Source organism: Petaurus breviceps, unplaced genomic scaffold (assembly GCF_028583685.1).
Source record: "Petaurus breviceps papuanus isolate PSGF00001 unplaced genomic scaffold, PetGlider_PUasm1.0 129, whole genome shotgun sequence".
In the NCBI taxonomy this organism is placed as follows: Eukaryota; Metazoa; Chordata; class Mammalia; order Diprotodontia; family Petauridae; genus Petaurus; species Petaurus breviceps.
Window position 1 is genome coordinate 4,035,307 of NW_027185665.1, and position 72,089 is coordinate 4,107,395.

At 39.9% G+C, this 72,089-nt stretch overlaps 1 protein-coding gene across 1 annotated transcript; it reads right to left on the bottom strand.

Moving 5' to 3' along the window:
• Positions 1-22,014: 22,014 nt before the first annotated feature.
• Positions 22,015-47,726, bottom strand: LOC138172911 (signal peptidase complex catalytic subunit SEC11C). Its single transcript, XM_069102751.1, has 6 exons — positions 47,536-47,726; positions 33,878-33,987; positions 30,629-30,778; positions 27,190-27,309; positions 22,694-22,751; positions 22,015-22,216 (listed from the first exon to the last, which is right to left on the bottom strand). The coding sequence occupies exons 1-6, from the start codon at positions 47,575-47,577 to the stop codon at positions 22,163-22,165; spliced, it is 534 nt and encodes a 177-aa protein (XP_068958852.1). The 5' UTR covers positions 47,578-47,726; the 3' UTR covers positions 22,015-22,162.
• Positions 47,727-72,089: the final 24,363 nt, after the last annotated feature.

Genomic DNA, 72,089 nt, shown 5'->3' on the forward strand with positions numbered 1-72,089 from the left:
CACCTCCTGCCACTACCACCCATACTACAGTATATGACAAGACTTGGACATACAGAAGAATGGGCAAAAGGTCTGGCATGAAGACTCTGGATAGTCCCAGGGGCTTCCGGGCACCATCATTGTTCCATTGAGAGCATTGGACCCAAAGATTTGAACCTGAAGATGACTCACTGGAGATGTGACTCATCTCAGAAGGCAGCTTGATATTTGCTCTTCAGGATTCACCATGGATGAAAAGTATTTCTGGTGGGAAACTGTAATAGTAAATTTCCATGAGACATAGTGCAATTTCCTTATGCCATCCTCAAGGTCTTCATTAAGCTGAGATGCAAGTGCATGATTTACAAATGTTATGCATAGATAGTTTCTCCTTCCTTTCCAAGGAACTTAGACAGTCTCTTACTGTCTTTTTATCATCAACTATTTGTTTTTTTCGAATTTACTCTTAAATTCCTTAATATCAGGATTATTTCTTACCTATCACAGTCTGTTACCTGGAACAACATTGCTCATTTTCTTTTCTTTTCTAAAAACATTTCAGGGCAACTAAACGATGCAGTTGATACAGCATGGGTCCTGAAGTCAGGAGAACCTGAGTTCAAATCCAACCTCAGACACACTTGCTAGCTGTGTGACCCTAGATAAGTCACTTAATTACTTGATTACCTCACCCCCACAAAAAAAGATTTGTTTTTCCCCTATGTTCATATTGCCTGACTACTACAAAGTCAGTCAGTCAATGAATAATTATTTATTAAGTGCCTACTATTTCCAGGTATTGTGCTAAGCCCTAGAGGTACAAAGAAAGTCAAAAGATAGTACCTGCTCTCAAGGAGTCCAGAATCTATTGGGGGAGACAACAAGCAAAAAACTTTGTACAAACAAACTATGTGTAGGACAGATTGGAGATTATACATAGAAAGAAGGTATTCATGCCCCCTTTAAGATGGATCAAGAAAGGCTTCTCATAGAAGATGGGATTTTATCTGGGACTTGAAGGAAGCCAGTGAAGCAAATTTTAGACAGTATGACTAATCAAAAGTCACCTTTCAAATAAACCTAATCCATCAAAAAATCTTTTGTGTATGTAGGTGTACAAATGTCCTGCTGTGATAGACACTGTACAGATTGATTTAAATAGATAAGACCTGAGTTTTGGTCTTGAGAGATTTATGTTCTAAGACAAGCTTAGTGCCACTCTTATATCGGGCTGTGCTCAGGCATGATTTGAGAGACAAAGAGAAAGCTTTCCTTCTCCCCTAAAATATCTTTCCCCTACGACTGTCACAATGTTTAGAGCTCCATCATTAAATAGTCAACTCTGTGGTTCTTCAAAAGCTCTGTATTGTAATGCATATAACCTAAGAGCACAATACATTAACCATTATCAGTTGTTAGAGATTACTATTAGAAATCAGTTATTAGAAACAAGTCTGATAGCAATCTTAGCAAATTTAATAGAGGAAGTGACTGGGAACGAGAGGGTGGGGAAAGTTACTGAAAGGGAAGTTGGGTGGGCACAAAAGACAAACTGCCTGTTCAGAAATTTGCTGTGGAACTTATTGATGTACACAGACAGATGTTAAAGGCAAACTAGAGAGAGCAAAATAAACCCTGACCAAACTCACTCAAACTTTGGCATAAAAAATATGAGCTCTATACAAGGAACAATCTGTGCCTGTCACACACAGAGCTAGTCCTTTGTCCATCCTTGTGTGTTTGTCATTGAACAGTCAGCCAACTGCCCCAATGACTGCTGTTTCCTAAGGCTTAAGGCACCTCACAGGAGTTAAGCAACTTCACTTGGCCGCTGGAGGGTAAAGAGAGGCAGAACTGTCCATATTTCTGCCTCTTGGTACCCTTCTCCTTGAACTATCTTCTCCCTTTCTCAGGAGCACTGTCATGCTGATGACTGCCCAATATACTAGTACTACGACTACTACTACAACACACACACACACACACACACACACACACACACACACACACACACCCTCAGGCCTGACCTACACCAAAATGTCCCAGGCTCACAAAATCACCTTTTTTCTTTCCTCTTCCCCACTATAAAAATTCCTTGTTCCTTTCCTACTGGGTATTAGGAAAGCAATCCAAGGGTACCCCAGGAGAAATTAAGCTCTATGATCGCTCTGTTTTTTGTCTTTATAAGCCTAGAACCTGGCACACTATCTGACACATAATAGGTCTCAATAAACATGTATTTAATTGAATTGATGTCTGAAACTATCTTATGGGAGCTTGTTTATTAAGCCAAATGAATCTTGAGTTGGTAGAATTTCAGGCAATTGTAGGAAACATAACTTTTGTATGCATTACAAACAGAAGGGCCTTGGAGGAGGAAGGGAGGAATAAATAAGTATATTTTATCCTCTAAATTTAAGGGGGTTTGCTTTAGAGGGGGAGGAGAAACAGAGTCTAGAACTGTGATTTTATTAATGTTAGGAACTTCACAAAATATCAATGCAGAAATTCCTCCACCAAGGCAAATCAGCAGCCCTCTATCATGTATAGTCTTAGAGTTACCTAAAAATGGAATATTGTGGTGCCTTAAGAATCAAATATGAAGAATTTAGAGGATTAAGGGAAGATCTGTATGAATTGTTGCAGAATGAAGAAAGTAGGACTAAGAGAACTATATTTATACTAACTACAAAAGACCCCACTAGATATTACTAAGGAGAGCTGGGACCTGGAGACCTGTAGCAAGATCAGGGTAAAGTGATCTGTCAGCAGGGCTGACCTAACCTAAAATTACAAGTAGCTAAAGTTTGTCTTTGGGTTTTAGGATTATAGAATGTTGGAATCGAGGGGCAGCTAGGTGGCTAGGTGGAGTAGTGAATAGAGCACTGGCCCTGGAGTTAGGAGGACCTGAATTCAAATGCAACCTCAGACACTTAACATTTACTAGCTGTATAAGTCACTTAACCCCAATTACCCTGCCTTCCCCCCTCCAAAGAGCAAAAAAAAAAAAAGAATATTAGAATTGAGAGAGATCATCTAATTTGACCCCCTTCGTTTCATAAATGAAGAAAATTAGGCCTGAAGAGTTTAAGTAATTTCCTCAAGGGTATATATATATATATTTATGCACATTTACCATGTAGTCCAAATTAAGATTATTCTTATCATGACATCATAAAATTGCCAAGTTGGGGGGATCTCAAAGGTCATTAGTTGCTCTGTGCAGATGAGGAACCCCAGACCCAGATAAGGAGATAACTGGCCTGAAGTCACAGAGCTTGTTAGTGGAAAAGCCAGGAGAACACAGGCTTCCGGCCTCTCAGGCCACTGCTATCATTAAATGTGTGTCAGACTAACTCTAAAGTTTGATTTGATTACAATGCAGAATTCTGTAAGTATTTGCTCAAGCTTCGTGGTTTGTTGCTCCCGTATCATGGTTGTCTGCTTATAACTTAAAACAATTAGAGGGAACATTGGTCAGAAATGAATATTGTCAATAAGGAAATATCTCCTGCATGAGTAAGGATTCAATCAGGTCGGTTCTCTGCAGGGTATGAAATCATGAAGCTGGAAAGGAGACTTGAAAGGTCATTTGGGGCATTCCTCTGCCTCTGTGAAGGATCATGTCTAAGCTATACTCCATTGTACCTTTTCCATTTGCTTACCTCTTGCTATGCATAGGGCAAGGGGCATGCATAATATATCCTAAGCTCATTTAGGAATCTATAGACTAAGTGGAGCTCATCATATCTCATGATTAGATACAAACCTCCTGGCATTTAAAAAGTTTATGATCCAACTCAGTCTTCTAAATATTTTGTAGACAAGGTGCCAACCTCCATGAAGTCTATGAAGAAGCAGAAGGGTTTATTGTAAAGAACAGTGGACCCAAAGTCAGGAGACACCTGGTTTCATATCCTAGCTCTGACACCTCCTAAGCTTTGTGATGCCCAGTGCATCAATCCATCAATCAACAAACAATGAAATAATCATCTACTAGGGAGGCACATTGCTAAAGTACCTAAGTTTGAAGCCTGCTCCAGACACTAGTGTCACCCTTAACTTATCTCAGCCTCAGTTTCCTCCTCTGCAAAACGGGGAGAGTAACAGCACCTACTTCACAGCATTGTTGTAAGAGTCAAATGAGATAATATATTAAATGTTTTTGCAAATTTATGGGGCAATTATTATTGTCAGGTGCTAGGTGCAGAGGATACAAAGGCAAAAATGAGCAAATCCCTGCTTGTCAAGGAACTGAACTAATCTCTCTGACCTCAGTTTCCTCTTCTATGAAATGGGTAAACAAAAAAAAATAACCACTTGTACTGCCTACCAGGGATGTCATAAAGAAAGACTTTCTAAATGATAAATTTGGTTTGCAAATGTTAGCTGATGTTTAATCAAAAGGGTTTATGTATGTCAAGGGGCAAATTGCAGGGAGGAAGAAGGCAAAGTATTTATTGTGGCTGATTGGGCTCCACAGGTAGCTGGAGAGGTAAAGTTAGACCCCGGATGTACAGAGTGGAAGAGGCCGTGAATGACCAGAGAAAAGGAACAAAGGTGGAGAATGAGCTGAGAGAAGCTGTCAGAATAACTGCAGGATCATTAGAGGAAAGCAGCTGTGATTGGAAAGAGTGCCCGGGGCACTGTAACAGTGCGAATGTGAGGGGGCTGCCTTCATGGACAGTCTGACCTGAGCCAAGAGGAGAGCCCCGAGAGCCAGATGGAAGGAATTGGCATATTCAGCAACCAAGGTCACTTAGAAAGGCAGATCTGGCTTTTTCTGGGGGAAGAAGAAGGAGAGCAACATGTCCTAAGATAGTTAGGCAGAAGATGTGGGCTAGAAAGGGGCTGAAATCTCGAGGGCTGAACCAAGGGACCAAGGAATCAAGGACCCAAAATGAGCCATCTCCCAGGGGAGGGGAAGCTGGAATCTCTAACTACAAAGTGTCTGTGTACTGTGTTTATCTGTTATCCTAAGGCTGGGGTTGCACCACTTAGAGATGAGCACAACTGTGAAAAGCATCCCATGGAGTGTGAATAATGTAGGAAGCTGAGGCTGGGGCTGAATGCAGAGGGAGAGAATTGGAAAATGATGCCTCACTTTTGGGAGCCTGTGCCTTTCTTCAGGGTAACTATGGTGAGATAGTCAAGCTGGTCACATGCCTTGGGGTGGGGATGGGGGCCAGGCAAAGGACTCCCTCCGGCCCTGACGCTTCTTTAATATTAAAGGGCCAGAAATAGAATTAAATCCAGCACCTGATAGGCAGGCAGGACGAACCTGAGAAGAGGAAATAAAGATGCAGCTGCTTGGGAGCTCTACATCCAACTGTGCTGAAGGAAACCAGCAGAGCAAGCCGAGTTTCTGCGATGCGTCTCATCTGCTGATCCCCCACAGATATCTGCTGTGTAAACTGTGGCAAGGCACTTAAATTCCCAAGGCCTCAGTTTTCTCATCTGTAAAATGAATGGGTTGGACTAGATGGCCTCTGAGGGCACTTCTCATTCTAAATCTATGATCTTATTATCCTGTCAAGAGTCCAGGGGAAAAAAACTTGCTAGGAAAATTCCCCAACTGGGAGTGATGAGAATAAAGGAAATGAGAAAGGAATAAGCATTTATGAAGTACCAGGCACTGTGTTAGGTACTTAACAAATATTAGCTCATTTGATCTTCACAACAACCCTGGGGATAGCTGCTATTATTATCCCCATTTTAATGGTGAAGGAACTGCAGCAGACAGAGGTTAAGTGACTTGTGCAGGGTCATAAGCTAGTCCATATCTGAGTGGATTCGAACTCATGTCTTCTTTACTCTCAGCCTAGTGCCCTTTCCTCTGTGCCATCCTCGCTGGACTTCAGCCTACTGAACTTTGCCTTATCGCTTTGGAGATTGATTCAGGGAACTTAAAAAGTCATATTTTGAAAAAGTGTGTACTGGGTATATTGATTGCTATGCCCCGTGATCTATTTGTGTGTGTATGTGTTGCTGTTGTTCAGTCATTTTTAGTTGTGTCTGACTCTTCACAACCCCTTTAAGGGTTTTCTTTGCAAAGATACTTGGTTGGTTTGCCACCTCCTTCTCCAGCTCATTTTACAGATGAGGAAACTGAGGCAAACAGGGGTAAGTGACTTGCCCAGGGTCACAGAGCTAGTGAGTGTCTGAGTCTGGATTTGAGCTCAGGTCTTCCTAACTTCAGGTCCAGCATTCTATCCCCTGCTCCACCTAACAGTCCTTATTTATTTTTACTATCCTGATTAAAGTCTTCCTATACTTATACGTCCTTGTAAGGGATCTTAAAGGAAACACAGTGGCAAAGGGAAGAAGGGGGGAAGTAGTTTAATGAGGCTGAGCCATTGATCTGAAAGACAGACACACTAACCCTCATTACTAGACACAGGAGAAAATCACATCATTCACAAAGGGGAGGAACCAAAGGGGGAATAAAAGCTAGTTTCCTTGAGAGCCAGGAAGAGGCACAGTGGGTTTGGTGGTCAACCCAGACGCTACCATCATGTTGAGTAGCACTCAGAACAGTTAAGGAGGCAAGCTCTTGAACTTCTGTGGTTCAACTACACTAAAAGCTTGAAGAGAGCCAAATACAGTCAACAGTTTCATTTATGAGCAGGACCTGAGCTTGGTCAGATTTCGAGAGACAATGGAGGATGAGGGTGAAGTGCCCACCAGAAATTATACACTAGAGCCCCCTTAAACCTGCTAGAGGGGACCCCTACTGGGTTCATTGGAAACCACCTAATAGGCTCCAATAGTAAAGAAATGTTTCACCTGTGTTGCTAAAACATGCCACAGATTCCCACGGATTCAGGTCTGTTTATGTTTGTATCCAAGGCTTTGCTAAGGAACTATGGCTTCGCTTCGCTTCAGTAGAAATAATACCAAGGCTTTGTTTCAATAGGAATAATACTGAGAACGTTTTGCTTGAATAGAAATAACACCGGGAATGCTTTGCCTTAATAAGAATAATACTGAGAATGTTTTGCTTGAATAGACACAGTGCTGATACTCTGTTGCTAGCAATAACATTGTCTATAAAATTATGTCTAACAGAAAGCTCGATGCTGTCTTTTGGTCTGAAAGGCAGTCCCAGACGGTTAATAAACACTCCTATCAAATTATAACTGGCCTAGCTGTCCTGTTATATCTCGGTGTCCATTACAAGGGCAGTACCCTACACCCCTTTCAAGGGAAGCTAGGTGGCTCAGTGGATAGAGTGCTGGGCCTGGAATCAGAGGATCTGAGTTCAAATCTGGCCTCAGACACTTTACTAATTGTGTCACCTTGGGCAAGTCACTTAACCTCTGTTTGCCTTAATCCACTGGAGAAGGAAATGGCAGGTCACTTTAATCTCTTTGCCAAAAACAACCCCACGGACAGTGTTGGTGTGCTATAGCCCACGGGGTCACGAAGTCAGATGTTACTGAAGAGCAAGAATAATCCCCCTTTTCAGCTGAAATCGTCAGCAGAGCAAGGCAATGCTCGATTGTATTTCCTTCCATTTTTTCCTCTTTACAGTCTCTCATCCTGCTGGAATTCAGTGAGATAAATAATATGAGAGGTGAGCAAGGATGAGACATAGAAAGAATCCTGGAAAGATTTTCATGAAATAAAGCAAAAAGGAAAAAGCATTGTAAGAGGAACAGAGCATCACTACCAGCAGTGAGACTACAGATGGAATCCACGCCTGTGAGTCTATAGTGAAGATCCCAGACTCTGAGTTCCAAAGGACAACAGGGCCCATCTAGTCCAACCCAAACCTGAATAAAACCTCTCTACACACACCTGACAAACGGCCATCTAGTCTTTGCTGGCATTCCTTGAGTGACTAAGAGCACACTGCACCCTGAGCAGCCTAGTCCACTTGTGAAGAGCTTTCCTTTGTAGCATCACTGAGGGGAAACCCTCATTTGCTGGCCTGAGACAGGCCTGGTCCTGTGGCACCTCACACGTGCTCTGGCCCCTTGGCAATGGATGTTTGCTTTTCTGGGAGGACAAAACAATACCTGATTGGTCCCCAGGGACTGGGGGTGGGGTGGGGTGGGGTGGAACGGGGTTGTCTTGAAGATGATGGTTGACTAAGTGTTAAGAGAAGCCCCTTATTCCAGACCCAGACTTACAGACCCTATTGTGATCTGGAAGAAGATCCAGGGTAAATTACTGCCTTTTTGGGAACTCTCCTAAAGTGTTTTCTCTAAATTTCCAGCGGAAGTGGGGAGGATAGAAGTGGAGATTTCTCTCCCCACTTCACTTTCAAGGTATCTTGCGTGAGAAGTATTACTTGATGATGATCATCCTGTGCTGGCTTAGGCAAGTACCTGGTTTCTTCTTTTTTTTTGTAGGGAGAAGGCAAGGCAATTGGGGTTAAGTGATATGCCCAAGGTCACACAACTAGTGTCAAGTGTATGAGACTGAATTTGAACTCAGGTCCTCCTGACTCCTGACAGAGCCAGTGCTCTATTCACTGTGCCATCTAGCTGCCCCTGCTTCTTCTTTTATTAAAATATATCTTATGGATATGTTTTGTTTTTATATTGCCTCTATTTCCTCCTGTATCCTTCCCTTCCCCAGAGAATTATTTTAGAAGAAAAGAAAAAGAGGAAGAAGGAAAAAATTCAGCAGAACATGTCAGTTCATCTGAAATTCTGGTGCTGTATACTATGTTCCACACCTGTGGATCCCCCACCTCAGCAAAGGAAAGGTAGAAGGGACTTTCTCCTATCTTCCCTTTGTGGCCAAGCTTATTCTTTATAATTTCACAATACTCATTTTAAACAAATATCTTTGTGTTAGTCTTTCTATTTGCTTTGTTGTAGGCATTCTGCATACTGTCTTGTGGGCTCTACTTCACTTTGAATCAGACCACGTAAGTCTCTCCATACTTCTTGGCATTCATTGTATTCCATATTTCTTATAGTACAGTAATATTGCATTACATCTGTGTGCCACAATTCACTTAGTAATCCCTGTACTTTGTTGTAGGCGTTCTGCATACTGTCTTGTGGGCTCTACTTCACTTTGAATCAGACCGCGTAAGTCTCTCCATACTTCTTGGCATTCATTGTATTCCATATTTCTTATAGTACAGTAATATTGCATTACATCCGTGTGCCACAATTCACTTAGTAATCCCCGTACTTTGTTGTAGGCGTTCTGCATACTGTCTTGTGGGCTCTACTTCACTTTGAATCAGACCACGTAAGTCTTTCCATACTTCTTGGCATTCATTGTATTCCATATTTCTTATAGTACAGTAACATTGCATTACATTCGTGTGCCACAATTCACTTAGTAATTCCCCTACTTTGTTTCCAATTCTTTGCCACCACCAAAAAAAATGCCACTATAAATATTTTGGTGTGTATCAAACCTTTCTTCCTTTCCTCCCCAACACACACTCTTCAATACAGTTCTGCTGCCTCGCAGCTGTTCCAAGAACAAAACATTCCATCTCTCAGTTTGGGGCGTTTCCTTTAGCTGCCCCCCATACCTGGAATGCTGTCTCTCCTCCATACCTATTACTGACCTCCCAGGCTTCCCCCAAGTCTCAACTAAAATCCCACTTTCTACAGGAAGTCTCCCCCAGCTCCTCTTAATTCTATTGTCTTCCTTCTTTTAATTATTTCCTAATTATCGTATACATAACTTGCTTTGTATATACGTTCTTGCATGTTGTCTCTCCCATTAGACTGGAAGCTCTTTGAGGGCAGGGTCTGTCTTTTGCCTTTTTGTATCCCAGTCTGGCACATTACTAGGCACTTAATAGATGTTCACTGATTGTCCTAGAGAGTTGGACCTAGAAGTGGAATCTCTGGGTCAAAGTTTATGTAACAGCCTTTTTATTTGCACAATACCATTGAGTTCCAGATGGCTCCTTTCTATTTCCTTCCTTGAGCACAGGTCAGTGACTAGCGATCCTGAGAAACAGATGTTTCCAGCGTTGGCAGCTACGTCATGAATTTGAGAGTTCCTGGATTCCTGAGTTGGATACCAGCTGCCCAGTGGAAAGTTTCCACCATAGATCGTACTGTTTCTTGAAGGAGAAGAGCACCACGGCCAGGAGGCTTTTGCAATTGAAGGACTAAAGAAAGCCATGTCCAGCTAGGTCAGTGATCTGGACTTTCTGCGTTGCTCTTCAAAGCTGTCTTTACCTTTGGTGGGGAAGACAGAGTATAATGAGTCTAATGGGCTTTTGGAGATGCTTTTATGTATCGGTATTTTGAAAGGTATGTCTATGAAGCTTTTGCTTTCTTAAGCACTTTCTATGGTGGAAGAAATAAACTGGTATCTTGTATTTGATATACTTGATTGTACATTGAGTACCCAAATGAGACCACCCTCTCTAACATCCTCCACTTGGCATGGAGACATCCAGTGATGGAGATGCTACGGAAATGACTCATTACACTTTGAGTCAGCTCTAAATCTTGGGGAAACTTTTCTTTCAATTAAGCCAAAATCTGACTCTGCAACTTTTAAAAATTTTGTTCATGGAAGTAAAAAAAGAAAAATTCATCTGCTATTCTGCTTTTAGTACAGAATAAGTACTCTATCCAATACCCAGATAATTAAAGTCTACCAACACTCCTATAACATGTCTCTATGCCACGTTTGTGACCTTCTGCTTCCTAGCTCTGCTTAGAGAGCCTCTCCTATGTTCTCAATTTTCACCCAAATGCTGTCTACCCTAACCCTAACCAGTTATGGGCCCTCCTCCTGAGCATATCTTCTTGATATACAATGTTGCCCTTTCCCTGTCTTTTTCTCTATTCTACTCCTTTTACACAAGTCACAGTCTTCCATTGCCAAAGTCCCATCACAAGTCATGTCTTTCCAAGTTTCAGTGTGGTTGAATTCACCTGCTTCAGTTCAGAACTCTGGTTTACTTTGTGTATAACTCCATGATTTGCTCTCTTATACCCTTCTCCTTTCTTTATAAATGTACAAAAGATAGTATCACAGTGAACAGAGTGCTAAGCCTGAAGTCAGGAAGACTCATCTTGATTAGTTCAAATCCAGCCTCAAACACTTCCTAGCTGTGTGACCCTGGGCAAGTCACCTAAATATGTTTGTCTCAGTTCCTCATCTGTAAAATGAGCTGGAGAAGGAAATGGCAAATCACTCCAGTATCTTTGCCAAGGAAACTCCCAACGGGGTCGTGAAGAGTTGGACACAACTGAAATGACAGAACAAGAACACCTCATATTTCACTAAAAAATTAGCATCATAGGTCACAAATTCCCTTTCCTTCCCAATTCCATACTTTACTTCAGAATCAATGTTTATCCTCTTATCTTTTGCTCCAGATGCCCAAGGCAACCTCTGTACCTGCCCCCTTGTTCCTGACCCCTCTCATCCCCTTTGTGAAACTCTGCTTTTAAGCAACACTCCCCCTCCTTGCTCATGTTCAACTTGCCTCTGTCCTTTGGCTCATCGCCTGCTGCCTTCAAATATGCTCTGATTTCCCCTGTCCTTAAAAAACTCTCACTTGACCCAACCATTCTCTCTAGTTAACACCCTATAGCTCTCTTCCTTTTCACAGTCAAACGCCAAGAAAAAGCTCTCTACACTCCTTGTCTCCACTTTCTCACCTCCCACCCACTTCTTGCAATCTGGCTTCTGTCCCTACTACTAGACTAAAACTGCTCTTTTCAAGGTTATCAATAATCTCTTTATAATGCCTTTCATTTCCCACCTCTTCCCTCAGGAACATGACCACCACCTTAATTCAAGTCGTTAACACAGGACAATGTTACCGGTAGTAGTCAGGGGACTACTAAAATACTGCTAATCCTTTTCCTTAGAGCAAGTCTATCCACTCTATACTCCACAAGGCTTCACAAGTGTCATGCCTAAAGAGCAGGCATGAGGACGTCACTCTCCTCCTCAATAAGCTTCTGAAACTTTCCTTTACCTCTTTTTGTCATTTAAAGCCTTTCAACGTCTGATTCCAACCTTTCAGGACTGATTACATGCAATACACCTATCCCCAATTCCATACACTCTATGCTTCAGTCAAACTGAATTATTTATTGTTTTGCATATACATTCTCTTCCCTGGTTCCCTAGCTTTCTACTAGCTATCTCCCATGCCTGGCACGACCTCTGTCCTCCCCTCTGTCTCTTGGAATCCCTTTGGGGCTCAGTTGTGAAGCCACTTTACTTATGAGGCCTTTTCTGAGAAGACTTACTAGTGCTCCACTCCCAAAATGCATTTCTTTTATATACATCCTATATTTCCTTATATATAAGGATGTCATATTCCCTCAGTAGAATACCAGCTATTTTAGTGTTGGAAATAATCTTTGTGTTGGTATCCCCAGTGCCTCACTTAGTATCTGGACAAAAGTAGGGACTAAATAAATGTTTGATGACAGATTGATTGAGCCACAAATCCACACAGCCCTGGCGAATGACTGTTCCATAGTGAGCTAAAAGATGGAAAGTCACTGATTTTTGGTAACTATAAAGAGCAAGGCTCTTACTCAGCCCTTCTGCCCAAGAAGCCTCCAGGAATTATGGCTATCAATACCAGCTGTTGGTTAAACCATCTTTGAGTCATGTGATGTATAAAAAAATTCTAGAGGCAGAATTTCTGGGGAATTAATCATTTTTTAAATTATGGCTACCAAGGAATAAATAGGATTGGTCATTTGACTGTCTCTCATGAACCAAAGATGGATCATGGAAGCCTACTGATTGGAAGAGTAGGCGCTCCTGACAGATGACAATCAGCTCTGATGGGTTAACAATTTATGAGAAAGAATATCATCATGAAAGGTGGAGCTATTCTAATGTGAGGCTGGGGGAATGTGACTTTGATTATGTCACTTTTACTCCCAGACCACCCCCAGCTCTGGGCAATCTAACAAAGGATCTACCCTGCCCCCCACCTCAGGCCTGAATAGAATGCAATAGGCTTCCCCACTTGGATGGGGACTGAACAAGATGGAGGAAAAAATTAAATACAATCTAATCATAAGCAATGTCCTTCAGATGCTGACTGAATAATCTACAAAAGGCTGATTTGACCTAGTAGAAAATGAAGAAGTAGGAAGGGAAAAAACCATGGGTCTCACCAGTATGAATGGTTATTAATATGAGAGAAATAATCACTTCTCTCGGTTAAAATATAATTTTCAGGAGTTACAATGCAAACCTGATTGTGAATTCATGAACCCATCAGTCTTTCTGATAATTTTTCTACTAATAGTTCTCCAATAACCAACTAGAATCATTCACTCTAGACTAGGCAGAGCACAAAAAAGAAATATAAGAGTGCAGGGACCATAGGATTTTGGAGCTAGAAGGAACTGTAAAAACCATAAAGGAACAACCCTTCGTTTTTATAGCTGTGGAGCCTATGCCCACTGAAGTAAAACATCACTTTCCCAAGGTCACACAACCAGTTAGTGGAAAAACTGGCACAAAACCCCCATGACCTCCTGACCCAATGCTTTGTTTTTTTTCTCTATGACACTGCCACAGCCCCTGTCCTCAAGGATCTAAATTTCAAGTTCAGCAGACAAGATATGTATAAAAATGTAGCTAATCATAAAAAGCAGGACCTATGTTCCTATCCCTGATGGTATTTTTGTCCAAAATTCAATCAATCAGCAAGTATTTATTAAATGATTACTAATGGCAGGCACTACAGAAGGTAAAATTGCAAGGAAGGAGAGATCTCTTATAGACTGACATATTCAAAGAGGGCTTCATGAAGCTGGAGTTTAAATAAGGATCCATTTAGATAGGCACATAAACACAAAAGCATGTCTCACATAGCTTACAAAAGCTAATGGGAAAGAGAGCCACATAAGCAAAGGCTAAGAGATGGAAAAAAGCAAGACAGGTGGGGGAAGAATGGTAAAATACACTAATTCACCAGCACATAGAACTTTATTTCATTAGCAAAAAGTAGAGTCCTGAGGAAATGGGATTTGGGACAAGTATATTTTATTGAGCGGATGGACAAAGAAAATAAATGGTTGAGTCCAAGGATGAACCAGGAAGGGCAACATGGGGAGATGGTACTGAGCAGACAAGGAACTACATGAATGCCTAGACTTCTGAAGCTAGGTGCTAAATACAGGGGCTTCAAAGGAAAGAAGAGGTTGATGACAGAGAAGGGGGAAAAAAGAGCACTCTTCCTAGTTTTGGTGCAAGGCAGACCTTAGGACAGAGCCTCCCTAAAGGAATTCCCCCCACCCTGCTCTCTTCCCTCATCTACTTTCATTAGAAGCTTGGCTGGGTTGACATTCACCAGATGGAGGAGACAGACTCCCAGGCACTAACAACACAAGCAGCCGATTTAATTAGCCTCATTACAAATCGCTTCTCTTCTTTCCACTCCTGGGGTGATCACAAACTGTGCGAGATAGATCACAACTCTTCCATCTCCAACGCCCACCAGTGAGTGTATGTGATGGCATGGTGGAAGGACCTCAGGAAAGCCTCATCTTTCGCTGAGCAGGCGTCTTCCCTCCTCCTGCCCATCTATTCCCCACCAATTTCCAGGCAGGGCCACACCCAAGCCATCCCAGAAAGATTATGAACCATCTTTCTCTTTTTTTATTTCACTGGTGACAGAGATTCCAAGAACTCCCTTGTCAATGCAGTACAGTGTCTCTACATCTCTATCATCAGGAAGCTCTTCCAAATACCTAATCTAAATCCTGTCCTTCTATAATAAGACCAACGAAACACTTCTTGTTTTGATGCCAGGGGAAAACGGAGGACAGCTGTCCAACGTTGATCTACAGTAACCACACTGCCTTCCCTACAAAGATCGCTGAATAACACAAGGTCTCCAAATCCAAACCAATGACTTATTTATTTCAAGTAAAAGTCAACTCCTAGAAGTAGAGAACCAGGATAGTCTGCTGAAATTTATTTTCTAACATGTATGTGTTCTGAACACATACTCTCTCTCTCTCTCTGTCTCTCTCTCTCTGTCTCTGTCTCTGTCTCTCTCTCTCTCTCTGTCTCTGTCTCTCTCTCTGTCTCTCTCTCTCTCTCTCTCTCTCTCTATCTCAAAGCCAAATTTTCCTGATTCTATCCCTGCTCCCATCTCAGTTGCACTGAAAGCAATGGGATGAAAGCTTCGGCCCATCGCCTTAAGGGGGCTGGTGGAAACAGTGAACAGGATCATGCTGCTTCCACGTAGCCCAATTTCAGAAGGGTGCCATTTTCAATCTGCTTCTGAGATGAGGTGGCCAATTTTGCCAAAAACATCCATCTTTTACCTTTCTCTTGAAAGAATTTGTGGAGCTGTGTTTATGAGAAACAAAACAGTACAAATGAAATCCAAACCGTCGACTGTCTATAACGTTGCATCTTAGTCAAAGGCCTTGCCTGTGGGTTTGAATCCCACCTCTGACCCTAAATACCTGTGTTTCCTCATCTGTAAATTTCATTTCCACTATATGAACATCTATTAAGTGTTTGCTAGGTACAAGGCATTGTTCTAGGTGCTGGAAAAAGAGATACAAAAACCAAGCATCTGTCTCCCTCAGGGAGCTTATTGTCTATGGGGGGGGGGGGGGGGATACAACAGATACAATGTATGTGTGAAATTCTACAAAGTAGCTGAGGGAGAGAAAAAGAGACAGACGGAAACAGAGACACATTGACGATACAGAGGGGAAATAGGGCCGAGCCCAATGGCACTTGAGCTGTACTTTGAAGAAAGCTAGGAATTCTGTGAATCAGAGGTCCTAATATATCTCTTCTCCCTCTTCTTCCCAAAAAGACATCTCTTAAAACAAAGAATTTTTAAAAGAGAAAAAATCCCCAGCTCAACAACACCGACACATCTATACTCTCTCACCTCTACAAAGGAGAATGCTTTCTCAGAGCTTTGTGTTGGAACCAAGTGTGGTTATTATTTTAGTATTTAATGAAATGTAATAAATGCAATGTTTGCATGGGGAAGAGTGAGGAAGATAAGAGTTTCTATTGTTAGAAGGTGGAGCTTTTGTGAAACTCAAGGAATGGTGGAACTAAATCCTGTAAACTAAAAGGAAACAAACAAATTAATTAAAAAAAAAAAAAGGTGGAGCTTTTCCAAAGCATCAATCTTCACTTATATAGCAATTCCAGGAACTTGATTTGCCTATCTGGGATGCTTCCTACTGGGACACAAATTAGAGCTGCTTTTTGAACAAATCCACCATGAGAATTTACTTACAATCATCAAGGCTGGCTCAGAGGCCTGGTAAGAGCTTTCATTTCTAGAGTACATTAAGGTTTACAAAGTGTTTTTCTCACACTGGTGTGAAATAGTGTTATTTAGTCATTTCAGTCGTGTCCAACTTTGTGACCCCCTTTGAGGTTTTTTTTGAGGTTTACCAGAGTGCTTTGCCATTTCCTCTCCAACTCATTTTATGGATAAAGTTATTACTAAGGCAAACAGGATTACATGACCTACCCAGGGTCACATGGTTAGTGGCTGAGTGCAAGTATTACTATTTTTATTTTACAGGTGAAGATTCAGAGAGATCAAGTGACTTGCCTAGGATCCCAAAGCAAGTGTCAGAGGTTGACACTAGGGTGTTTTCACAGGTTATCCTTCTGCGTGATTTAAAAAAAAAAAGTTTTATCGATGCTTTACAAGACATTGCTATCATTTCCCAATAAACCATCTCATAGTCAGGCAGTAGGTATTTATTAGGGAGCCTACTATGTGCCAGGCACTACGGTAAGCACTGTAGATGGAAAGAAAGGCAAAAAGATAATCTACTCTCAATGAGCTCAGTGTAACAGGAGTAACAACATGTAAACACCTAGGTACACATAAGAGAAATACAGATAAACGGGAAATAACCGTGGAGGGAAGACACTGGGATGAAGAATGACTGGGGAAAGCTTCTTGTAGAAGGTGGGATTTTAGTTGGGATTTGAAGGAAGCCAGGAGGCAGAGATGAAGAGAGAGAGCACTGCAGGCCTGGGGGACAGTCAGGGAAAACACTCTGAGGGGAGTATCTTATTCCAGGAATACCGTGTTTCCCCGATAATAAGACACTGTCTTATTAAATTTTTTTGGACAGAAAAACACCAGAGGGCTTATTTTCAGGGGAGGGCTTATTTTAATGAACATTGACAGCAATTTTAATAAACAGGTAAATGTACCTTTATTCAATTAAGCAAATCACTGGGGAAGAACAGGATGAGCTCACTGCTGCAGCTCTGATTGGATGCAGCTCAGAGCGCAGCATGCATTTCACCCCGGGGGGGGGGGGGACGGTGCCTACAGAGGGTACCGTCATGTAGCGTGTAGCGCAGGGGATCACCTTCACTACAGTAGCAATCTCAATAGGGCTTATTTTCGGGGGAGGGCTTATTTTAGAGGAATCTTACACAGGAAGGGAGGGCTTATTTTCAGGATAGGTCTTATTATCGGGGAAACACGGTAGCAAGAAGGGTCCCTGATAGCAGTGTGTGGGGGTGAGGTGGAAGGAACTAAGGTGTCAGAAGGCTAGAATGAGGGGAGGGAGCTGGCTTGTGAAGGACTTTCTACTGCTTCTGCTTACTCCATTCCAGATCCTTTTTGAGTATTCCCAAGCTTCTCTGAAATCTTCCTATTCATCATCTTACACAATATTTCCTCACATCTATAATCCACAATCTGTCCACTCATTCCCCAAGTGATAAGCACCCACTTTGTTTCCAGTTACAGCCTCCAGTTAAATTTATCAGGAGTTAGTGTGGCATAGGGGAAAGATCTGAAGTAGGAATCAGAAGGCAAGAGTTTGAACTCAACCAATAAGCATTTATTCAGGCAGCTAAGTGGAACAGTGCAGTGTTAATTAGAGCTGGGATGTCCTAAGTTCATATCCTGCCAAAGACATTTACTACAGTTGTGTAACCCTGAAGTTAGTTTTTGCATCTTTGTAATTCTGTAATTTTGCTGACTCTTTGTGACCCCATTTGGGGTTTTCTTGGCAAAGATATTGGAGTGGTTTGCCATTTCCTTCTCCAGCTTTCTTTACAGATGAGGAAACTGAGGCAACTAGAGTTAAGTGACTCGCCCAGGGTCACACAGCTAGTAAATGTCTAATACCACATTTGAATTTGGGTCTTACAGACTCCAGGGCCAGCACTCTATCCATTACACCACCTAGCTGCCACATGTAATGTAGAAGTGCTGAACATAGTCTGTGAGCCTCATAAAGTCATTATTTTAATGTGTTACAGTATTAATATATACATGTGTGTGTGTATATATATATGTATACACACACACACACACAATTTTATATATTTGTAAATGTGTGGTTTTCTCATAAGCATCCAGCCTGCAAGGACTCTCATGTACAGTTTAATGTCTCGTTTCTGTTTGGGTTTGACACCACTGATGTAACTTTTTTAACGTTCTTTTTCCCCCACTATCTTGAAGTGTTATGAGTATAGTGTAAATGGTAATATCTCAAGTCATGTTTGTCAGAACTCAAATGACAAAAGCAATATTTCAAGAATGCTTTTGAGGCTTAAGGATAAACAAAGATCCCTTTGGATTTGCAGTCTAAAGCTTATCTCTAATCTATTCTAAATTGTCAGGCAGGAGCTATATACATTCAATTCTGAAAGGTTTTTCTTCCCCAGTGGAGAGTTAATGACAATCTATTTATTACTATGAGGTAAATGAAAATAATTGTGTATACAAGGAAGAGAAGAGCAGAAAAGAAGGACAAATCATCCCAGGGATGTGATTTGCTTCCTAACATTTAAAGAACAGAAGAAAAAACACCAATAATTACCCAAATGTTGAATGATTCCAGGAGTTAACGAGTACCATCTTAGTAGAGGTCAAATGGAGGCTAGATAACCACTCACTGGGTATAATGTAGAGGGAATTTCTTTTTAGGTATAGGTTAGATGAAATCACCCTTTTCAACTCTGAGATTCTGTGGAAGTTTCTCACATTACCTTCACTTTAAATGAAATTTTCCTCCTACATACTATTGCTTTATTTATTCTGTCATTAAGATTCACATAAGTTGACCAGTCCAGAAAAATGAAGCTAATTTTTTTCCATAATTATTGAAACCTATTTTAACACATTGATATGCATATGATCTAAAATGTACCACCTGAAGAAATAGACCTAAATAACTAGAGAAACATTCATCACTGCTGGGTGGGTTGAGACAAAATAATAAAAATGGCAATACTGTCTAATTTAATTTACTTATTCAGTACTATACCAAACTACCAAAGGAATATTTTAGAGTGCCAGAAAAAAATGGCAATGAAATTCAGAGGGAGGAACAAAATGTCAAGGCTCAGAAGGGTAATAACGAAAAAAAAAGGGACAGGTGGTCTATCACTAGCAAACTTCAAACTTTTTTTAAACTAGTTAAAAAATGAGAAGTTAATCAGTAAAACAGATTAGGTACAAAATATACAGAAGCAAACAAACGTAGCATAGCATTTGACAGACCCAAAGATCTCCTAGTTAGTGGGAATAGGACTCATTATTTGACAAAAAATGCAGGGAAAAATGAACTGGTAGATTTAATTCCTTGTACTATACATCGAGATATATACCTAATGTATACATGACCTAGATATAAAAGGTCCAATCATAAACAAATTAGAGGAGCAAGAAAGAAATTACTTTCAGGATTTATGGAAAGAATTAAAAACTAAACAAGTGGTAGACATCACACAAAATAAATTTGATTTTACAAAATTTAAAGTTTTTGAACAAATCTAATGAAGCTAAAATTAGAAGGGAAAGTTAAATGGGAAAAGCAGCAAGTTTTTGTAATAAAGCTCATAACCAACATATATCAGCGACTGATTCAAATTTATAAGACTAAGAACCATTCCCCTGTAGATAAATGGTCAAAGGATCTAACAGTTTTTAAGAGAAAAAATCTGAGTTATCAATAATCATATGGAAAAAATGCTCCAAATCACTAGTAATTAAGAGAAATACAAATTAGACCTGATTTACAAAGATGAAAGAGGAAAACAAAGATACAAAAAGGAAACAACAAATGTTGAGAGGTTTTCAGAAAACAGGTACCAACGTGTAGCTGGGAGTTTCTCCAGCAATTCTGGAAATTTAAAACTATGTCTTCCAAATCACTAAACCTTACCAATACTAAGCCTACACTCCCCAAAGAAATAATTTTTTTTTTTAAAAAGGAAAAGACTCCTAAGTATAAAAATATTCTTTGTAGAACTTTTCATGGTAGTCAGAAAAAGGAAGAAAAAAACAATCAACAAGCTTTATTTTTTAGTGTCTTTTTAAGAAAAATTTGTTCAATGGGAGGGGGGTGCTGACAACAGATTAATAAGTCAAAGGGGAGGCATATAAGGGGAGATAAAGGTGATGTAAAAAAAACTCAGTATCAAAAAAAGGATAAAATGTACCACTTATTTTTCCATCTTTTTAAAGGATACTGAATATAATTTAAATTCTTCTTGATTTTGGGTTCTTATTTTGAGTTATCAGTTATCATTACATTGTGTTGCAATGCAGTGATTCTCTCATGGATATTGTAGTATATGTAGCTACTGATTCTGCATACTTTTTCCCCCTAGATACTGTTTTTGGCTTTTTCTATCTCCCAGGTTGGGCTTATCATCACTTCTCGGCACTGAGATGAAAAAAAAAAAGCCATTTGTAGCCACCACCACACTGTTTCATATGACCTTGCTGGGAAATATGGAATTAAAGCTTGTTTGTAATTGTATACAAAGTAAAAAAACAGGAGAGTCTTCAAGCTCTCATTTTGGGCTGTGTGAAAGCCCACAGGCTCTTAAGCATGAATTTTGTGACACCTACTTTGGCTCTTTAAAGGCTTTTTTCCCCCTGCTTTTATGCCAGTGTTCTGAATGGGTAAGGTTGCTGCATAAATGCTGTTCCAAAAAGCAGTGTTGGCTTTATGTGATCTAATTACCATTGCCTCTCCACAAAAAGTAAATGGATTCCAAGAAGACAAAAAAGGCCTCAATTTCTAACCAGCCAAGACTATATAATATCTAATGAACTATTTTATGTGATCGTGAGAAACATGTTACACTATTAACAACCTAAGTCAACAGAATTATGGCTGTTGACTGCCAGTGGACGAGAAAGGCTCCGTTCTCTGATGGATGAGTATAATGTGTTGCACACTTGATCCAGGGTGGAACTGCTGCCAGACTAGGCCTTGCTCAGTAGACATTTTTGTGGGTTTTCTTTTTCAAAAAATTATCTTAACCAATCACAGAACCCCAGGAAGATTGGATAAAATCTAAAATTATGATCCAACATGGTAACTTCAATTTTAACTGCTAGGGAAAGAAAAATGGATTTTTCTTAGTTTGTTGGGAAAACAATTTATTAAAGGGCACAGAAGAATAATCATGTTTTTAAAAAGTACTCAGTACATTTTTTTTTTCCAGTTTTGTTGATTTCAACAGGATGAGGTCTATTATTATTGCAATAGCCTATTTCAGGGGAGATAAAGGATTAAAGGGCAAGTTGACTCCCATGGATCACTCCTGCTGGTCTTTATCAAATTGGGAACTAACTCAAGGAAAGTAACCTCACAGGTGCGCAATGTGCCACTGGTTTAACTCTGATATGGAGGACAGATTACACATTATAGGAAGGGTAAGGCAGACCTTTAAGAAAACGTCTATGTCCTGTTTAAAGTCATACCATATGACAAAGACAAAGGAACAGACTGCACCCTTTCTTTCCAAAGGCCATTATCCACCGCTTTAAGTTGTCAGTCACAGAATATATTTAACAATATATTTTTTATAGGCTTATGCTTATTTTTTCCCGTGGAGTGCTGTTTTTCATTAAGATCAGATTTTTGTTTTCCTTCAAGATACACTTATTTCAAACAAATACCACATAGAGATAATATTTTCCCCTACCAATGTTTCAGTCTTATAAAGGGCCCACTTAATACTTTAAGTGATGTAGATCCTTATTCTCTACTTATAGTGATTACCATGACACAGGCGTATAAATTGGACAGATTCAAATCTGAAAATCAACACAAGAAAACAACGTTTACTGATGAACCATTTATTTGGACAAGACAAAAAAATCTGCACACTGTTTTCTTTTATATATAGAAAGTGAAACATTTCAAATATATTAGTTTTTCTTTTTTCAATAGAATCCATTTCAGTCCAATCCCAGGAATTGCTTCTCATTTTAGGATTCACGTTTCAGTAACACATATGCACCCATTACAGCCAAAAGAGCATACTGTAAAGAAACACAATGAAAATTATAGTGCTTGCTTCACAGTCTAGAAACAAATTTAGAGCCTCTGAATATATTCAGAAAAACTCTATTCAGTAATGGTCTAAGAAAAAAGATTAAATGACCACCTCTTCCCCCATATTTAGCCCCCAAATTAGGCACTAGATGTCATGCATATTAAGGTAAAAAAACCTATAAACATGTCAGGAATAAGAATCTAAATAATCAGTGCCTAAAGACTAGCTGTAAATAAACCCTTTGTTTTTGAGTAAGTGTCTGCTGCTTTTTAACCCATCATTTCATAACACACGGTGAACTAACAAAAAAGAAAGAAAAAATTCCAGATGACAATTTCCCTCCATAACTATCAAATGGTTTGTAAATGAAGTTAACTGTTAGGTATTCATTTCTCTAAAACTGTATCTTTCAGTCATACAAATTATACAATTGACTAATGTTCCCTCCCCAAAGTGTTCCTACCTTGAATTTTGGATAATCATTCATGATTATGGTAACCATCCCAACATACGGCAAAAACCTAAGTTGAAAAATAAAAACAATAAAATTACTCACAGGGGCCAGCTAGGTGGCGCAGTGAATAGAGCACAGGCCCTGGAGTCAGGAGGACCTCAGTTCAAATCCGGCCTCAGACACTTAACACAAAAACTAGCCATGTGACCTTGAGCAAGTCACTTAACTCCAAATGCCTTCCAAAAAGCAAAAAAAAAAAAAAAAATAGTATTTAGGGGTGGCCAGGTGGCACAGTGAGTAAGAGCGTTGGCCCCAGCGTCAGGAGACCTAGGATCAGTTCCGGCCTTAGATACTCAGCATCCACACAAAAATAACTGGCCACGTAACCTTGAGCAAGTTACTTAACCCCAACTGCTTTAAAAAAAAAATTACTCACAGAATGTGGGCCCCAGATTCAAATTTAGGGGCTAAATATTTCTTAGACAATATTATTGAATATGATGGCAAAGACAACAACGATTGCACAGGTGTAAATTAAGAACCAAGTCTCTAAAGGGGGGTTACTGGGTTAAAAAAAACAAAAACCTCACTTCAAAAATCAAAGCCAATTTTTAAATGAGTATGAGAACCTGAACTAACAAATTTCTCATCCTCAATGGTTACATCTGCTACCATAAATAGATACACATAATTTACTTATTGAATAAATGAAGAAGGAAGTTTTTACAAATTCCATTTGCAATATTTTTAATAGAGAATTAAAGTTAACTTTTCTGCAGAAATACTACTGACTGTCAGTAAAGCCTCTGAAGCAGACAAAGAATAAAGATTGAAAAAAAAAAAACACTTTATTTGTTTAACTGACAAACACTTGTCACTTTAGATAAGTTTTTCAAGTTCACAGTTCAAGAATTACCAACATAAGATGTGAGAGAAAGTTTGAAATCAAACTAACCAATGACTATGCTGACAATTTAAAAAGGGATAGAAAACTCATGTTCTTATGAAATTCTCCTTTTATTTATTCAGAAAGAAATTACGTACCTCTCTGCCTAGGACCCTGCTAGGTACTGAGAATACAATGACAAAAACTTCTGGGAATGGGTGTAAGAGGGATAAATAGAAAATACACAAGTAAATATAAAGTAGTTTGGGAGAGAGAAGGAAAAGGAACTAGCAAATAATATTCCTGAGAAATCACCCAACTCTCAACCATCTGGACAAATAGGGAACAAGATTAAGTAACACCAATCGATCATCTTCAGGTTTCAGTGAAGCTAACAGGGCAACTGGAGGTTCCAGCACAGGTGGAGGCAGCTGTGCGAAGGTTGTTAAGACTGTGGGGCTGGAAGCCCTCAGTCAGCAGCGCCTGAGCTGGGAGATGCCTCTTGTGAACAACATCTGGCCTTGGTTTGTTGCCTTCGATTCTAGGAACACCAGCTTCCTTTGAGGTTTCTCACAGACAGACTGCACTGTGGGCTCTTTTCTCTTCTTTTTCTATTTAAATGTGTCAGTGGAGCTTCTAAAAGCATGCAAGAGAAGAGGCCCCCATGCTCTCCCTGTGCACCCTCCAGCCAAGTGTTAGTGGCTAGTGAAGCAGTCAAAAAAATCAACGGGAAAAACCAGCCTCAAATGAATCACCAATCCCTGGAAAAAAGCAAGCATCTGACAACAGAGGGGTGACAGATGAAATCACAAAAAATTTATCACATAGAAAATAATCAGTTGCTTGTTTCAATTGAGTAAAAATTGGTCATAATCTATAGAAGGGAGAATTTTAATATACAATTAAGTAAGAATTTTCTGACAGTGAGACTTAAGCACAGAAAGGCTGCCACAGGAGACAATGGACGAGTTGCTCTGGAGGTCTTTTAGACTAGTCTCTTCTGGCTGAGATGGCTAAAATATGTGGTTGCCTGATAACAAAAGGATCAAGTAGATGACATTCAGGTCCATCTGATGCTCTACAAATAGCTTGTAATTAGTTTGTCTGCTTCCTCAATAAAGTACAAATTGTTTGGGAAAAAAATTTTTTTTGGATTGGATATGTGATTTCATTGGCATAGACAATTCTTGGTGAGGAATTTCCTCTACCATTACAGACTGGCATGTGTGCAGCTTAGACACTTGAAGAGTTAACGCCTGGGTAACTGAGTGGGATAAGTGATTTGCCCAGGATCATACAGTCAGCATGTGTCATGGTAGAACTTGAACCCAGGTCTCCCCGACTCTGAAGTTAACTCTCTGTACACTTCACCACATTGCCTCTCTGAAAATTAGAATTTCTACTGTGGACATTATAAATATTTGGGAGTCCACCTGCCAAAACAAACCCAGGAGCTACACAAATACAATAGCAAAACACTTTTCACACAAATAAAGTCAGATCTAAATAACTGGAAAAACATCAATTGTTCGTGGGTAAGGCTAAGCTAATATAATAAAAATGACAATTCTACCTAAATTACTTTATTTATTCAGCACCATACCAAACTACCAAAAAATTATTTTATAGAGCTAGAAAAAAAAGCATCAAAATTCATCTGGAAGAACAAAAGGTCCAGAATATCAAGGGAATTAATGAAAAGAAATGCTAGGGAAGGTGGCCTTACCATACCAGATCTTAAATAGTATTATAAAGAAGCAGTCATCAAAACTACTTAGAACTGGCTAAGAAACAGAGGGGCAGATCAGTGGCATAGGTAGCACACAAGACACAGCAGTCAATGACTATAGCAATCTACTGTTTGATAAACTCGAAAGACCCCAGCTTCTGGGACAGAAACTGCTGGAGAAACTGGAAAATAGTATGGCAGAAACTAGGCACAGACCAATGTCTGACGCTGTACACCAAAGTAAAGTCCAAACAGGTATATAATTTTAGATATAAAAGCTAATACAACAAACAAATTAGGGGAGCAAGGAATAGGGAATGGGAAAGAATTTTTACAACTAGTATTTCTGATAAAGGCCTCATTTCTAAAATATATAGAGGACTGAGTCAAATTTACAAGAATATAAGTCATTCCCCAATTGATAAATGGTCAAAGAATATGAACAGGCAGTTTTCAGAGGAACAAATTAAAGCTATCTATAGTCAAATGAAAAAATGCTATAAAGCACTACTGATCAGAGAGATGCAAATCAAAACAACTTTGAGGTACCACATCACACCTATCAGACTGGTTAAAATGACAATGCAATAAAATGATAAATGCTGGAGAAGATGTGGGAATATTTAATCAACAGTAATTCATTGTTGGTGGAGCTGTGAGTTGATCCAACCATTTTGGAGAGCAATTTGAAACTATGCCCAAAGGGCTATAAAAATGTGCATACCCTTTGACTCAGCAATACCACTTCTAGAGCTATATCCCAAAGAGATCATAAAAATGGGAAAAGGACCTACATGTACAAAAATATTTATAGTAGCTCTTTTTGTGGTGATCAAGAACCGGAAATTGAGGAGATGCAAATCAATTGGGGAATGGTTGAATAAGTTGTGGTATATGAATGTAATGGAATACTGTTGTGCAATAAGAAATGATGAACAGGCAGACTTCAGAAAAACCTGGACTTATATGAACTGATGCTGAGTGAAATGAGCAGAACCAGGAGAACACTGTACATAGTAACAGCCACAATGTGTGATTACTGATTTTGATAGACTTAGACTGTCTGAGCAATGCAAGGACCTAAAACAATTCCAAAGGACTCATGATGGAAATTGCCATCCACATCCAGAGAAAGAATTATGGAGTCTGAATGCAGAGCAAAGCAGACTATTTTGTTTTTCTTTCTCATGGTTTCTCCCATTTGTTGTAATTCTTTTATACAACATGACTAATGTGAAAATAGGAATGTATATGAAGAGCCTATATAACTGCATGCTGTCTTGGGGAGGAAGGAGGAGGGGGAGGGGTAGAAAATTTAAAACTTATGGAAATGAATGTTAAAAACTAAAAATAAATAAACTTTAAAAAAAGAGAAAACTAGAATTTCAAAAAATAGAGAAAATTCAGTAATCTGCCTTCAAGTAAAGGAGTACTGTCAAGTTCCCTTTTCCCCCTAAAATCATGATAAATTCTTTTTTTTTTTTTAAGCAACCAGGGTTAAGTAACTTGCTCAAGGTTACACAGCTAGGTGTTTCTGGGTGTGGTGCTAAGTGTCTGAGCCCGGATTCGATCCTCAGGTCATCCCAACACTGGAGCCGGTGCTCTTACTCGCTGTGCTACCTGGCCGCCCCAATCATGATAAATTCTGTAAACACCAAGAATGAATAACCTCTGGAGTGCAAGTGTATCTCTGAAAAAGAATTCAACCTGTGGCACAGAAAATCGATTTGGGTTTGGTTTAACATCAGTCCCTGGGAAGTTCTGATAAGTTTTATTTTGTTATTATGGCACAAAACTGGATCATCTGTTATACTCAAAAATTCAGTCTCATAGTACCCAAATCATTTTCTGCGTCACTGAAACCACAAAGTATAAAAAAAAATTCCTTACCCTCTTGCTCTTCCTACAACATCCTTCTTTTCTAGCCAGTTTTGACCTTCTTTGTACAAACCTCTATCATCAACTTCATTATTATCTCCTTTAGTCAGAAATTTGACATTTCCATTGTCTCTGGAAGGGAAAAGGACATCAACTTGTAAATAAGTTTCAGTGTGATTAAAAACAAGTTAATACATACACTGAAGTCATTCCCTAGGATGATGCAGAAGCCCTGGTAGAGTTGTCATGATGAAAATTTTGAGTGGTTGACATGAGACACACCTATTGTTGGCACCCTGATTGTATGCAAAACTTAAAAAAAAATTTAATCTGTCATAAATACTACTTACTTTTAAAAGAGTGTTCAATTGTTTATAAAGAACTTTCTTCAAAGCCCTATGAAATGACGCAAATAATTTATTTTTATTTTACAGATGAATAAAACTGAGTCCCAGGAGGTTGTCACTTGCCCAAAGTCAACCAGTTAATAAGGTGGCACATCCAGAACTCAAACTCAGGTGATCTGATATCACTGTATTCAAGACTACTCCCAGGCAAGATTTTCTTTTTGAGAGGGGAAGGCAGGGCAATTGGGGTTAAGTGATTTGCCCAAGGTCACACAGCCTAGTAAGTGTGTCAACTGTCTGAGGCAAGATTTGAACTCGGGTCTCCTCCTGACTCCAGGGCCAGTGTTCTATTCACTGTGCCACCTAGCTACCTCTCCAGGCAAGATTTAACTGAAAAATATGGTACGAGAAAGTTCTGAAATACTTCAAGAATCTTTAATAACAAAAGAATATTACAGTTCAGAAAAAAAAGTCTCTTAAAGAAATGATGGGGGCTGCCAGGTAGCACATAGAGTAAGAGCACTGGCCCCAGAGTCGGGATGACCTGGGATCAAATCCGGGCTAAGACACTTAGCACCCACCCAGAAACACCTGGCCGTGTAACCTTGAGCAAGTTACTTAACCCCAATTGCTTTTAAAAAAAAAAAAAAGAAATGATGAATTATCTGAATACCAAACAATCAAGAATTACTACTAGCTAGAACTCACTGAAATTATGATGTTTTACAATAAGGAAAAGGATGCTAACGAATATGCTCAACCCACTTTCAAATCTGAATGAAGTTCCATGAATTCTTATGCTATTAGTCAAACATGCATACAGCCTTGTGAAACTGAGCACTGTAAGGAAATTTCAGATTTGGCTGATAGCAAGCTTAAATCTCAGCAAATGGTTAGTGATTCCTACACTAACAACTTGAAATTCAAATGAGTCAGCATTAGATATTGATTTAATATTATGTGTAGGCTTTTGAGCACTTCATGCCCCCTTCCACACACCCCTACATCTACCACTTGCTTATTCCACTGATAAATAACTAGTAATTACATTTGGTTCAACTTGAAGTAGAAACCAAATGACAGTTTGGTAGAGTCCTAAAACACCTAAGCAATTCTTTACAACAGAAAAGCAGTGTGGTTCAGAAGAAACTCTCTAAGTAAATAAAGAACAAGAACACTATTACATTTCAAGAATCACACTGATGTGAAATAGACTCTGCCAGATTTGGGGCAGTTTCTGACAAATCAAACAAATATGAGCACCGAGTTTCTTCTCAATTCTTCTGTTTCACTTGACATTGTGCTATTTGCCTCACTGCAGAATACGGTGGAGCAGGAGGTGGCAAAGAGGTAACAGCTAATGGCACTGAACCAGTATGTTCAGAGAAAGGGTTTATAAACAGGACCAATTTTAAACGTTCTAAAAAGACACTGAGATAGTCTAGACACAAAAACACAAAACTGCCAAATTAAATAGCCTATAAAGGTCTTTTAAAAAAATAAGACAAATGAAAAAAAGCACAACCACAATAAGATAACATTAAGATCCTTCTAAGAATGTGAAACTACATTAAATAGCAACAAATTGATTTGAACTACTGGAGCCTACATTGTAAAAAGAAACCAAAAGAAAAAAACCACTGCAACACGGCACATGAATATAAATTATGGGAAATTATTATTACTTCAATTTTGAACACTGTTTCACCTTCTAGTAATTAAAAAACAAAACAGAATCATAATAAAAACCAATTAAGGCCATTAACAGATAAAGATTGAGCAAATTTCTTCCTTTAGTAAATGAAAAAGTATTTAGCAAACACCTCACAGAACTACAAATAGAGGCTCAAAAGAGAATTATTCTTTTTAAGGAGCAGTCACTCAGGGTAGAAAAGATATTCGGGAGTAACTGGTGGACTGAAAATCTAAAACTTGAAATTTCCGTGTATGTAAAGATTTACTTCATCATCTTCACAATATGCTGGAGTTATGCTTAATCACACAGTCCTTAAGAAGCAAATTAAAGTCATCAAAATAGGTAAATGTCATTGTTAATCAGAAATGAGATATCTAATCAGAAGTTAACATGTGAACTAGAAATCAATGCTTCTAATTCTTAAAAACCATTTCTGTGTTATCAGAGGTATTTAAAGGGAAAACAGGTCTATTTGCTGTAGAACATTAGAATTTCAAAATAAGGCAACTCCAATTACATGACTAAACAGGGACTCAAAGCAAGGGAATGAGCTAGGTATGCGAAGTGGTATTTATTTCAGGGACACTTTATACTGTATTCAATAAGCATTTATTAATCATCTATCATGTGCAGGCACTGTGTTTGGTACCAGGGATACAAAGACACAAATGAAAATAGTCCCTGAGAAAGCAAATTTAGTTAATTATTTCTCCCTGAAATGTGTCTGACGTAATCATTTCTTTGGATGTGTAAGAAATAACTTTTGACATCAAAACAAGATTCATTTTGCAAAGGGGATGTAATGTTCCCTTAGAAAGAGTGTGTATGTGTGAATGTAGTATATAGATGTGCATGTATATATGGATAGGTATAGATATACACACAGAGACAGACACACAGACATATATTCCTAATACTAAATATTGCATTAATGTGCTACTTCCCTCATCAGAGAACACAACAGAGTCAAGGCAAGGCTCCTGAGAAAGAGGTAACACCTGGTGGCATAAAGCCAGCACGTCAGGAGAGAAGTCCTACAAAGGGGACCAATGCTAAACATTCTGAACAGACGATGAGCTGTCTTAATATCTATTCATATTATATTCATAAAACTTTACATTTGCACATCACTTAATTTTCCAAGTGCATTCTCATGAATAATCTCATTTAATTCTCCAAATGATACTGCGTACTATTGTCATCTTAGTCTTAAACATGAGGAAGCGGGTTCACAAAGGCCACAGTGACTCGCCCCCGTCGAGGAGTCAGGCTCTGGCGGCAGAAGCTGCTCCACAAACCCGGGGGTTTGGATTCCCAGTCTAGCAGCCTTTCCGCTGTACTTTGCTGACTCTCCAATTATACACCAAGAAATAAGGAAACACAAAAAAAGAAATAAAATTGTCATTACTTTTCATGAACTTTGATGACTCTGTGAACTATAGGAATATCTCTTCCTTCAACTTTAAAAACAACTATTTCACCAGCTCTAATAGGATCTTCCCGGAAATTTGTCAAAAATAGAAGGTCTCCTCTATGAAATGCTGGTTCCATACTTCCACTAAAAAGAAACACAAAATAAACACAGGGTTTACATTATGCTCTAAAAATGAACAACATTTAAATCTACACAAAATGATACAAAAACATGCCAATTTAGGTTGAAACTACTTTCAAGCACAGTCAGGTATAATCTACAAATCAATAATGCTACCAAGTACATGTTTCTGGTCATTAAAAGGTATAACCCTCCAACACCCCCCCCCCAAAAGACATACAGTATAAAGCTAAACATTAAAAAGGATTCTTTAACTTGAGTACAGAAAAGATCATTGGTACTTTCTGCTATGATGAACTGAAGATAAGTCTTTGCTTTAGTTTAGATAGTAGCTCCTCATTGATTCCTAGGAAGACAGAAGCCCTGTAGCAGAGCAAGTCTAAGAATACAGATTTCTGAATCTTTATAGCAGTCTCCCATTTTTAGCTTTAAAAACTCAGCCTCTTTCGAGTAGATTCTATTTCATTTAGAATCAGAATGTTTTGGCTGAATGGGATCATTCCCTCCATTTAACTGAGAGAAAGTAGCTGCAATCAATAAGTTAATAAACAGCAAGTACCTACAATGTGCCAGGCACTGTCCTAGAGGAGGGGGTTACCAAGACAAAAAAGAAAAGTTTTTCCGCTCAAATAGCCCAGAGAGGTTGCCTGATTCAAGGTCAAATAGTAGCAGGGCCGAAACTAGAACCCAAGTTTTCTGACTCACAAGTCTAGAGTTCTTGCTCACACCAAGCCCCTCAGGGTCAAATTTTCTAAAACTCCAACTAATTTTGAAAGTGAAAGCTTAAGTTACTATGTGACACATTCTTTCCTTCTAAATCCCAGGCTTCGTAGTAGGGCTGGAATAATCAAAATATAACTGGGTTTTATTATAATATACTAACTGGAAATTATTATAAAATCCTGGAGTCACAATACCTCATTAAACTTACCTTTAATTTGTACCCCAAAACTCCCCAAATAAAGTGAAATAATTTATTTTGCCTAAACAGCTGACTTGAAAGGATCAACCACACATGGCCTTTCTTGAACCTTTCCCATTCCTGGTGTCCTCCTGCCCAAAGCTACCTTGTATTTATTTAATATATAGTCTATATATACACTTATGTATGTACACATTGTCTCCCCTGAGGAGTACATGCTTCTTGAGGACATTTTTGTCTATGTATTCTCACCCCCTAGAACATAGTATGTGTCTAATAAATGCTTGTTGACTGGCTATATCTGACTGAGGCAGAAGAGGGATTGGGGGAAAAAAGTCTAGAGTAGAATTATAAAGGAGGGTCATGAAGTAGAGTCACCATCTTATAACAGAGATCCCTGGCTGGTGACAATGAAAATTGACTCATGCTATAACAAAACATACTGGTTTTTAGCAAACTGTTCTGTTTTGAAGACTGCCATCGACTCTTTTTTATTAAACCTTACTCCTTTTTTACAGTACATTCTCTTCACATATTTATTGGGCACATAAGGAAGGCAAACTCCCTCTTGTCAAAGAATTTATAATTTAGTTAGGAGATATACTATATATAAAAAGACAGAATTAAATGCACTGTATAATTTAATTGAAGTGCCAAATGGATAACAAGGGCAAAAATGGACAAAGGAGGGAGACATCAAGATAGGCGATGAGGCCTGGGCCAGGTCTTGATGAATAATAGGTAGCTGGCTACCAGATAACAACTCACATGTATGTGCTCTAATACTGACAAAGTATGTTCCTCACAATAAGCCTGTGCAGATGGGGAAACTGAGGCTCAGAAAGATTAAGTGATTTACCAAAGATCATATAGCAGTTATTAAGTGGCAGAACTGGGACTCAAATCAGATCAGGAACAAAGAGACCATGCCAGGTCAAGTGGGGGACCAGAGGAAACAAAGTCAGGAAGGCAAAAATGAATAAGGTTCTCCTAGGGGACTATGAGTAATCGGTAGAAATCAAACAAGTTATTTGTGAAGGGAAGTGAAGGAAAAAAGGCTGAAAAAAATCTGCCCAAGTCAGAAGAGTAGGTAGCCTTGAACACTACTCTATTCAGTTAGGACTTTTAAGCCATGAATTAAGTTTTTTGAGCAGAATTGAAGGATTCTCTCCCACTTGACACTTCCTAGGAGGAGGGGAGAGAATAGCATCAGCACAAGGAAATCCAGTAAAACCTTACCAATCACTAGGTATCCCTCACCAATCATTTTTATTAAATAAAATAAATGCTCAATGCAGTAATAGTTACAGTATTTTAAAATGTGAAATGTCTAAACTAAGCTAGCAAAAGGCCAAATTATAAAGGCCCTGGAAAATATTTCCTCTCAAAATATTTAAAAATTGAAATTACAGATGTACCACAACGAGACTATTATAATTCTTGTACCACGCAGACAAACATTCTGTACAACTCTCCGTTACAAGTACTAGACGCAGTTTTGTCTCATGGCCCCTCCATTTTCACAAAAAAGGAAGCAGGTACAAACTGCTGATTATCTCAGTTTTCACGAAATACTATATAATAGATATTGAATTCGATAAGTTTTGGGTCTTTTCCTTTTCTTTCTAAGATAGTCTTTTGAAAATCAGCTCTATACTTGCTGGACATTGTAGAGGAAATTAAGTTTAGAAACCATAGTAACTTTCCTGTGTTTCAGTATATTGTCAGTTTCTTCTGTTCAAGTTTGTCTCAAAGTGTCAAAAAAAAAAGCTGTAAAAGCTCTGAATCAAAAATATTTAAAAGAAAATTCAATGAGGAAATTTGTAGTTATCATTTGAATACTTCAATCTGAATATTTCTAAATGTGACTTGGAAAATATAATTTCATTAGAAAATCAAGTTTTATATAACATAAGTTATATGACATGCTTGTGAGAAAAGTACTTTTTAAACCATGAAAATATTATGTGAGTAATTATTAATTGCTACATATTTATATTGCTAAACTAGCAAAGTGACTTTAGAACACTAAGGTAAGATTTTAAAAAAATATTTATATTCATAAAGTTGATAAAATTTGGAAAACTTTATTCAAGTATTTATTTGCACTACCATAAAACATAAAAGCATTAACAATATATTAATGTGACTGAATAAAGAAATTATTATGGAAGACATACCTCAGAACCACCACAATAGGGCTTTCACTCCCAGTGACAACTATCAAGCCTTTCCATATCATAAGAGCAGAAGATACAATCATGGCAAAGTTTAAAACCTGGTAATACAGCTGTGGAAAAAAGTAAAACAAAACAAAACAAAAAAAAGAATTCTCCTGAGGATATATTTGAGTTTTCCAAGTAAAATAAAAGAGACATATATGCTTATAATGAACTAGTTCTGAGTATACATTTTGTAATAAGCTAAACAACACTTCCAGGGAAGAGACTTCCTTGCTCCAAGAGCGCTCAGAGAACAAAAATGGACCCGGGGGTTGGATTATTATGTGACCTTCTCTGAGTGAAGAATTCCCACCCCTTTACCTCACAAGAATCAACTACCTCACTCTCTTCCAAGGTCTTTACACTGAAATCTCACATTATTCAATACAGAAACAGAAGGGACCTTAGAGTGTATCTTCACTTCTTTTCTCTTCCTCTGGTTTTATCTTAAAGGAAAAGATATATTTTCAACCCGTGCCAAAGCTCCCCCCTCCCTGTACCCTTAATCCTCCACTCCAGTCTCCTTCAGAGTAATGCCCCATAACACTCATTTTCAAGTCTCCCTATTTACAGGCGATTTACTCCAGAAACATACTCAGATTTACTCTCTCCTTAAAACCCTTCACTTCTATTCTCTCAAGCCGCTCTCCGCCCACTTCTGCCAAACTCCAGAAGGCGCTTTGTGGTCCTCACTTCCACACCATCCACATGCTCCTTCAAAACCTTCCCCCTGTCTTCTGATTCTATCACTTTACTGGTGGGTATCTAAAATGGGATCTGAACTCAGGTCTTCCTAATTCCAGGCCCAACACCACATACCCTGGCCAAACTGGATTATTCACTATTTCCCAACATACTTCCCCAAAATCAGAATGCTCTCCTTTCCTTACCTCAAGTCTCTTAAAATCTTTATCTTTCTTCAAGCTCATATCAGCTACTCTTGGAAGCCTTCCCTGTTCTCCCCTGCCCCAGGTGTTATTTTTTGTCCCTATCCTCAAACTACTGTGTATTGACTAATCTGTGTAAATGCTGTATAATATGTAAATGTTCTTCCCAACCAGTGGTATATAAGCTTCTCGAAGACAAGAGTTGTTTCATTTTTCTTTTCTTTGTTATCAAGAGCTAAGCCTACAAGTCTTGAGAATTAACATCAGAAGAATTTCAGTATTAAAAGATGGGTTTCTGCATCAAGGAACAGTTTGGAATCCACAGAAAACACTCTGCAATTTCCCAAACATCATCTTCCTTGCTCTCCTCCCAGTGAACTCTGGGACCCCAGCTCATTGTCCACATATAGTTTATAACAGGAATCCTATAAATTTTCAAATTTTTATGATTTTAGTAGGGGTCAGCATAGGAGAGAAAAGAGCGTTCTTTCAGAATCCAAGTCTGAATCTTCACAAAACATTCTACTTTTGACTGTCCCATTCAATAGGATTTTACTTTATGTTAAAAAACAATACTTTAATCATTGGAGAAAAAAATGCTTAATCAAATATGAATACCAACGTCGTCTTTGCCCTTTCTCATAAAGTATGATCATCTCACAAATTAAAATTAAAAGAGCATCCAAATAAAGAAAATGTACTTTTGTTTCATCAAACATACTGCATATAAAGTTCTGGGTTAAACTTTGCTTTTAATTTATTTGGACTTAATTCATTTAAATGTCCCCTGTAATTGATTATAGAGAGGAATATAGATTGTAGAATTTCAGAATTGAAAAGGGACCTTAAGATCACCTACTTCAATCCCCTTCATTTCCATATGAGGAACTAGAGACTCAGGGAGAGATTATGGAGCTTGGTCAAAGTCCCATGACTAAGCAAGGTAACAGAGCAGAGACGAAAATTTAGGTCACCTGACTCCTGATGTCTTTATACTAAGCTAGCAACATACATTTGAAATTTGCTTTACTCGAGACTTTTTGCAGAAAACAGTTCTTCCAAGATAAGTGACACCCAGGAAATAAAAAAGCAGGATGAGTTGAGAAGCACATCCTGACGGTGTCAGGCGGCTCTTCACTTTTAAGGTACTTGTGCGTCCTCATTCCCATCCCAGTAAGAGCAATCACTCCAGTCCTGGACAAAATGATTTCATCTCATCGGCGGGCTAAGTTAGGTCATGACACGTCTGCAATCAGAAGCTGTTATTTTCATTTATGGCTATGATACTTCCACAAATGTAGAGGATTGCGGTATTTTAAAAACATCAAAGTTTCTAAGTAACAATAATACCTTTGGGAATGGGGAGGAATAACATGTGATGGGTTACACCATATCATAACAAGGCCAATATTCAATAACCAAGCCCCTTTGAATAACCTACAAGATAGACCCAATGCTCCATACTAAAAAGCACCATAAAAGTCCAAAGAAGTTAACTTGCTCAAAGTCACTTAACTATGTGATGTGGGACAAGATAGTTAATCTTCTTTTGGGACTAAGTTTTCTTAGTTATTTAAAAATAAAAGGGGGGGGGGGGGGGCTAGTTGGATTATTTTAACAAAAATTAGGTGCCCACTATGTGCAAGGCACTGTCTTAGGCATTAGGGGTATTTCAGTAGTTTATAACCTCACAGATGTGGGTACTCCCTAAAATGGTGACGTTCAAAAACCCTCCACATTTTTTATCCTGTAGGACTTCTCACCACTTCCTCCCCCTTCCAATCTTCAACCCCTCCCTCACGTTTCCATAAAGGGTTCAATAAATATGCTGCAGGCCTTTTTCTAGGACAGGGGTTCTTAACCTGGGATCTATGGACTTTTGAAAAATATATAATCTTTGGGTAACTATTTCGAGTACAATTCATTTCCTTTGTCATTCTATGTATTGTATTTTATGCATTTGAAAACATGCATATAACAATGCATATCTCAATATTGAGATGGGATCCATGGGTTTCCCCAGACTGCCAAAGAAGTTTATGATCCTAGAAAGGGGTTCAAAGAACCCTGGCTTTAGGAACTTCGCTACTTCTTATCACCAGTACAGTATTTGAATTGCCTTTCTATATATAATCCCTGGGCTAGGACTGGCCTACTTCCTTACCTTTTACACTGCCTCTTGTAACCCAATGATCACCAGCCATAGCTCATTTATGTCCACTGAACATTTTTCCACTGCCCTTCAGGTAACCTACAATTTTGATTTTTCTGTGTGATGTCTTCCATAAATCACAGCCATATGTTATCACTGTAAAAATACTTAGTGTTAAAATGATGGGTTTTTGTTATATCACTGAAAGCAATGAGCAATTTTCTAAGTGCAATCCTACCTACTTTAATCTTCTTGTTCAACTCTAGGCCTAGCTCACCATCCGAGATACATGTAATAATGAACCCACTCTATCAGCTGTCCATCCACATGGAGATCAGTCTGGATGACAGGCATTCTTCAACCAGATGGCTTTACCCAGGTGGCCTATTAAGATCCCCTCTGCTCATCCTATATTCCAGTCAACCCAAACGTACTATTTCTCACTCCCTTAATCTGTCCTGCCCTTTTCTACCTTTGTGCATGATATCCCACTTACAAAATGGTCTACCCCCACATCTCTAACTGTCAAAATCTGTTTCTTCCTTTAAAGCCAAGCAACCTCCTCCATGAATCTTCCCCGGTGCCCCTTCTCAACTACATGTGCTCTTCTGCCTTCCTAAGTTCCTCTTGGTATTCTGTTTAGGGGGCAGCTAGGTGGCGAAATGGAGACAGTGCCAAGTCTGTAGTCAGGAGGACCCATCTTCCTGAATTCAAATCTGGCTTCAGACACTTACTACCTGTATGACCCTGGGCAAGTCACTTAACCTTGCTTGTCTCAGATCCTCATCTATAAGATGAGCTGAAGAAGTGGCAAACCATTCCAGTATCTTTGCCAAGAAAATGCCCAAGAGAGGCCACATACAGTTGAACATAAGAGAAAAACGACTAACAACACAGCTTCGACCTTTCCTATGCATCTGTAATAGCATAATTTGCATCATACTTCTGAGTGAATGAGAGAACCCATTGCATCTGTAATAGTGTAATTTGCATCATACTTCTGAGTGAATGAGAGAACCCACATGCATCTGTTGAGCAGTAGGAAGATCCACCACCCCTGGGGACACCTTCCCGGCCTGCTTCTCGACTGTTCACACCACTCGCATGAGATAACAGTCAATTGGATTCCCTCCAGGAAGACAGAAGACCACCAGGCTGTGCTATCCGCTCTGCCAATGTCTCCCAGTCCTCTCTGCCTTATCACCTGCCTTGCTTCTATGTCCTGCAATTCCTTAGTGCTATAACCCAATATATGTAACCCTAAATACCCCTGAGGTCCTTACCATCTGCCCCTCCACAGCACTCCTAAGACTTCTGGACCTTTCTGGCTGTTGTCTCTTCCAATTAGAGGATAAAATCTGTGATGGGAAGAATTTGTCTTGCTTTTTCTTTTCTTTTTTTGGAGGTGGGGAGGGTGAAACAATCAGGGATTAAGTGACTTGCCCAGGGTCACACGGCTGGTGTCAAATATCTGAGGCCACATTTGAACTCAGGAAGTTGAGTTCCTGACTCCAGAGCTGTGCTCTATCCACTGTGTCAGTGGACAGATATCCACCGGCGGCCCCTTGCTTTTTCTATATGTGTATCTCCAGGGCTTGGCACAGTGCATGGCTCACTGCTTAATAAATGTTTTTTCATTCATTTTATTTGTCTGAGTTTCTATTTATCTGGTCTTACCTACTAGAATACAAATTCCCTGGGAACAGTTTTATTTAACATTTGTATCCCTAGAACACAGTCCTTGCACACAGGCACTTGATATTTGTTGAATGGAATATAATTTCTTGAATGCATGACCAGAAAAGGAGGTGAACTGGTGAGGTAATGAGAATGAGAGACAACAGATGGCTAGCTCCAAAGGAAGGCATGCTGTGAGTTGGTAGATAGATCCTCTGAAGAATTCATGGAAAAACACGGACGAGTGTGACGAAAGAAATAAGAAGGCATAGAAGGACTGCCATCTGCCCTAGTGGAGGGTCTACAGATGGACTGCCATCTGTACTGGTAGAGGGATACCCATTCCATCAAGATATAAGGAGATTTAATTGGAAAATGCACCAGACACTTTTAAACAAAGTTTGCTATCTCTGAGGCCAAGTTTCCAAGTCCTTTGTGTCCATACAGATTTAACTCAACAAAATGTAATGCAACATTTATTGGGTGTCATCCACTCTGGTCACTTGCAAGACACTGTATTAGGCTATGGAAATACAAAGACAAAAATGGAACTGTCCCTGCCCTTGATGAACTTATACTATACTGGGGAGGATAAAATGGGTATGCAAGTAAATAAATACAAAGTAGTATCAAGAGGGAGGAGGCTAAAAACTGGAAGGAAGATAGGGAAAAATCAGGAAAGGCCAAATGTAGGAAGTGGCACTTGAGTGGTACTTAGAAAGAAGCGGTGGATTCTGTGAGATGGAGTTAAAAAAAGATGATCACTGGTTCAAAGTCATGGAGGTGTGAGATGGAATGCATGTATGGGGAGCAACTACAAAGCCAATTTGACTGGAGTGGAGACTACTTGAGGAGAAAATAATACGAAACACTGGAAATGTAGGCAGTAGTCAGATTGTCAAGGGTTTTACTTGCCAGGCCAAAGTTTGTTTAAAATTTTATTAAAGCGGCAACAAGAAACCACTGAAAATTTTAAAGGAGAGGCAATGACATGGCTAGATCTGTGTTTTAGGCCTATCAATTTGGCAGCTATGTGGAGGGTAGCTTGGAAGCAGATTTTTATTTTTAGCTTCTTATTTGGCAAAAGCATCATAAAAAGAATTTATTTTTTTCCTGATTTTTTTTTTCAGCTTAAAATTTTGAGGGAAAATAAAATCAATTAAAAATGTATTTTCTTTGAGCAAAATAATCTGAGAACATGATGCTGACCTGAAACTTAGCATCCTGTTTACCTGGTGATTTCTTTGGTTAATATTTTGTGCACGGCACTTCCATGATCAAAACGGAATTCACTAGAAGAAGTAAACTTAATACCAAAGATGACATGTTAAATGTTTGAAAATTTTAAACAAAAAGTTCAGTCTATAGTTAATGTCAACTGATAAGTACAAAAATGACAGCAACTGATTACCAGGATGCACATTTTCAGATGCCTCAGCTAACAGACTTTCTTCTTTGCTCCCTTAAAGTATGGTCCCTTTACAGCAGAGAAAGTCGTCCCAGATTAAGCATGCACTATTTAGTAATTTTAGAAGGTAAAAGAGAAAAAGGGATCTCAAGCAGGAGAATGTATCCAAAGAACAAGTACCAGCAGGCCGCAAAAGCTGAAATTCTGAAGAAATTAATGTTTTACAATTTTTAATCAGGAGAAGCAAAATGAGCAAACAACAGAGCTGGCTAACAAAGCGGGAGGGTAAGTCAGGGGTTAGTTAGGGAGAAGGCATTTCAGAAGGTCAAGTTCTCCTGACAGGCTGCAACTCTCAACATCATTTATTTTGGAGGATTTATTTTTTAGCTATCCAGTATTACCATAACAACATATTCAACAAAGAAACCAGTTCTTGGAGGACTTTTCTGCTGATAACATCACAGAGCAGGACAATCAGTCGGTTTTTCCAAAATGTTCTCTATTAAATTTAGTTACAGCTGTTACAGCACCCGAGCAGCTACACATACCTTGAAAATATCCAGATGCCAAAACATAGTCCCTAACATATATGACAACAGTTACTATGACATGCTCTGCAATTCTACTTAGATAAATGTGGTGCCTCTACTGAAGTTCTCTGATGATCATCATACTGTAAAGGTGACCTAAAGCTCCTTAAATGCTATGCCAGTAAAATTGAGTTCTAGATGGACCTACCAAACCGGAAAGGCTTACAATACAGGCCCAACAAGAAGATGTGTGAGTCTACTGTCCAATGGGCATCCTAGACAGGTTCACTGAGAGAGTCATCATCAGAGAGATGGCCACCAAGTGATGAATTTTTGTAGGCCAGAGCAACTCATTAAACTGCTAAGGCATGTATGTATGTATGTATGTATGTACGCATGCATGTATATGCATGTGTATGCAGAAATACACACACATGTGTATTTATTTCATATCTATATACACACAGATAATTTTGCATACACATAAAACTGATTTATAGAGTACTCAGATTCTTGAATCAATGAAGTAAATGTGGTACATGTGGCCAAAGAACATGTCAGATTTTGTCATCCCTGCCTTAAATGTACTGAGGCAGCTTATCAGACTGCGGCCCCTGAAGGAACTTGAGATCAGGACAGCATGGTTCCAAGTGTGAGGAAAATACATGGGAGTGCACTGTTCACTGGTGTCTCCTGACTCCAGGGGACTAGTCACACAATTCATCCACGATCATTTTTATTTATAGACTAGATTCTGCCCTACCCACCTCCCCCCCTCCACGCACCATAGTCCAATATGGAAAGCTAATTCATATCTGCAATGGTTACAAGGCTGTAAGGCTGAATAGTGGTAAATTATTCTCTCTAGTCAAGAGTCCATAAATAGCTGTACTCCCCTACTAGAACAAGCTCTCAAAGTCCCCTGAACCCCAATTGGCTTTTCTCTGACAAGGTAGAACACCACCTGTGTTGAGGGTCTGGCATAGCAAAAACCCTTATAGGCAACAAGATGACACATTAATGACTAAACTGGTTAGCTTCAAATTCTTTCCTGGTGGCGATCATCCCTGGAATAGAACAGATACTGTGACTACATCAGTACCTCTCGTCTGTGACTTCAATGTGGATTTGTTCCACTGTATTACTACAATTTTTGTGGTTTATGAAAGTAAGGTAATAAACCTTGAAAGAAGCCTCAGTGATTGCACAAGCCATGACTAGATAGAAGGAAGCAATCTGAAGGGGGATGGGAGGGAGGGAGTGGAGATGAAGGTACAGATACAGACAAATAGCTATAATGCCTAAGGATTTAAGTGTGATCACAGTATACCAAAGGAATTATGGATACTTAGCTCACTCCTTTTTCATATAGTCAAAGACCTCTAGTATCTGTTCACTCTAAATTGCTGTATGTGTAATGGGTTTCAGTTCCATCCATCCTCGAGTATAAAATATGAGTATACAATCCATAGTTCAAGAGCCATTCACGTTTGTTTACAGTTCTGACAGAGCTCACCAACTCCTGACTGGACTTTACATATGCCCTAGAACTTGGAGTTGGGGAGGTTTCACAGATAAGCACATCAGCCAGGTAGTCTTTGTTTAAGATCCATAAATTGTTCATTTCTCTACATAAAGTTCCCTGTGAGTTTCTTTTTCTCTGATCTAAACAGACTGCTATTTTTCATTTATGTCAAATGGGATTACTGGAGCTAATGATCAAAAACTCACAATTGAACACCACCATTATTAATACGCCTCCTCCCAAAGGGAGAAAGAACAGGTCCTATCGTTTTTTTTCTAATGTGCTACAACATGAAGTAGTGGTTACAAGGGTCCTATAAATACTACTCAAGGATAAATAAAGCAGTAATTTAATGTTCAAAGAACCAGTGTTTACAATGAAACTTCCCAAACCTGCCCTTCCAATAAATTTTCTTATTTCCTTTCAGTCATCCTGGTTTACAACCTTGGAGGCACCCTTGACTTCTCCCTCTCCCTCATCCCCCACATATCCATTTAGGTGCTAAATCCTGTCAATTCTACTTCCATAAGCTTCCTTGGATTACTCTTCTATGGCCACCATAGTAGTTCAAGCTAATGCCTCCTTCTACCTGGATGGCAACAGTTAGTTGCATGACTTCGAATTTCTCTCCTATACAAACCCATCTTCTAAAGAGCTGCCAAAATAAACTTCCATAGAAAGAAAAATCTGACAGTGTCACTGTCCTAAACAAGAACCTCCAGGAGCTCTTCCATTCTACAGCATGAAATACAAAGTCCTCAGCTCAGTACTTAAAGCACTTCACAAAATGGCTCCAGCCTACCTCATCAGGTTTTTTCACATCATCTCAATGCCCCAAATAAACCTATCCCCAAACTTAGCATTCCTTCTCCTCGTTTGTCCATGCCTGGAATACATATATACCTCCTACTCATTTCTACCTCTTTGAACTCCTAGACTCCTTAATGTGCCACAAAAATCCCATGAAAAGCCTTCTGAAGGTTCCCTTTGTACTTTCTCCTCAAATTACCACATACAGATTTAACTGCTTAAATACTGTAACATCCCCACTCCCCCTCCCCCCCACCCAGGTAAGGACTATTTTTCATTTTTTTGTATTTGTATTTGTATTCCCAGCACCTCATATACATAGTAGGCAATTAATAAAGATTGCTGGATTGAATATGATTTAACAAGCTCATGACATGGGTCTTCCGTCTAAGAACTTAGGTATTCTCAGAAAATTCCATTCAGTTCTCACTCATTATTGGATCAGGCCCTTACATCCAAAGCTAACTACAGAACTGAGGGCAAGTAAGGAGGACAATTCTTGTTCCTGACCTGCTCCCCGTATGGGTGATTAATTTTCACACCCATGGATACAGTCGGGATCATGGAGTTTCAAAGGTTAAAGGGACCTTCAAAGTGATACAGCACAACTTTCTTCTCAATATAGAAATCTCTTCTCTAAGTAGTTCAGATTTTTAAAACCATGAAAGGATGAACTAGATCCCAAGCAGTACAAAGGGAAAGGAGGAAAGAGAGTCATATGATTCAATGAAATTCAACCTATTAAATGAGCAGGTGTTTATTAAACAACTGTTACATATAAAATGCAAGCCTTGGTACACGATGGCAATGGAGAGCAAAATATGGGGGGGACCCCCACAGTCCTTGCTTAAGATGGTTACAATCTAAAAGGGGAAATTGGACATGTACAAAGAAACATGGTACAAAGTAAAATATAATAAAGGCAAAGAAGATATTCTGACAAAATACTTTTAAAAGAATTGAAGAAGGGAGGGACAGTTTTAAATTGAAAGAAAGAAGAAATTAAATTTGACAGGAAATATAGGCACTCCAGTAAGTGAGCAGGATGATGGAATACATTCCAATTACTGGGATGGGCTACGACCTCCAAAAATAAGTGGAGGAAAGAGGAGAAATGAGATTGGGTAGTGTGGAAGTAGTTAAGTAGGACCAGATTGTTGTTATTATTGTTTGTCCCTTCATTCTCGAAGAGGACTATGATGCCAGGAAGGTGATGCCTATGATGCAAGAGAACAGGATTTAAGTGAGACAGGGCTGCTGCAGTCACCAGCCTCACTCTCTCTCCTGGTCTGGAGTCACTTGGTTCCAGTGGCAAATACAGATCAGGATGACTGGAGATGGCCCTGGATGCAGTATTAAGCTATTAAGTATTAACGTCTTTCCCACTTCTCAGTTTGTCTGAGGCAACACACATTCATTGATTAAGACTAGGTAAGAAATGAGGCAAAAAAAAAAATGGCCTCTTTTACCTAGTCAAGAAAAAAAAAGATCTAGGAGGGAAAGACCCTCAGGGTTTCAGGACAAAACAGAACAATTGTTATTTACACTCACTCAGAGCCATCAAAACCCAAAGACCAAGTGAGGCTTGAGTGGGTTGGCCAATCAATGACAGCCACAGTGATTTGTGTTTAAGGATCTTAAAACCAAAATGTGGCCCCTAGCCCCCTAAATATTTTGCAAGGTTTCAGCAATAAAAGTTTATATTCATTTGGGACCGAGAGGCAATGGCATGATTCCTTAGAGGAAGAGGGGAGGGAGGGGGGGAAGGAAGGAAGGAAGGAAGGAAGGAAGGAAGGAAGGAAGGAAGGAAGGAAGGAAGGAAGGAAGACTAGAACATGGTGCATAAAGGAAAGCAGAGTAAAACGAGGGTTAGCCTGAAGTTTAGGTTGAAGATGATTAAATGGGGTGGAATGATATTTGAAGCATCATCATAAAGAAGTACAATGATGACTACCACAGATCATAACAACGCATTAGAAAAACTACTTGGGCAGCAGCATAAAGCATGGATTGGAGGAAAGATAGAATAGTGACAGAAAGATCAGTCATAAGTGACATCATCACATCTTAAAATGCACAACAAAGCAGTAATGAGAGAAACGGTTTGGTACTGGTTAAAAAATAGTGCTTGATCAGTGGAACAGACTGGGAACACAAATGAACCATGATAGCATGGTGTTCAATAAACCCCTGTCTACTGGAGTAAGAACTGACTATGTGAGAAAAATTAGATAGCATATGTCAATGCCTCATACCACGTATCAAGGTAAATTCCAAATGTATGTGACCTGGATATAGAAGGTCACAATAGAAACAAATTAGAGGAACAAGAAAGAAATGAATTTTGATCTATGCATCAGGGAAGGGTTCATCACCAAGCATGGCCCTGAGGATCACAAACATAAAAGGTAACTATGAATACATAAAATTAAAAAGTTTCAGGACAAACAAATGCAATGTAGTTAAAGCTGGAAAGGAAAGTTAACGGGCAGAAAAATCACTGCAGTCAGTTTTTCTCACTTCCAAGATACATAAGAAACTGATTAAAATTTACAAGAATGATAAGGGATGACACAAGTAATAGATGGCCAAAACATATGAACAGGCAATTCTTAAGGGAAGAAGTCCTAGAAATACATAACCACAGGAGAAAATAGGAAGTTTAAGCGGAAGTAACTCCAAGCTCAGGGCCGTCAGACTGGAGAAGGTAACAAAAGCAACGCTGAAGCTGCGGCTCGGGCGGCCACTCTGGAAGGCAAGTCGGAAGGTGCCCCAATAGGACGCTGGACCTTCCCCCGTGCGGTAGCGATGACACCCTGGGCCGACAGCCCCGAGAACGAAGAGCCCATGGAGCAGAGTCCGTAGGATCTTTGCTCCAGCCACGAGGGAGCGGCCTAAGCCCTGATGCCCAGGTGGTCAGCCAGGACTCACAGGGCTGACGGAAACTCCCGCCCACGCCCGGCAGACGGCCCGACCACACGGACAAGGAGGCCCCTGTAGACGCGGCCAATGTGGGGGTGCTCCCGCGGCGGGGGGGGGGAGGGAGAAAAGACGCTCGCTGATTAAGAAATGACCAAACGTGTTTATGAGCGCGCCCTTCAGCCGCTGCCTCTCCTTGTCCCCTGGGCCCGGCGGATCCGTCTCCTTTCTTTTGCACCCCCGTGACGCTCTTCGCGCAGGAAAGTCGGCCCCACGTCCTCCTTCGGGCCGCCTCTTTCTCGGGTTAGCCTCTGCTGGGATGCTCGTCCGTCACGGAGGAAGCAGGGCCGGAGTCACCTACAGAGGGGAGGCCGGGCCGGGGGCGCCCCCACATCTGGGGCTGACAAGAGGAGGAAGGGTCAGAGGCATCGGGGTGAGCGGGGTGGAAGGGCCCGGCACGAGGGCTCCAGAGGGACGGCCAAGTGCTGCAGGAGGAAGGCGCTGCCATTGTCACCGGGAGAACCGCCCAACCTGCGCCGGCCCAGGGCAGCGCTCTGCAGGGAGTCAGGCCGTGAAGACAGCTCGTGCTTTACCGCACTTAGCACGCGGCGACCGCGGAGCTGGGCGACTGACTCTCACATAACCCTCCGCGGGGGCGCTGTCACCCTCGTCTTACAGCCCCAGTCACGTGACTGTCACATAACCCTCCGCGGGGGCGCTACTGTCACCCTCGTCTTACAGCCCCAGTCACGTGACTCTGACTCTCACAATAACCCTCCTCGGGGGGCGCTACTGTTACCCTGTCTTACAGCTGATGACCAGCCTTGTGAGGGCGCTCGCCCCAGTAACGTGACTCTGTGGGCGTCTGGGGCTGGACTCGGACCTTTTCGCCATTTGTCACACGCGGCAGGCGCTCAGTGTTTGTATCATGTAACACAAGTAAACCAAACTCAGCGCAGGAGGCCGGAGGCGTCAGCCTCGGAGGAGCGCACGAGGTCCCCGACTTCAGAAAGCAGCCCCGGACAATCGCGGAGCTGGAGAAGGCAGAAGGCAGTCACCGCCGGAGCCCTCCCATCACAAGTGCCCAGGCACCTACTACACGCGAGGCCAGGGCGGAACGGAGGCCGAGGGGAAACATGCCACCAGCCATGTGATGGAGGCATAAAAGACCTTCGGGTGAGGCCCGAGTGAAAGTGGGCAGCACGAGGTCACACAGCCAGGCGGGGCAATGCCGGAGCGCCGGGACAGCCGGCCAGGCCGCCCGTCACCCGGGGCTCCTCAAAGCCCGGTTACCCCGATCCCCCCGGGCATGAAGAGGCCAGCGCCGGTGCTGCGCCTGGCAGGCTTTATTCCCGTGCCCAGCACGGGACCTGGCACACGCTCAGCCCTCGCGGGCCCTGAGGGTGGGGGCGGCGCCTAATCTGAACTCGGCTACCCCAGAGCTCGCACACAGCAGGGGCTCAATAAACGCCTGAAGAGCGAACCTCTTAGGGAGGAGGGCCCAGCACGGCCCGCACCCCGCCCCGGGCTGCCGGTCTCACCCCTCAGGGAACGCGAGGCGGGCCGTCCTTCACTCCCCTCCCTGCCAGGTCCCCGCCCATCATCCTCGGATGGCTGTGCACGAGCACGGGGCCCCCTCCCCGGAACCCCGACACCCCCAGTGCCGCCCGGGCCCCCAGCCTCGGCCCCCGCCACGGGCCCCGGTTACCTGGCGCTTGTTCATCTTCCTTAAGTCCCCGAAGATGTCCATGGCGGCTTCCCGAAGCCGGTCCCCCGGGACGCCACGTAACACAGGCGGGAAGAAGGGGGCCGAGCGGGCCAGGGGCTGTCAGCGGAGCAACGTGGACACACCTGCCTGGCGCCCCTCCGCCCTCCCTGCCCGCTCCCTCGAAGCCTCGTCTGGACCGCGCTCCGGCGAGTCCGCGGGACAGGTGGGGCCCTTTGATAGGTGGCCGGCTCGGGCGGCTGGGAGGTGTAGTTCGCTGCCGTGGGCCCGGCGCCGGCCGGAGCGAAAAGAAAACTACAACTCCCAAGATGCCTCTGGGCCGAGAGCATTCTTCCGCTAGGACCCGGAGCCGGTGGGAGGAAGGCGACGGGGCGGGCTCTGGGAGGCAAGCGGCCGCCACGAGCGCTGGTGCCGGGAGACCACGGCCGGAGGAGGCGGGTTCCGAACATCGCTCGGGAAGTCAGGGACAATGAAAGACTAGCCCGGCGGGATAGAACTTCTTGGCGTTCCGTGCAGGCATCTCGAAGACAGCTAAAAATCCATCTTGTGGACCCGGGTCATTGGAGGGCCCGGGGAGGCGTGGCTTGGGTGGGCGGGGCACGTGGGGATTGTTTAGGCATAGTGAAGGCGCTCCCGGGAATTCTTTTTTTTTTTCTTTTTGGAGGGGGAAGCCGGGGCAATCGGGGTTAAGTGACTTGCCCAAGGTCACACGGCTAGTAAGTGTTAATTAAGTGCCTGAGGTCGGATTTGAACTCCGGTCCTCCTGACTCCAGGGCCAGTGCACTATTCACTGTGCCACCTAGACGCCCCCCATGCCTCTTCTGCGCGCGCGCGCACACACACACACACACACACACACACACACACACACACACACACACAGCTGTGTGACCCTGGGCAAGTCGTTTCATTTCTAGTCAGCTCTCCAATACCATAGGTGGCGAGGGAAACCTCTATTAGTAAAGCGAGTTTCCTTATCTGGAAGTTCCTTCTTCCAGTGAAATCTTAGTCTCTTTCAGTACTAACCGACCAAAATCGCTTTTCTCTTTACCTAGTCATATACACCTGTTCGCGTCCCCCCTCATTGCTCCAGCCTTTAACCAGGCCTTGGTTGCCCCAACCTCACCAGACGCCCTGTCTGCCGATCTCATCCTTAGCTCCACGCCACTAAGTATCATCCATCGGCCAACCCAACGATGGAGGCAGCCGGAATGGGATGGAAAGGACGCGGCGGACACGAAATGCGGAGAAGCCGGGGCTGTCCGGCTGCTGTTCAGTCTGTGCTTTCGTGCCAAGAAGGAGAACCAAAAAGGACAGCCCTTCTGTCCTGATATACATGAGGGCGTTGATCCCCAAGACAAGGAGCGTTGGAGTCAGAGTCATCATCGTTGTGATTTAAGACGGGGAGGCCAGGCAGCTTTATGGAAACATCAAAAAAAAAAAATGGGGGTTCTAGCAGATGGCGAGCTCAATCCAATCCAGCCATGTGATGCGACAGCCTAATGAACCAACGTGCCGCGTGCCTGTGTGAGCAGAAGCAGGACAGTGAAGGATGAGCCACAACAGAAGGGCGGCATCCAAGATCCTATGGCACACTGCCGTTATCAGACCACATCTGGAGCATCGTGTTCATTTCTGGGCACCACACTTTAGGAAAGTTGTTGATAAACTGGAGCGTACCCAGAGAAAGGTGACGAAGATAGTACGAGGTTGGAATGACATGAAGGTAGTATAAAATAGGTCGGATGGGCATATAGCTTGTGTCTAAAAGAGGTGTTCTTAATCTTTTTTTGTGTGATGTGAAACCCTTTGGCAGTCTAATTTTGGACCACTTGTCAGAATAATATTTTTAAATGTTTAAGACAAAGTAATCCATAGGATTACAAAGAAAACTATATTTTAAAAGTTACCAAAGTATTTTTAAAACCAGATTCACAGACTACAGGTTAAGCATCTTTTTTCTAAAGTGTTGATTTATATTGGACTGTTGGGATTGGAGAATCAGTATGATGGGAATTATATTTGAAAAGTTGGATTTGTTGCAGGAACTCAAAGAGGCTCCACAGAATTATCAGATAAGCCAATCAATGCTAAAAGCTACAGGCTCTTATAGTTGGTATGTTTAAAGGTAAATATTATGTGGCTTGACTGGAAACCCCCAAGGGAGCAGTAAAAGGGAGGCAGGGACAACCAGACAAAGATATTAGAGTAGTATTTTTCTCCACCCCAAACTGGAGCAGTAGCTGACATTTCCGAACTAAGGTTAACCCCTCCTGCCCCAATTCAGGCCCCACTGAGAGCAGGACCTCCAAGGAGGACCAGGAGGGTAAGAAAAGATATATACAACTGGGGAAGAAACTGGGAAGATATGAAGCACAGTTTTATTCAGGCTAGGGCAGGTGAATAGTCAGTAAACATTTATCAGATGCCTACTTTGTGCCAAGGGCAGCATGGTGCATTGGGACTGAAGTCAGGATGATCCGAGTTCGGGTGTGGCCTCAGACGCTTACTAGCTGTGTGACCCTGGACAAGTCACTTAACCCAGTTTGTCTCAGTTCCTCATCTGTAAAATGAGCTGGAGAAGAAAATGGCAAACTGCTCCACTGTCTTTGCCAAGAAAAACTGCAAATAGGGTCACAAAGAATTGGACACAGCTGAAAGAAATGAACAACAACAACATATGCCTAGCCCTTCTTTGGGCAAGTCATTTAATCTCTGTGAGCCCCCGTGTCTTCCCCTTGTCCTCACCTCACCTGGTTTGTTGTAAAGATAAGATGAGATAAAGTAAAGTGACTTGTAAATTGTGGAGTGCTATAAATTTTGTTTTTGCCTTTTATTTTTGTCGAACCCTTATTTCTGGCTATATCCCTCCCTCTTCCCCTGCCCAGTGAGCCATCCCTTGTAACGGAGACTTTAAAAGAGAAAAAAAGCTGTTCAAGAAAAGCATTTCCAAACACAGAAGTGATGGACTGAGTGCAGATTGAGGCTTTTTTTTTTCTTTTTGGGTATGAGTCATGCAGGAATTTGTTTTGTTTGACTATACATGTTTGTAATGGATTTTGTTTTTCTTACTTTCCCAGGAAAGAGAGGAAGGGAGATATAGGAGAGAATTTGGAACTGAAAATAGAATGAAATTGAATTTAAAAAACCAATCAGACATCAGGGGCATTTGTAGGTAAATGCAATATAGAACACCTATTGTCTTCCCCCTCTCCACTCCCCCGTGAAGAAAGAGGTGTTCACTATGATGATGATGATCATCATATTTTATTATTTCCTTGATCATCCTAAGATTTTAAGGCTAGTTTGCCAACCGTCTGTAGTCACTTATCTTCCCTTGGCCTCAGTTCCCTCATATGTGAAATTAAGGGTTTAGATTAGAGAATCTCCAAATTTCTGGACAACTCTAAAATTCTGTGATCTTTTCATATGACTGAAAAACTAAATCTGTAACAAGCAATCCTTTCTACATCTGTTTTTTGGCAAGAGGCTGGGTTAGGAGGGAAAACAATTCATCTTTGTCTTCTCGGTTCCCCATTTGCTTTCTCTAGTACTACGACACCCTGTTTTCTACACTACCAGATATCACCCTTTACTACCATCATCGTGACCGGGACACCCTTCCTAGAGATTTGATAGGAGAATATATATGTGTAGGAAATATAAAGAACCTTGGAATGTTAGTGCTGACACATCATCTACTTGGAAATGATCCTTCACTAACTAAGCAGAAAGGATCATACTAGAAGGACCTTGGGACCAGAACCCAGTTCCCCTAATCCCCAGTTTGTGTAGTCATTTAGCTATACTATACTGTCTTGTTGATGCATAAGATTTCAGGAACGCTATCTCATGCATGGAACTAGACTTTGCCAATGGGTAGCAAACTAAAGAACACTATATATAGTAGGCTGAGGCCTTTTCAATACCATTTTCTGGAAGGTGTATGACACTAACAGCTGGCAGCTCCCCTCTAGCCCACTGGATCCCAGTTCTCTCACTATCTTCATAGGTGGGACTTGAAAGGAAAATAATGTGATGGTAACAACAAGAGGAACACCTTACATTGATATAATACTTTACAGCTGACAGAGTACTTTCACATATGCTGTCATGCATATTGATGGAGCAGTGGACAGTGTGTCACCATGAAGTCGACAAGGCCTCCCCATGGGTGCTTTCTTTTAAAAAATTCCTTTTTTTGCTGTTATTCTGAACTTGATACAGGCCAGCAAATACAAACACCTCCATACAAAAAGAACAGATTTAAAGATTGTCCTGAAACCACAAATCTCCTTTATGTACAACTTGGCTTTTGAAAAAGTATATCATTTATCCAATAGATAGGTGGTAGCAACAAAGAGACCTCCAAAGAAGACTTGCAAACTATTCACAACCATAGGAAAAAATGCTCTACCTCACTAATAATAAGTGAAATTTGCATCAGAACAACCATGAAGTTTTACCTCAGATACAACAAATTAGTAAAGATGGCAAAAGATGGGAATAGTCAATGTTGAAAGGGTGATAGAATGATAGGTACACTAATGTATTGTTGGTGCAGCTATCAATTGGCATAATCATTTTGATAAATGATTTAAGAGGTCAGACTGTTAGGAAGCAGTATTTGGGCTACCCTCCACAAACTCCTCCAAACAGATCTAGAAAAGGCACCAAACCAAATCCTGATGGGGAAATCTAGAAAAAGTCACAGTGAGTCATTTTCCCAAGTATTAGGAGACAGATGAAGACAGTAATCTCAGTTTAAAGGAGATCCTACTATTCTGTCACACTGATCCAACAGAGCTTTCCAATGACTGATAGAGGTGTAGTCCAGATGCATATACTTTTGTTCAGACCCTGTAATAGCAAGCAAAGTAGTATTTTGCTGCTTGTTTCTTTTATTCAAGTGCCTTTGAGCCTCACCTTTGATTGTATCAAAAGTCTTTGTTGGAAACAGTGTTTTAGGGATTTTCCCTGACCTTAATAGGGCTAAGGGAATTGGAAAACCTTCCCTACCCTTAATAGGCCTGACATCATCACATGGAGCCCATGTAGAAGGAGCTTGCTGAAAGAGTGGAACAGGAAGGAGCAGAGCAGAGAAAAGCTCAAGCAGAGCTTAGACCAAGCAGAACTGAGAAGGAAAATGGTTATGATTTTGACACTGTTAATCTGTGCTACTTTCCGGGAACTGAGAGTGAGAATGCTTATGATTTTGGTGCTCTGTTGACTTGTGTTACTTTCTGTGAACTGAGAGAGTGTTTGTGATGTCGGCACTCTGTAGCATTCTTGTCTATTGTTCTTAGAATTTCTGAAAGAGGACTTTACTTCTGTTACAGAAGCCCTGAAAGAGGCTGTTTACTATTGTTACAGAAGTCCTGAAAGAGGTCTTCACAGCTTTTACCAAATTTCTGGGACTTTACTGTTGATTTGTGTTTGATTTCTCAGACAGAAGCCTTGTCTGTTGATTGCTGTTACTTTGTCAGACAGAAAGTGAATTGAGATAATAGTGCTGACAATGTGTAAATATTGTTGTAGCTCTGTTAAGCTTTGTCTTCCTAGAAAGGGCTTGGAGGTGAAGATGGTGGGGTAGAAACAGGACTTCCACAGGGCTCCAGCTTCTACCTCCTCCAGTTGATGTGAAAGGTGACTCTGAAGAAAATTTGGAGCTACAGAACCCACAAAATAACACAGAAAAACTAACCTCTTGCTGATGACAGCTCAGCAAACCGGCAGTAAGCAGACAGCGCAGCCCTCTGGGAGCAGAGCCCAGCCGATCAAGAGCCTGAGGTTTTAGCCTCAGGGCGCCCTGACCAACTGCTGGCTGAAGGGACTTCAGATCACCAGCAGCTGTGGCAGTTTCCAGAATTATCAACACACAGATGCTAAGGACAAAGTGAGAGGTCAATGCAATGTGGACTTTGGGATCCAGTACTTTGGGAGTGTGGTTGGCTTTTGCCCCCAGGGTGAGAAGTGGCTGAGACACAGCAGCCACAGCCACATAGCTTCTTCAGCTCCTGGCCTGCAGATTGTAGGGGGACCAAGCAACCAGTCTGAGGGGTAATCAATCTTGCTTTAACCTGCTTTGATCTGGATTTCTGTCTAGGGTAGAGGTCCTGGGGTGTGTGACCAGGTGCCAGAGCCTTTGGAGGCTTCAGAGAGGGCATCCAACTAATACCTTTGCAAGCTGAGAAAACCCCAGCGACTGGGACAAAGCTCCCCTGTCTGGTAGCAGAGTTCTTCTGTGACAAAAAGGCCAAAAGTTGAGTAATTGAGTGGCAACATGAGCAGATGAGGGAAGCAAAGCAAGCAGAGCAATGCAACTTTATACTCCTATTTTGGGGACAAAAAGGATCAAAGCATGGAACAGGAGGAAGACAGTGAAGTCAGAACTCCTGCACCAAAAGCTTCCAAGAAAAATACAAGCTGGTTACAGGCCACAGAGGACCTTAAGAAGGATTTTGAAAACCCAATAAGAGAAGTGGAGGAAAAATTGGGAAGAGAAATAAGGATTATGCAAGGAAATTACGAAATGAGAATGAAACTGAAGAAAATAACAACTTAAAAAACAGACTGACTCAAATGGCAAAAGAAGCTCAAAAAGCCAATGAGGAGAAGAATGCCTTAAAAAGCCAAATTTGCCAGATGGAAAAAGAATCTCAAAAGCTCACTGAAGAAAATCATTCCTTCAGAATTATAGTGGAGCAAATGGAAGCTAGTGGCTTTGTAAGAAATCAAGATGCTATTAAACAGATCCAAACAAATGAAAAATAGAAGGCAATGTGAAATATCTCATTGGGAAAACCACCGACCTGGAAAATAGATCCAGGAGAGATAATTTAAAAATTATTGGACTACCTGAAAGCCATGATCAAAAAAAGAACTTAGAAATCATCCTTCAAGAAATTCTTAAGGGGGTGGCTAGGTTGTGCAGTAAGTAGAACGCTGGCCCTGGAGTCAGGAGGACCCGAGTTCGGTTCTGGCCTCAGACACTTAACACCCACACACACAAAAAATAACTAGCCATGTAACCTTGGGCAAGTTACTTAACCCCAATTGCCCTCCAAAAAGCAAAAATAAAAATAAATTAAAAAAATAAAAGAGGAAGGATACCAAGATTTTGGGGCGGCTAGGTGGCATAGTGAATAGAGTACCAGCCCTGGAGTCAGGAAGACCTGAGTTCAAATCTGGCCTTAGACATTCAACACAAAAACTAGCCATGTGACCTTGGGCAAGTCACTTAACCCTAGTTTCCATCCAAAAAAAATTCTCAAGGAAAATTGCCTTGATGTTTTAGAACTAGAGGGCAAAACAGAGGTTGAAAGAATCCACCAATCACCTCCTGAAAAAGATCCCAAAAAGAAAACTCTTAGTATAACCAGGTTCTGGAATTCCCAGATCAAGGAAAAAATTTTACAAGCAGCCAAGAAGAAACAATTTGAATATTGTGAAAACACAATCAGGATAATACAGGATCTGGCAGCTTCTACACTGAGGGATCGAAGGGCTTGGAATATGATATTCTGGAGGTCAAAGGAGCTGGGATTAAAACCAAGAATCACCTACCCAGCAAAACTGAGTATCATGTTTCAGGGGAAAATATGGTCATTCAGTGGAATAGAGGACTTTCAAGCATTCTTGATGAAAAAACCAGAGTTGAATAGAAAATTTGACATTCATATACAAGAAGCACGAGAAGGTAAACAGGGAAAAGAAATCATAAGGAACTTATTAAAGTTGAACTATTTACATCCCTACGTGAAAAAAACAATAATTGTAACTGATGAAACTTTTCTCAGTATGAGAATAGTTGAAAGGAATAGAAATGTGTGAGTTGGTATATATATACACATACATAGACATACACATGTATGCATATATACATATATGTCAATATAGGAGGGTATATGGGCATTTGAATACATATATGAATGTGTGTATATATGTGTACAGTTATGCATAGATAGAGGACATAGGACCAATTTAACAGGAAGGGATATTACTTAAAAGGTGAAATTAAGAGGTGAGAGAGGAATATAATGAGAGGAGATGGGGAGAGACAGAATAGGGCAAACTATCTTATATAAAAGAGGCAAGGGAGAATGGTTACAATGGAGGGGAAGAACAGGGAAGCAAAAGGGAATGGGTCAACCTTATTCTCATTGAATTTGGCTTAGGGAGAGAATGACATACACACTAAATAGGGTATCTCATTCTACAAAAGAGTAGGGGGGAAGGGGATGAAGGGGGGATAATGGGAGGGAGGGCAGGCTTGGGGGGAGGGAAGTTGGAAGCACCCACTTTTGAAAAGGGACAGGATCAAAGTAGAGAATAGAACAAGTGGAAGGTGGGATAGGAGAGAAGGAAATATAATCCATCTTTTACCTTTATCCACTATGGAAATGTTTTGCATAGCTACACATGTACAACCTATACTGAATTGCTTATCTTTCCAGTAAGGGTGGGTGACAAGGGAGGAAGGGAATGTATCTGGAATTCAAAATTTTTAAATCAAAATTATACACACACACACACACACACACACACACACACACACACACACATATATATTCTATTATTAATATTATTGTACATGTAACTGGGAAATAAGACATACAGGCACTGGGGCATAGAGATCCACTGTGCCCTATTGGCAATTTGGATGGGGCATGGGAGAAGATATGGGAGAGAACAGACTGGAGGAGGGGATATCCTGTGGGACTGCTATTTTGGGGGGGGTGGGTAGGGGGAAAACAGGGAGAAAATGTTTAACTCCAAGTCTTGTGGAAATGAATGATGTAAACTAGAAGTTAATAAAGCATTTCATTTAAAAAAAAAAAAAGAAATCAGGGGTGGGGAGGAGGAAGAAAGGGCTTGGAGTGGAGCAGTCCTCATAAGCTGAAATATAGAACAGGAGCAGAGAGCTCTCTATATGTGAATCCAGGCAAGAATCAGGTGAATCCAGGCAAGAGTCATGTGAATCCAGGCAAGAGTTGGGAGTAGTCAGCATGTGGTAGAGTACCTGAGGGGTTTGGAAGCCAGCCTTGAGTCAAGATGAAAGAGGACTTTACTTGGGTTCTCTGTATTGACTGATGAGATTATGACTTACTGTGACCTGGGGTGGATCGAATTTGTACTTTCTGCTACTGCTGAAGGATGATTGGCTTAAGGATGACTGGAAGCTAGCCAGTCAAGATGAAAGAGGACTTTACTTGGATACTGTGTATTGATGGAGGAGATTGTGACTTACTGAATGATATGTTTTGTTTAAGACTATGTGCCCCCCTTAGTAATAAGTTTTTATGTTATATTGTTCTGAATGTTGTGCCTTAGTTATTTGCTGAATAAATAGAGAGTTCACGATACTATGCAATTAGATCCTTAAAGTTTTTCACAGCAGCAGTCCTCAGGAGAGCTGCCCATGATTGTCTTTATAAACCCCTAGCCAGATCAGGAACTTGCAAAGCTCAGACCAGGGGGACAGCAATCAGATTTTGCCCAGGACTGTCTAGACTATTTTGGGAGCATTGAAAGCTTGCAGTTTCCCAACTTTTCCCTGAGATTCTGAAATGACCTAACAGTCAATATCCCAAGTAAACAGCAACATGATCAGCCCAGGCCTTCCTTCTAGAAGTGTGGCAGAGCCCAGATCTAAGACAAGAAGTAGGCTGTAAAAATGACAAATAAAAAAAGAAGTCTACCATAATGAGTTATTAGGTTGCTAGGAATGTTCAAGAAATAAATGAAAAGAAGAGAATGACCCCAAAACACCTACAAGTAATGCCTCAGAGAAAATTACAACCAAGGAAAAGACTCAACTAGAATTCCTGGAAAAGATGAAACTAGAGTTGTGGGGTTTTTTGAGTTAATGTTTTTATAAATGGAATGAGAGGATTTAAGGGGGAAATGGAAAAACATAATAGCTATGGAAAAAAATAATTGGAAATGCAATTAACACCTTGGCACAAGAAGCATAAAACCTTGCCTAAGCAACAAATAGCCTAAAAATAAGAATAGAGCCAATAGAAAACAGTGACTCCATGAATCAACAAGAAATATTACAAAAAAGTCAAAACATTAAAAAAATAGAAGAAAATATAGAATATCTTAGAGTAAAAACAACTGATTTGGAAAATAGATTAAAGAGAAAAAAAAATTAAAAATCATTGGACTGTCTAAACGCCATGATCAAATGAAGTCCAGATATCATTATTTCAAGAATTCTTAAAGAAAAACTGCTCAGATCTGTTACAACTGTAAGGCAGAGTAGAAATAAAAAGAATCTTACTGGTCCTTTCCTGAAAGAAGCCCCCAAAATTAAAACTCCTTGGAACACCATAGCCAAAATCCAGAGTTTCTAGGTCAAAGAAAAAATACAAGAGCCAGAAATAAAAAAAAATTCAAGTGCCAAAGAATCACAATCAGAACCACACACAATTATTTTTAAAGTTCTTTTTTATATGGGATGGCTGTCTGGGAGGGTGTGGAGAGAAGTGGGGTTATTTAAGCTATGTAAAGACAAAAAAATTAAAAATATTTATTTTTAAATAGTATGTCATAAATGCAACATGAGAGTTACAAAACTAGCCTACTTGCCTGTGTCTCACTCTGAACTTTCTTCTGTTCTCATCTCTGCATTTTAAACAACAAAAAATATCTTCAATTACTTTTTTTCCCTTTCTCTCCCCCCACCCCCTTTTGGAATCACTATTGCTAACAGTCTTTTGTCCTTCCCAATTCCTCCTATTAAAAAAAAACCAAACAAATATTATCAAGCAAAATACATTCAAATATTGACTTTATCTGAAAATGTATCAATCTTCACTTTATTCTATCATCTGTCTCTGTCGGGAGTAGGTCTTGCTTCATTATTTGTTGTTTGGAGTTGTGGTTGCTCATTGCATTCATTGCATTGAATTTTTTGTCCTTTACAATATTGTAATCCTTGAGTAAGTAGTTCTCCTGGTCCTACTTGCTTCACTCATCAGCATTTCATCTAAGTCTTCCCAGGTATCCATCCCTTCAATAATTAATTACAGAGCAACAATTTTCCATTACATTAATATATTATAATTTTTTCAGCCATTTCCTTATAGATGGATACCCCTTAGTTTTCACTTCTTTGAAACAACAAAAAAATTGCTACAATAAATGTCTTTGTATCTATGAGATTTTTTTCCCCTCTTTAATCCCTTTGGTATATAGGCTTGGTAGTGGTAATGCTGAATAAAACATTATAATATTCAGTTTAGTGACTTTTGGGGTATAGTTCCAAATTTCTTTCTGGAATGGATGGAACAATTCACATCTTTACCAACTGATTATCAATGTGCCTGTTTTTTCATAGCCCTTCCAACCATTACCACTTTCCTTTTTGTCATCTTTGCCAAAATAATGAAAAGTGACACCTTACAGTTGTTTTCATTGGATTCCCCACCCCCACATAACTGTTTCCCCTCTAATTTTAGCTGCATCAATTTTCTTTGTAAAATTTTCAATTTTTGTATAACTAAAATTGTCCATTTTGTCTTTATGGTGTGACTATTTATATCTAGGTCTTGTGTCCATTTGAAGTTTATTATTGTATGTGGTATCAGATATTGGTCTAAATCTAATTTGTCCTGGACTGCTTTTTATGTTCCATCGTTTTTGTCAAATAGTGAGTTTCCCCTCAGGAATTGTGGTTTGTTAGTTTGTCAAACATATGCTACTATGTTTTGGGGTTTTTTTGCTGCTGGATCTTGTATACATAATCTATCCAATTGACCACAATTTCTATTTTTTAATCAGTACCAAATTGTTTTAAATGATTATTGCTTTTAGTATAATTTGAGACTTGCTACTACTAAGCTTCCTTTTCAATTTTTTTCCCTTTCAATTCTTGATCAATTACAATTTTTTTAGTTCTATAAAGAAACCCTTTAATAGTTTGATTGTCACAGCACTGCAAAAAATTAAAGTAGTATTGTCATTTGTATTACATTGGCACGAATCAACTGAGCAATTATTGTCTTTCTAGTTATTTAGGTCTGTCTTTGTGTCTGCACAATGTTTTGTAGTTATATTTATATAGTTCCTTTGTGTGGCTTGGTAAATGGATTCCTAAATATGTTTTTTATGTTCTGTAGTTATTCTGAATAAAATTTCTATCTCTTTCTACTTGTTTTTTTTTGTTAACACCCAGAAAAGCTGATGATTCATTTGAGTTTATTTTTTACTCTGCTACTTTGATTAAGTATTATTTCAATTAATATTTTAGTTAAATCTCTCAGATTTTCTAAGTAGAACATCATATCTTAAAAAAAGTTTACTTTTCTTTGCCTAAGCTTATTCCCTCAATTTCTTTTTTTCATATTATTGCTATTGCTAATATAGTTAGCATTTCTGGCACTATCTCAAATAATAGTTGTGAAAATAGACAATTGTTCCAATGCTTATTGTAAAGGCCTTTAGCATTTCTCCCTTATGTATGATGTTATCTCTTCATTTGAGAGAGATACTCTTTTCCATATTAAGGAAAAACCAATCTATTCTTGTGATTTTTAGTGTGTTGTAAAAAACAACAACAATAAAGTGTTGTATTTTGTCAAAAGCTTTTTCTTTATTTAGCATGTGATTTGGATTTTTTGTTGATAATATTGTCCATTAAGTTTATAGTTTTTCTAATATTGAACTAACACTGCATTCCTGGTATAAATCCAACCAGGTCCAGTGTAAAATCTTTTTAATGAAGTGCTATAACAGTTTTTGCTAATTTTTTATTCATAATTTTGTACTGATATTCATTAGAGGTATTAGATACAATTTTTTTCCTCAACTTAGTCATTCCCTTGCTTAGGTTTCAAGACCATAATGTTTTCATAGAAGCAATTTGGTAGGATCATTTCTTTTAATGCTTTTGTATACAGTATATGTAATATTGGAATTATTTTTTCTTTGAATGTTTGATAGTATTCACTTGGAAATGCATCTAGTCCTGATGTTTTTTCCTTTGAAAGTTCATTTATTATTTGTTTACTTTCCCCCCCTCTTATTAGCTTGTTTGAATTATTTTTCATTCTGTTCATCTGTACATTCTATTTTAAAACAGTTTTGTTGTCATATAATTGGACAAAATAACTCCTAATAATTTCCTTTATTTCCTCTTTATTTGTTGTCAATTCTCTTTAACTTTTGATACTTTATTGGTAATTAGGTTTTTCTGTCTTTTAAAATCAGTTGAGTTAATGTTTTATCTTTTTTTTTTTTATAAAAAAGACATTCCCAGTCTTATCGTTTTAATTTATTTTTTTTTTTGCTTTCAATTTTGTTACTGCCTTTTTATTTTCTAAAGCAATTAGGGTTAAGTAACTTGCTCAAGGTTACACAGCCAGTTATTTCTGGGTGTGGTGCTAAGTATCTCAGCCCAGTTTGATCCCCAGGTCATCCCGACACTGGAGCTGGTGCTCTTACTAGCTGAGCCACCTGGTCTCCCCTGTTACTGCCTTTTTCACTTTCAGAATTTCTATTTTGATATTTAGTTTTTGTTTTGAATTGTTGCTTTTATAAGTGTTCTATTTGCATGACTAATTTATTGATCTTTTCTTCCATTGAATTATGAAAATGTTTAGACATATAAGTTTTCCCTTAAAAACTACTTTGGCTTCATCCCCAAATTTCTCATGTATTTTCTCGCTGTTGCCATTTCCTTTTATGAAATTATCTATTCTTTCTATGACTTTTTCTTTGACTCATCAATACTTTAGGATTAAATTATTTGGTCTTATGTAAATTTGAATAGTTCCTTCAAATACTTTTTATTGATTATAAATTTTATTATATTATAGTCAATTTAATATTTCTGCTTTTCTGTGTTTGATTATGAAGATTTTATGCCCCACCACATGATCAGTTTTTAAAAGATGCATAAAAGGCATACTCCTTTCTATTCCCATTCAATAATCACCATAGATCTAACATCACTGCTTTTTCTAAAATTCAATTCAAGGCCTCAGCTTCTTTGCTGTTTTTTTTTTCTTAGATTTGTTTGAGTCTGAAAGGGGTATGTAAAGGCCCCAAACTACTATAGTTAATAATTAGGATTTATAGTGTTGCTGTATACTTTTCTCTGTAATTAGATCAATTTTTTCTTTAAATACTTAGATGCTGTAGTATTAGTATCACTTTAATGTCTGTTTTGCTTTTTTTTTCTTTGCTTTTTGGAAGGGAAGGAAGGGCAGTTGGCATTAAGTGACTCGTCTAAGGTCACACAGCTCGTAAGTGTGTCAAGTGTCTGAGGCCGGATTTGAATTCAGGTCCTCCTGACTCCAGGACCAGTACTCTATTCACTGCACCACCTAGATACCCCTCTGTTTTGCTTTTAAGCATGATCTAGTTTCTCTGCATATCTCTTTTAATCATGTCTGTTGCTTTGTATAATTCATGATTGTTACCTCTGCCTTTTTAAATTTGTCTGAAGTAAATTCTGCCTTCACCCCTTCATTTTTTCAGTCTGATTCAATCTTTATTTGTCACGTATGTTTCTTGTAAACAACATACTGGATTCCATTTCTCAATCCATTTTGCTACCCACTTCTGGTTTCTGATTAAGTTAATTTCATTTATGTGCAGTTATGATAGCTAATTGTATGTTTCTATACATCATATACTCTTACATTTTTTTCCTTTCTTTTGTCTTCTACCCTGTCTTTACAACTAATAAGAAGTTGTTCAAAGAGAATAATCAACAATAATAATCTGTAATTAAAACAATACACTTCTATTGATTATAGAGATAGTAAGTTCAACTCCCTTCTTCCTCATTTCTCCTCTAATATATTATTTCCCTCTACCTTTAATTTCATCTCTTAAGACCATCAAAACAAAACCACCCATAAGCCCTCTAATTGTCTTATTTACTTCCCTCTTTAGAATACATTAGAATTTTGAAGTCACTTTTCTACTCCTTTTTTAATGTAGTACTTTATCATTGTGTAACACCTTACCAATGCTCTAGTGTATTTACCCTTCTAGATTTTTTTCAGATTTTGGTGTTTGCATTTCAAAGTTTCTATCAATTTTTTTTCATTTTTCAAATGCTTTATTAACTTCTGATTTACATCATTCATTTTCACCAGATTTTGAGTTTCAAATTTTCTCCACGTTTTTCCCCTACCCACCACCCCAAAATAGCAGTCCCACAGGATATCCCCTCCTCCAGTCTGCTCTCTCCCATATCTTCTCCCATACCCCCTTCAAATTTTCCAGTAGGGCATGGTGGATCTCTATGCCCCAGTGGCTGTATATCTTATTTCCCAATTACATGTGAAATAGTATTAATAATAGTATATACATATATATATATATGTATTTTTTAAACATTGGATTTTAAAACTTTGAATTCCATATTCATTCACTTCCTCCCTTGTCACCCACCCTTACTGGGAAGATAAGCAATTCAGTATAGGTTGTACATGTGTAGCTAATGCAAAACATTACCATAGTAGATATATTGTAAAAGACTGACTCTCCTATTCCACTTCCCACTTGTTCTATTCTCTACTTTGATCCAGTCCCTTTTCAAAAGTGGGTGCTTCCAACTTCCCTCCCCCCAAGCCTTCCCTCCCTTCCAACATCCCCCCCCTCATCCTCATCCCCCCTACTCTCCTGTAGGGTGAGATACCCTATTTAGTGTGTATGTCATTCTCTCCTCAAGCCAAATTCAATGGGAATAAGGTTGACCCATTCCCTTTGCCTTCCTATTCTTCCCCTCCATTGTAACCATTTTCCCTTGCCTCTTCTATATGAAATAGTTTACCCCCATTCTGTCTCTCCCCATCTCCTCTCATTATATTCCTCTCTCACTTCTTAATTTCACCTTTTAAGTATCATCCCTTCCTATTAAATTGGTCCTGTGCCCTCTATCTATGTATACCTGTAAACATATATACACTCACATTCACATATGTATTCATACTCCCATATACCCTCTGATATAGACACATATATAATATATATATATATATAGACACACACACATTTCTATTCCATTCAACTATTCTCATACTGAGAAAAGTTTCATCAGTTACAATTATCATTTTTCCATGTAGGAATGTTAATAGTTCAACTTTGATAAGTTCCTTATGATTTCTTTTCCCTGTTTAGCTTTTCATGTTTCTCTTCTTGTATCTGAATGTCAAATTTTCTATTCAACTCTGGTTTTTTCATCAAGGATGCTTGAAAGTCCTCTATTCCACTGAATGACCACATTTTCCCCTGAAACACGATACTCAGTTTTGCTGGGTAGGTGATTCTTGGTTTTAATCCCAGCTCCTTTGCCCTACAGAATATCATATTCCAAGCCATTTGATCTCTCAGTGTAGAAGCTGCCAGATCCTAAGTTATCCTGATTGTTTTTCCACAATATTTAAATTGTTTCTTCCTGGCTGCTTGTAATATTCTCTCCTTGATCTGGGAATTTCAGAAGCTGGCTATAATATTCCTAGGAGTTTTCTTTTGGGAATCTTTCTCAGGAGGTGATTGGTGGATTCTTTCAAGCTCTATTTTGCCCTCTGGTTCTAAAACATCAGGGAAGTTTTCCTTGAGAATTTCTTGGAGGATGATTTCTAGGTTCTTACTTTGATCATGGCTTTCAGGTAGTCCAATAATTTTTAAGTTATCTCTCCTGGATCTATTTTCCAGGTCAGTGGTTTTTCCAGTGAGATATTTCACATTGCCTTCTATTCTTTCATTTGTTTGGATCTGCTTAACAGCATCTTGATTCCTCATAAAGTCACTAGCTTCCATTTGCTCCAATATAATTCTGAAGGAATGATTCTCCTCAGTGAGCTTTTGAGATTCTTTTTCCATCTGGCAAATTTGGCTTTTTAAGGCATTCTTCTCCTCATTGCCTTTTTGAGCCTCTTTGGCCATTTGAGTTAGTCTGTTTTTTAAGGTGTTATTTTGCTCAGTCAGGCTGTTGACTTTAATTTCATAATTTACTTGCATTGTTCTCCTTTCTCTTCCCAATTTTTCCTCCACTTCTCTTATCTGCTTCTTAAGGTCCTTTATGGCCTGTAACCAGCTCGTATTTTTCTTGGAAGCTTTTGGTGCAGGAGTTCTGACTTCACTGTCTTCCTCCTGTTCCATGCTTTGCTCCTTTTTGTACCCAAAATAGGAGTCTAATGTTGGATTCTTCTGTTTGCTTTTCTTTCTTTGCTCATGTCACCACTCAGTCACTTGACCCCTGGGCTTTTTGCCACAGTAGGACTCTGCCTCCAGACAGGGGAGCTTCATTCCAAATGCTGGGGTTTTCTCAGCTGCCAGAGGTATTATTTGGGTGCCCTCTCTGAAGCCTCCACATACTCTGGCAAGCTGGTCACACACCCCAGGACCTCCACCCTAAACCACAATCCAGATCCAAGCAGGTTCAAGCAAGAGCCATTACCCTTCAGACTGGTCACTTGGTCCCCGCTACACTCTGCATGCCAGGAGCTGAAGCTGCCATGTGCCACTGGCTCCTCAGTGGCTTCTCACCCTGGGGGCAAAACCCATCATACTCCCAACTACTGGGTCCCAAATTCCACACTTCACTGACCTCTCACTTTTTCCTTAGCATCTATGTGTTGATAACTCTGGACTGCCACAGCTGCTGGTGATCTGGAGTCCCTCTAGCGGGTGGTTGGTCAGGACTGCCCTGGGGTAAAACCTGTGGTTCCCATGGGGTTGGAGTTGGCTCCCAGAGCGCTGGGCTGGCCAATTCTTGCCAGCCTGCGGGGCTGTCCTCAGCAAGAGGTTAGCTTCTCTGTGTCATTTTGTGGGTTCTGTCTCTATCAATTAAAAAAAATGTTTTTTCATAGTAAACGTTTATTTCCCATCATAGATTATTGTCAGTTTTGCAGGGTAAATTATTTTTTATTGTAAACCTTTTCATTTGCCTCTTGGAACATCATATTACAAGACGTTCTCTCCTTTAAAGGAATTTTTATTCCTGTAGCCTTTCACTCCTGTGTGATCCTGACTGAGGTTCCTTGGTATTTATACTCTGTTTGGTCCATTCTTATTTTTAAGGAGTTAGTTATTTGGGTTAAGATTTTCTGCCCCCTACTTTAGGCTACTTATTCTCTTTACAATTCTTTCCTCTAATGTCCTTATTTTACATATAATTCCATTTTTATTGCTTGTTTCATCTCTTCCAGGTAATCTTGTCGTCTTTGTAGCTAAACCATTTTTTCCCCTCAGAAGCTATGCTTGTAGTTTTTGTGGAATTAATCTCTTCTTCTAGGTTGTCTCCCGAGTATCTCTGGGCCTATAATACTTTTTATAGCATTCTCTTTGCTCATATATCTAGTCTTAGTTATGGTTAGGTTTAGATTCAATGAGTTCAGAACCTGTTCATCTTCGGGGAAGAATTTTTGGACAGGTATGAACAACTATCACATAGGATGAGGTATCAAGGATTGTGAAGTAGAATAAGAAAGCCTGGTCTCTTCACTTTTAAGGACCTATAATCTAGTTGGGGAAACAAAATGTGCTGACATAGTAAGCTTAGGAAATTTTGCAACCAGTTAACAAATGTACCTCCTATACACTTGTAAGCCCACTGCCCCAACCCCATTCTTTACTTTCTAGTGGAGATGGCAGCTTTCTCCACTCCTGATGCTTTCTCAACCTTATACAAATGCAAATAAGGCACCCTGAGGAAGACCCAAGAAGAAGCATGTTCCAGGCAAGTCAAAGTTTCACCATTACTTTTACCACTATCTCCCCTCAGACTCCAATAGAAACAGCACAGGACCCTGAATCTAAGACCCTTGGAAATGCCAGGGCTCCCCAAACTACCAGCCCGGCTTTCAGCTCATTCTTCACAGACATCATGTGGAGGGGGGAAATCATTGTGAAGAAAGGACTTGCCTTCTTCACTACTACCACCACCACCAACTGTTAACTAAGTACCATCAGTGGGAAAATAAACATTGGAGCCCTGGGAGTGGCATTCTCCCCTGATGCCAACCAACTGCCACCCACAGGACCAGAAATTCAGCACCACCACCATGACCACCCATGGCCCTCAGACCCAGAGACAGTCCAGGATCCTGAATCCATCATCCTGGGAAGCAGTCCCTGTGGAAGACACAGCCCAGCAACTGCTCCTGAAGGTGCTATGTGGAAGACTCAGAAAAGAAACTTCTTGTTACCAAAACCCTTGTCTGTCACATTGTTCAGCATGATAAACTGATAGGCTTCCACTGATTTTTTCAGTGAAAAGTGATTCAAGAAGAGATAGCACCATCTGCTTTGCTGCTGCTCCCATGGGACTTTTCCTTATGACTTGCAGCTGAAACCTCCCATTTGTGTTGTCTCTTTCATTAGAAGGAGAGCAGGGACTGTGTTAATGTTCCCTTTGTATCCCTAGCCCTTAGCACAGTGCTTTGTACGTGCTTAATAATACTTTCTTCATTCATTCATTCACTCATTCATTTGTTCAGGAAGTGAAAAATCCCTCTATTTAGGTGCTTCTACAATCCCTAAATGATAGCTCAGAGCAATAGGAGCTCCTCATACCCCTAACAGCTACCTATGCCTAGTGCAGCTGTGTGAATTTTTAAGGGTCTTCTTACATTTCTGGGCACAAGGGTATAGCCTTTCTTTAACTTATTCTTCCCCAGATGCAAATTACAAAGAAAACAGAGAATGACTCAGAGTGCTGGCGTCTGGCATCATTAGCAGTGTACTTCTGACTAAACTCTCCAGGTTCTCACTCATTCCCTTCCTGAAAGTTAGTCTGTGGCTTTAATGCCTGAGGCAACTGTATTTCAAGTCACTTATCAGATGGTTATGTTTTTTCTCTCAGTTTACAGGAATAATTCCTATGAGCACAATTAAAAAAATAGTCTTTAGACCCTTGAATCGTGACCCAAGGTTAATAATGCTTTGCACTGCCATCAGTCTTTATGGGGGGCAATTTGGTGCATGTGGGTGCACACACACACTCACACAGAGCTAGAGGGGAATTCTCACCAGTAAGTAGAGTCTCCTGTAAGCTGCAATGTCTGCATTGTTCCAGAGGTGGAAAGTTACAAGAAAGAAGATTTCAGCTCAGTATAAATGAAAATTTTCAAAACTAAAGTTGTCCAACAATCAAATGGGTTCCTTTGATAGACAGTGAGCTCCTTGTCCCTGTTTATATTCAGGTAAATAAGAGACTGAATGACCATCTGTGAAGGATGTTCTACTCTGGGTGAATGATTAGATTAAATGATCTCTAGAATCCCTTCCAAATGTAAGGTTCTAGTTTTTAAGGTAGACAAGTGACTTAACTTATTCAATCCAATCCAACAAATTTATTAATTGCCCGCTATAATATGTGCCAGGTTCAATGACAGCTTAGCAATTTAGACTTGAAAACCACTTTGGAATGAAAAAGTCACATCATCCTGATTAAAATGGTGGGACCTTAATACCAGGGAAAGATAGCTGACATAACGTCAATAACATACCTATTCTCCCATCTATACAAAATCTTTATGACTCATCTATGTATCAACAGAGATCATCTTTAAGAAGGGCTTAAGTAAGGAACAAGCAAGTTTTTCACAAGCAATATTCAACAATGAACCACAGCTTTAGAGTCAGCTAAGTGATACAGTAGAGAGAGCACAGGACCTGGAATCAGGAAGACCTGAGTTCAAATCCAGACTCAGATACCTGCCAGCTATTTGGCCCTGAGCAAGTCTTCCCAGAAGTTTGTAACCTCTGTCCACCTCCGTTTCCTCACCTGTAAAGTGAATATAATAAAAGCATCTACCTTCCAAGCTTCGCTTGAGGATAGAATGAGTTAACATTTACATAAGAGTTTCACAAACCTTGAAGTGCTGTATAAATGCTAGCTATTGTTACTGCTGTTTTTGTTGGCTTTATTACCTAACTGGAAGAGATCCAGAAATAAAAGATCCCCTCGTGCTTAGAGTTTGCTGATTATGAAAAAGCATTTGATTCAGTAGAGTGAAATAACATTTTACACTCTTACAATAATATTCGTGCATCAAAGTCATTCAAGATTCCTTGAAAGATATAACAGAAATAACTGTGTTCAATGACCTTCTGAAAATCAGTGCTACGTGAGGTATAAAAAAAAAAGATGCATACTCACAAAAGGTGTTTGCTGCTGTGAGGGAGGAGATCCTACACAAAGGGCAGGTCATAGAGGGATTCTCCATGGATGATAATATCCACGAGATGCTCCTATTGGTGCGTGACATTAGGCTGATTACTTCAAGCCCCAGAACATGGCAGAGCACGCTGGAAAAGAAATATAATCACTCAGAGGACTTTGGCCTGTCTCTCCACACAGGTAAGACCAAGTGGACAAAGAATGTCTCTTGCCCAAATTTCAACATGCATTTGGTGGATACTCTGTAAAATTTGGCCATCAGGATGTATATCTACTACAGATAAATGGATGCACAATTCGCTAGTTGTTTGGACACTGAAAGTCTAATGGGAAGAGAACTTGTTCAGAAATCCCCAAAATATACTTACCTTCAAGTAGGAGTCCATCCACAGGGTGGTATGATTAGTCTTGAGGAACTTGTGTAGGATTCTGGAATCTCTATAACATCAAGTACAATTCCTTTCTGAGGGGAGCTTTTGGTTGATTTGAGTACTTTATGCCTTTTCTATAACATTTTTCACAGTAATACTGTGTAACTGGAGGTCATAAAATACTACGGTCTCTGAAGGCAAGAAATGACTTTTGTCATGGGTCTGAGAAGACAGAAATCCATCCTCAAATTTAAGTGTAGTACTTCAGTGATACTTGATGTAGGGCCTCACTCCAGCCATGCAGAGGAAAACCCAGCCTTGCCTGCACATATGGGCAGATCTTGTTTGTGTGCTCCCATAAATATCCTATAAGGAGTTCATCTAAAGTGCAGGAGGTCTTCCTTGATGTTTCAAAATTATATGAATGCCAGAGATACATGTGAGCTGAATACTAGTTTGCCCTAATTTTTACCATCCAACTGACCCACTCCTCATTTCTGATCCCCTCATTCGTAACATCCTTTATGCAATTTCTCTTACACAGTTTGTTAGTAACATGTTGCAGCCTACTCATACCCACTATACATCTCTCCATTGCCCTTTAGGTAATCTTAACTTTAATTCTTCTTCAGAAATTGTGATATTCTTGACTTTCAGCCATATAGCATCACTGGAAGAATACCATGGTAAGTTGTTTTTTTTTTTTTAATGGGCTTCTGATAGAGAAGCTTTGAGATATTAAAAGAACTTTTCATATACTTAGAGAATCCTAGAGAATCAAGTAAAAAACTAATTGAGACAATAAATAAATTTGGCAAAATTGCAGGATATAAAATAAACCCACATAAATCCTCGGCATTCCTATATATTCCCAATGAAATTCAACAGCAAGAGATAAAAAGAAAAATCCCATTTAAAGTTACTGTAGACATTATAAAATATTTGGGAATCTACCTGCCAAAACAAACCCAGGACCTGTATGATCATAACTACAAAACACTTTTCACACAAATAAAGTCAGATCTAACTAATTGGAAAAATATCAATTGCTCACGGCTGGGTCGAGCTAATATAATAAAAATGACAATTTTACCTAAATTAAATTATATATTTAGTGCCATACCAATTAACTTACCAAAAAAACTACTTTATGGAGCTAGAAAAAATAGCAACAAAATTCATTTGGAAGAATAAACGGTCCAGAATATCAAGGGAATTAATGAAAAGAAATGCTAGGGAAGGTGGACTAGTTATACCAGATTTCAATCTGTATTATAAAGTGGTAGTCCTCACAACTACTTGGTACTGGCTGAGGAATAGAGGAGTGGATCAATGGAATAGATTAGGCACACGGGATTCAGAAGTCAATGACTATAGTAATGTATTGTTTGATAAACCTCCAGACCCTGGTTTTGGGGATAAGAACTCACTATTTGACAAAAACTGCTGGGAAAACTGGAATATAGTATGGCAGAAACTGGGAATAGACCATTATCTAACACCATATACCAAAATCAAGTCTAAATGGGTGAATGATCTAGGTATAAGGTTGATACTGTAAGCAGTCTCCTGAAACAAGGAATAGTCTACCTGTCAGACTTGTGGAGAGGGAAAGATTTTATGACTAAACAAGAATTAGAGAACATTATAAAATGTAAAATGGATAATTTTGACTACATGAAATTGGAAAGTTTCTGTACAAACAAAGACAATGTAACCAAGATTAAGAGGGAAGTGGGAAATTGGGAAAGAATCTTTACAACCTATGTCTCTGACAAAGGACTCATTTCTAAAATATACAGAGAATTGAGTCAAATTTATAAGAATACAAGTCATTCCCCAATTGATAAATGGTCAAAGGATATGAACAGGCAGTTTTCAGAGAAAGGAATTAAAGCTATCTATAAGCACATGAAGAAATGCTCTAATTCACTATTGATTAGAGAAAGGCAAATCAAAACAGTTCTGAGGTACCACACCTCACCAGTCAGATTGGCTAAGATGACAAAACAGGAAAATGACAAATGCTGGAGAGGATGTGGGCAAATTGGAACACTAATGCATTGCTGGTGGAGTTGTGAACTGATCCAGCCTTTCTGGAGAGCAATCTGGAACTATGCCCAAAGGGCTATAAATACTTTTATACCCTTTGATCCAGCAATACCACTCCTAGGGTTATATCCCAAAGAGATCATAGAAATGAGAGAAATACCCATATGTGCAAAAATGTTTATAGCAGCTCTTTTGTTGGTAGCAAAGAATTGGAAATCAAGGGGGTGCCCATCAATTGAGGAATGGCTGAACAAGTTGTGGTATATGTATGTTATGGAATGCTATTGGGCTATAAGAAATGAGGAGCAGACGGTCTTCATATTTACCTGGAGAGGCTTAAAAGAACTGATGCTGAGTGAGAAGAGTAGAACCAGGAGAAATTTGTACACAATTACAGACACAATGCATGTGTGATGACCAACTTTGATAGACTGGACTCTTCTCAGCAATGCAGTGATATAAGTCAATCCCAAAAGACTCATGATGGAGAGAAATATGTGCGTCCAGAGAAAGAACTAGAAAGAACTAAGTTTATATCCAGGTAGAAGCAAAATACCTGATCTTTTTCCTTCTCTTATTTGGTTTTATGACCTCTTTACCATTTTTCATTCCAGGTGGTACAATCTGTCCTTATAACCTGACTAATGTATAATGTGAAAGTATTTACAGATCCTATACTTGACTATAAGCCACCATGGGGGAGGGAGGGGAAGGATGGGGACAAAATGTGAAACTCAAGGAATTGTGAAATTGAATCTTGTAAAATAAAAGGAAACAAACAAATTCATAAAAAAAATAAAGTAAAAAAAAAAGAACTTTTCATTTTCCTGAAGGCATTCCAGTTTGCTGCCCTCCTCCTCCTCTCCTATGAAGAATAAGAAGCTTATTCTTCATGCACAGTGTCTGTCCGAGATCCTAATGGACCAACTCTTATTAGTTATCAATACAATAGAATATTATAA

Coding starts and splice junctions, on each gene's coding strand:
- LOC138172911 (XM_069102751.1), bottom strand. CDS start 47,577: ATGGACATCTTCGGGGACTTAAGGAAGATGAACAAGCGCCAG. Junction 27,310..30,628: donor GTCATCAAAGTTCATGAAAA/GTAATGACAATT, acceptor TTTCCCTTCCAG/AGACAATGGAAATGTCAAAT. Junction 22,217..22,693: donor ATGATTATCCAAAATTCAAG/GTAGGAACACTT, acceptor GTTTCTTTACAG/TATGCTCTTTTGGCTGTAAT.